This window comes from Etheostoma cragini, chromosome 4 (genome assembly GCF_013103735.1).
Source record: "Etheostoma cragini isolate CJK2018 chromosome 4, CSU_Ecrag_1.0, whole genome shotgun sequence".
NCBI lineage: Eukaryota > Metazoa > Chordata > Actinopteri > Perciformes > Percidae > Etheostoma > Etheostoma cragini.
In genome coordinates this window covers 15,460,757-15,532,845 of record NC_048410.1, presented here as the reverse complement: position 1 = coordinate 15,532,845, position 72,089 = coordinate 15,460,757, and the positions used below count along the sequence as shown (strand labels likewise).

General features: G+C 37.6%; 4 protein-coding genes across 7 annotated transcripts; 2 read left to right on the top strand and 2 right to left on the bottom strand.

Annotated features, from left to right (window-relative positions):
* Positions 1 to 2,339: 2,339 nt before the first annotated feature.
* LOC117944089 (synaptoporin) lies at positions 2,340 to 6,591 on the top strand. Its single transcript, XM_034870646.1, has 5 exons — positions 2,340 to 2,453; positions 2,991 to 3,115; positions 5,100 to 5,298; positions 5,453 to 5,644; positions 5,730 to 6,591. The coding sequence occupies exons 1-5, from the start codon at positions 2,430 to 2,432 to the stop codon at positions 6,084 to 6,086; spliced, it is 897 nt and encodes a 298-aa protein (XP_034726537.1). The 5' UTR covers positions 2,340 to 2,429; the 3' UTR covers positions 6,087 to 6,591.
* A 7,788-nt stretch (positions 6,592 to 14,379) lies between these two features.
* Positions 14,380 to 23,240, bottom strand: LOC117943986 (sodium- and chloride-dependent GABA transporter 2-like). The gene is made up of 15 exons (XM_034870477.1): positions 23,142 to 23,240; positions 21,861 to 22,062; positions 21,429 to 21,563; positions 20,696 to 20,836; positions 20,503 to 20,587; positions 20,289 to 20,421; positions 20,042 to 20,176; positions 19,071 to 19,174; positions 18,833 to 18,957; positions 18,631 to 18,743; positions 17,933 to 18,070; positions 17,299 to 17,401; positions 16,393 to 16,493; positions 15,546 to 15,716; positions 14,380 to 15,023 (listed from the first exon to the last, which is right to left on the bottom strand). Exons 2-15 carry the CDS (start codon positions 22,054 to 22,056, stop codon positions 14,859 to 14,861), a joined length of 1,845 nt encoding a protein of 614 aa, XP_034726368.1. The 5' UTR covers positions 22,057 to 22,062; positions 23,142 to 23,240; the 3' UTR covers positions 14,380 to 14,858.
* A 3,867-nt stretch (positions 23,241 to 27,107) lies between these two features.
* slc6a22.1 (solute carrier family 6 member 22, tandem duplicate 1) lies at positions 27,108 to 46,379 on the top strand. Of its 2 annotated transcripts, none has more exons than XM_034869827.1 (15): positions 27,108 to 27,283; positions 34,530 to 34,720; positions 35,685 to 35,819; positions 37,068 to 37,208; positions 37,964 to 38,051; positions 38,141 to 38,273; positions 42,293 to 42,427; positions 42,818 to 42,921; positions 43,355 to 43,479; positions 43,620 to 43,732; positions 44,380 to 44,517; positions 44,617 to 44,719; positions 44,805 to 44,905; positions 45,768 to 45,938; positions 46,030 to 46,379. In XM_034869827.1, exons 1-15 carry the CDS (start codon positions 27,219 to 27,221, stop codon positions 46,141 to 46,143), a joined length of 1,857 nt encoding a protein of 618 aa, XP_034725718.1. In that variant the 5' UTR covers positions 27,108 to 27,218; the 3' UTR covers positions 46,144 to 46,379. The 2 variants fall into 2 exon arrangements, with proteins under 2 accessions (XP_034725718.1, XP_034725719.1); XM_034869828.1 differs by lacking the exon at positions 27,108 to 27,283 and adding an exon at positions 30,508 to 30,767 and having other exon boundaries at positions 46,030 to 46,378.
* Positions 46,380 to 53,294: 6,915 nt separating this feature from the next.
* On the bottom strand, positions 53,295 to 65,281 carry fkbp5 (FKBP prolyl isomerase 5). 3 transcript variants are annotated; one of them, XM_034869831.1, is made up of 11 exons: positions 64,987 to 65,281; positions 60,502 to 60,608; positions 60,208 to 60,352; positions 59,095 to 59,237; positions 58,005 to 58,119; positions 57,727 to 57,883; positions 55,842 to 55,932; positions 55,546 to 55,629; positions 55,272 to 55,457; positions 54,878 to 55,117; positions 53,295 to 53,996 (listed from the first exon to the last, which is right to left on the bottom strand). In XM_034869831.1, the coding sequence occupies exons 2-11, from the start codon at positions 60,604 to 60,606 to the stop codon at positions 53,895 to 53,897; spliced, it is 1,368 nt and encodes a 455-aa protein (XP_034725722.1). In that variant the 5' UTR covers positions 60,607 to 60,608; positions 64,987 to 65,281; the 3' UTR covers positions 53,295 to 53,894. The 3 variants fall into 3 exon arrangements, with proteins under 3 accessions (XP_034725722.1, XP_034725721.1, XP_034725723.1); XM_034869830.1 differs by having other exon boundaries at positions 60,502 to 60,634; positions 64,987 to 65,280; XM_034869832.1 differs by lacking the exon at positions 64,987 to 65,281 and having other exon boundaries at positions 60,208 to 60,381; positions 60,502 to 60,621.
* Between the last annotated feature and the right edge of the window lie 6,808 nt (positions 65,282 to 72,089).

The window sequence follows — 72,089 nt, the reverse complement described above, 5'->3', positions numbered from 1 at the left end:
ACGCACAGCAATAATAATGGATGTTGTCATATTAAACAGCCAAATTAAAGTTCAATAAATCAATGTTGGATAGTCTGCTGTAGACTGTCATGTGATAATTTCTTTCCCTACCTTTTTTAAATGTAACTAGAATAGAAAAGATGAATATATCTTCATTGTCTGTTTCACAACAATGAAACACAGTTTAGCAGCTCTGAGTTTTACAGAATAACTAACAAACAAGCAAACAAACAAACTTTTTAATCTTTAAATTGACTGTTTTACTTTCCATCTTTTTTTGTTTACTTCTTCTATTCATCCTCATTTTGTGGTAAATCATGTTTTTAATAACTGCTTTTATCCAGTATTACACCCTCTATTAAGTCTTTGAGTATGTGCTACACTTGGTCTCACAACGCACTTTGTCAAAGTTCTCCAGGCTGACATGTTGTCAAGCAAACCATTCTCAGGTCCTTGGTTCTCTTCTGTGAGAGTCATATTGTCTATATCTTTTAGGCTATGAGATGCCTACAGGTTTAATGTTTTGTAAGTAAGAAATCAGTTCACCTTAAAATTACATTGTTGCATTTAAAAGCCCTGAATATTTATTATCATTGAACAAATAATTATTTCTCTAGAATGAGATGACACATGATGTACGCTATATCTAAAATCCAAGTTGCAGTGCAATGCATCATTAATATCACTCAGCGATGTGCATGGCCCTAAATTTATCCTTGCTTAAAAATACATTTGTAATACAGATTTCTCACCAGAAGAGGTCAGCAGAATCCTATTTGTTACCACAATGCAAATGGCCCAAGTGCCTCTGGATGGTTAGAAAAGAAAATGTATCCACCATGATTACAATATAATAATCTACAGTACAATAATTTGTTGTATGACATTGAGAACTGGTTAACAAATTAATGCAATCACAATATTATGTTTTGATTTGCTGAAGATCATGGTGCAAATATTACTGTTATCTATATTATTTGAAATTGTGTGATTTTCTTAGCTGGATTTCTGGGTGCCCTAAAATAATTGTCTCATGCCAAAACCATGTCCTTGATTACCTACTACAATATCGCAACACAAGTTGTGAAAAGTTTGAAACACTTAAAACACACATCATTCTGATTATTGATTAGACCTTGGTCACTAATGCATGTTTTTTTTGTCCGTTCTTACTGATGCAGCTAATGCAAATACTGCATGAGGCACAGGTGTATTAGAGCAACCAGATAATTAGGACTTTTACAATATTACTCTAATTGTCTTAAGGGTTTTATCCCATAGTCTCAAATGTTAATTCATGTAACATAATCCAACGTTTTTAGAAACATGCCTTAAAGGAGCTGAGAAAGGTTAACACAATGCTGAAGAAAGTCACGTTTCTTTTGGGCATGAGCATGGAAAAAATGGTTTACATAGTTCAGTTACCATGGCAACATGGGTTTGGGGAGGAAATAGCTCGGTGTAATGTGTATTCAATACATTCTATGAATTACCTCCTTATCAAACACCCATAAATCATAAATGAATTCAGAGAGAAAACCAACCAACAACCAGGCCTCAAGACCTGCAAGTAGCCACATCTAGAAGTTTTTAGAAGTGTTTTTTTATTTAAATCTAACATGCCTACATGTGTCGTCCTTGCCAAATATATTAATTGGTTACTCTTATTACTGGGATTAGGATGACAAGTGCCCTATAGTAAAAAATCTAAAAAATCCTATCTGGTTTAAATTGTAAAACCTGGCACTGTGACACCTATTTCAAAGTTCATTATTTAAGAGCAACTCTTTAAAACCTCCACTGAAGTTTTAGTCCAGGAAGACCAACACCTTTGCTGTCCTGTAAAAACTATGTATCTCCAAAACATCCCTTTTTCATGAGTTCATATAAACAGGCCTGTTGTAATCTTTTTAAAACAAGGTGTCTTTCAGATAACCCAAGTGGTTTTTAAATTGTCCATTTAATTTTTACGAGAATGTTCTCCCTTTTTAACCCCCCAAAAAAAACTAATCCTTCGGTTTTTCCGAATACTTCAAAATCACCAAATGTGGAGACACATACTTTCCCTTACAGAGCCAAAATTCTGAAGCAGATATTTGTTTTTCTTTTGTATTTCTGATAAAGCATTATTTAGAAAATGTATATCTTTTAAAAATGAAGTCTTGTCGTCTTACAATAACAAGTAAACAACATATTTTGCAGACATTCCCTCAATGATGGTATTTATAGTTTATTCCAGTGTTTATGAACAAATATAGAGGTAAAGTAAAATCTCAGACTCCTCCCTGGGGATGATATCTATTGTCAGCCCTCCCCTCCACTGGAAGAGTCCACTCTCTTTTTGTCTCTGTACATCAGTGGTGTTTCGACCCTGATGACAAAAGCTGTCGACACTGTGTGGAGCTGGACTTGAGATCTGTGGTTTTTAAATGTGTATGGTTATATTTGCTCCGGTAAGTTTCATTTCTCTAGTCTTGTCATTTCTTTATTTATGTTATGGTGGTTTCTGCCTCTATTCACTGCACATTACCTTGTATGAACTACAACATCAAATGTGATCTTGATGTTGTGATTGGCTGATTGATGAAATATCTAGCAGGTTTAGAATCAGTGCTGTTTTCACGTACTAAGAAATCTATTCAAAGTAGTGAACACGGAGTAAATGTTTCTCATTTTTGATATGAATGAATGCATAACAACTGTAAAGATACAATGAAAAAAGAGACTTACATCTTCAAATTGAATCTGTACTGTACTGCTGTGGCCACCCTCCGGTGCACAGTAGGCAGCTCCGTTAGTTGTCTTCCGACCTTTAAATTATTCAGGTTTTGTTTTCAAACCAATTATATATCTCAATAATCAGACTAGTAGGGTAATTTATTATTGTGAAGTATGCAGTGAGCTTCGCTCCCAGACTTGATATGGGATCAATGAAATCTATAAAATCTCAACCGATGATGATCCTTTTCTATTTTTGTTTGTTTTCCTAGATTTTTGCCATCTGTGCTTTTGCAACATGTGGAGGATACTATGGTCATCTCCAGGTTAAAGTGGACTGTTCCAACAGGAGGCAGAGTAACCTCAGCATCGACATTAATTTTGGTTATCCTTTCAGGTGAAGTAGTTGTTTGTGCTATTCTTTGCATCTGTCCTTTGATCTTATTAGATAATTCACTCTTAAAGACAAAAAAAACAAAATTTTGTTGTTATTACATTTAATTGAATCATTTAATCTTTGACAATTTTTACAAGTTTTGATTTGGATAATTTAAAAATTTGAATCAACACACCAATTGACAAAGAGTGAAGATTTTACTGGGCACCCAAAACGAGGCTTTCAAACTAAGCAGACATTACCAGGCATTCCTTCTTAACTAAAGGTGGGCTTCTTGTGATGTTACAGCTCCTTGGTACTTTATCACAGCTTGATATAGCTGCTTGGTGATCCATGGATCAGCTGATGAACAACAGAAACTGGTATCTTTCTTTGTCCCTGCTTAATTTTGACTCCTGCCAACCTGACAGTAGTCAGGGTCACCTGGGACTTTGTGCTAAATAAACACTGAGACGTTTGAAGGACGAGAAAAGAGTGACTCTATTTCTCATCCGTAGTGCTTTTTAAGTGAAAGGACTTCAAACAGAGTTATAATAGATCTGTGGAGGAAACAAAATCCAATCACCCATGAATTGAATAAAATTACAGTTGGACATTACTCATCAGCTCCATACAAAAAGTCAAGCGAAAATGAAATGGTAATGAGTTGAATTTCACAACAGTAAAAATAAAGACATTGTTTGACTGAACGATTTCTTGGAGGGCAACTGGCCACCATATACATTTCATTTGGATGAAGAATGGAATGGTGTGTCTGTGGATGTGAACACTCGTCGTATGGTGCAGTAGTGCAGCAATGTGGTCCACCACCCCAAACCCTGTGCGTCAGAGTCTGCGTCTGTGATGGCCAAGCTGAACTGTTAATTAGTCGTCTCATTAACAGCTCAGCTGACTTCACACTGGTGTTGATGTGTTAGTTCAGTGGGACCCACTCTTGTGCAATAATGGACTAGTAAACAACATTGCTTCCAACAGAATAAGAATTGGAATTGGAAGTATTTTTCAGTTTTTTCGAAGTGTTATGCTATATATTTTGAGTACCTGGGATGCAAAGATCTATGTGTGTGTGTGTGTGTGTGTGTGTGTGTGTGTGTGTGTGTGTGTGTGTGTGTGTGTGTGTGTGTGTGTGTGTGTGTGTGTGTGTGTGTGTGTGAGTAATTGATAACAAAATGAGGCAACAACAAAAAAAATGTTGATGTGTCTAAATACGCGTCTGGCAATGTCCCTTCATTTTATAACAATGATAAAAGCAGCATAGTCAAATGTAGCTTACCTTTCAGCTAAAGAATGTGCTTTGCCAGGATATTTTTTTACATTTCAACAGGAATTACTTTGTTATTAATGCAGATGTCTGCAGCGTGCTTGCTTTCATTAATTGGATGCTAAGCATGCAAATGGCCAAACTGCACCAAACTGTTAATTTTTGTGGTCAATTATTTATTGTGCATTTATGAAAAGCAGATAAAAAAAGTGCCCCATTTGAAGCCGTGAGGACTGAACCCTCCCCATACCTATGTTTAAGTCAATATTTTCACTGTGACACAGTAATTGAACTCACTTACATAAAGCAAGTATTTACATGACTCCAAGCACCATATGCCCAAGGAGTATGTCATTTAAAAAAAAATGTAAAATCAAATATAAATGTATTTATTCAGAGGGAGATTGTTGGCAGCAGTTGCAAAAAATCAATAAAAATAAATACACAATGCCAAAAACGCTGCTCACAAATACAGATAGAAATATTTAAAAATATATATATATGTATCTGTAAAGGAAAACCCTGCCATTGAATGTCATAAGTAATCCTCATTTGGAAACTGTTTCATATTCCAGACGCTACAGGATGCTTCATTTTGTCACATAAAAAAGCCAAGTTGCAGCACTGCTTTTTTACACTCTGCTGTGTATCTATGGTTTTTGAGGTTGAACCTTTTTTCCCTACAGACTGAATCACCTTACGTTTCCTTTTTCTGTCTTTTAGACTAAAAGAAGTCCATTTCAAGGCTCCCTTGTGTGAGACAAAGACCGAAGAGATCCTTTTCCTGGACGGAGACTTTTCCTCAGCTGCTCAGTTTTTCCTGACCGTTGGTGTTTTTGCATTCCTGTACTCTCTGCTGGCAACCATCGTCTATGTCTTTTATCAGAACAAGTACCTGAAAAACAACAGAGGCCCGCTTGTGGTCAGTGAGTTTATACCTTTAACAAACATTCCTCCAATCCTCTAATGTCCGCACTTGAATGAGATACACTATAGTGTGATAATGTTTGTGTTAGTATGAGATGAAACACACCAAACTGACCATTTTTCCTTTTTTATTCTTTTGTCCTGGGCAGGATTTTGTCGTTACGGTCATCTTCTCCTTGATGTGGCTGGTCAGCAGTTGCTGTTGGGCCAAAACTCTTTCTGATATCAAGACGGTCACAAACCCAACACAGGTGCTTTTGCTCATCTCATCCTGCAGAGCTCAGCAGAATAAATGTATGGCCACCCAAGAGCCTCTCTGGTCACAACTTAATACATCTGCAGTGAGTGTTCGCTCAACAAATAAAGTACTGAAACCCAAACTGAATAAAGCCAGCCATTCACACGTGTCCCTTCTTCTTTCTCCAGGTTTTTGGTTTTGTAAACGTCGTCCTCTGGGTTGGAAATATTTGGTTTGTCTTCAAAGAGACAGGCTGGTACAAGACAGGTCAAAGATATCCAACCAGGACTGCTTCTTCAAAACGCAGCAGTGAAATGCGACAGCGGCTGTACAGTGAGAGCAGCTTTGAACTGCCGGAGGAGGGTTTTGGTCCTCAACCTTCCAGACAAGACAGTTTTAATCAGCAGGTCAACAGACAAGGTAGCTTCAACCAGTCACAAGTAAGCTTGAGCTTACCGCAAGCATATCTTGGCAAACCAGTAACTTATGACAGGGACAGTAAAGTGTCTTCTCAAGGGCCGATTATATTTGTCAACAAGATATGATGTTGCTCTTGGTACAGACCGAATCCCCGTGAAGTCGCGCCAACAAAACAATCCCTTCAGGGTAGACAAGTTGATTTGCTTTATAATAACCATCACTAAGGAATTCAACATTAGTTAAACTAAAGTAATAGTTATTTTACTGTTAAGAAGTAATTAAATTATAATTAACAATGTTTACTAATTACAAGTAACGTTGTCATTTATGTTGTTTTAAGTTGATTGTTGATATGTTATATTAAGTATATGTTAATGATCACCAAATGATCTTTGAATCTTTAATAAATATTATTTGGATTGTTGTTATAAAATTGCATGAAAGGATCACAATACCTTGTTATTGAATGAATGTTACTTGAAGCTTCCTACCACTAATCAATAACTATTTGCAATAAACATCATTGGCAACTTTATAATAGTCATCCAAATAATGTGTATAGATGGTTTACAGATCAAATATTAACCATTAACAAAGTGTTAACTATCTATTAGGGCTGTCAATAGATTACAATATTTAATTGCAATTAATCCCTTGATTGATTAGTTAACTTGCAATAAATCTCAAATTTATCATACTCTAAAAGTATTTTGAAAGGGAGTGGACAAATGCTTGATTTATGCAAATGTTTTTTATTATTGCGATCCAAAAATAATTCACAAATACTGTCTAGACTATTCTCCAGAGAAATCTCAAAGGTACTGTGTGTTCAAGAAATATTCTGAAAGCATAATATGGCAAACTCAAGCCCATCAAGCAACAACAGAAGGGCATATTGACCTGAATGTAGCATTATTTGGTAATACTAACACAATGTAGTGTCCCACTACACTTGTTAAGGCTTCTACTGAGTGGGATAGTTAATAAAGCAATACATTAATTAATTAATTAATAAAGTGTGCATGTAAAAGTAGGGAGTAGAACTCTGCCTATACGGCACAGTTGAGGCCATAGCTTATACTTTAATATCCTTAGATAAAACAGATAAGATATGCTTCTAGATCTTAGTTCTTCTGTTGTCTATTATTAGTATTCTTCTACAAGTCCAGGTAGCTGATCTGGTATCATTTATAACAGTGACATTTCACCAGTGGTGACTGACTTTTTAGGTCTTTAGGTTTTTTTAGTTTTTGGCCCAAAAGATAAATTCAACCTAACGTTAGTGAAAGTAACAAATAAAAGTACAAAAGTGCATTTTAGAGGAATTAAATGATAGTGTATCCAGTTTTTCCTCGCCACTGTTTGCACAGCACCGTAAAATTGTGCCTACTGGACACAGGTTCTCTTCCCGGAAGTTATTGTAAGCAAACATTGTGATTGGGTCTGTAATGCGGTACATGGTGAACAAGATGGGATGGGAACATGATAATTAACTAATCCCCCTCCAGACACGTTTTTATGTATTTCAATACTCTGATATGTGCTTTTCTTATACAAAAAAGTAGATAACTCTGAAAAAGGGAGCCCGGAAGCACATCTTCTCTTTCTCCCTCATTGAGCAATTCTGGATCTGGCTTCGCAGACATGATGCTACCCAACACCACTGCTGGTGCAGACTCATTCAGTGACTACATTCTAGCATATACCTTAGTTTTGTTTATGTCTTTGGTTAGCATGTTTGTAACTTGTAACTGGCAGTAGCTGACAAAGCTACAATTACAGTTTGTTTTTTGCTCTCTTCACTGGAAGTGCTCTCTGCGCTGGAGGTTTCAGGTTTCTTTGCTGGTTTTTGCGCATTCAACAGTGATTGGTACAAGGATCAGTGGCGTACCTAATCAAGCTTGCCCGGCATGTGTTTGAATCTCAGATTTTAGGGAGGTGCACATACATCTCCCCCTTCAGATGATGAATGTGAAAACACCTCTCTGGTGATAAACATTTCACAGATCCAAAGTCAATATGAGTCAGTACGGTCAGGTTCAAAATTTTAAGGGGACATGAACACAAGAAAAACACATGTTTTGGTGGAGGGGGACTTTTAAATGAAATGAAAAAAACTGATGGCATTTATTTGACAAATATGTTGTTCTTTATGTGATATAATGTTTTATGATAATGACTTGGAGTTGAGAAATTCCCTGATGACACAAGTTGTACCTTGTTGACTTTTGGCAATAATCAGGCATTGCTGTGGGCCTTTGTATATAATAATAATAACAAAATCATTCTAATAATGAGATGAAAATTATTTGGGTCACCTTTGGAGAACCTTACATGGTTAATAATACTCCACCAGAGCTTTGCCAGCAGACACTATGTTCCAGCCATTAATGAGGACATGAATCATAACAAGGACAAAAGGACAAAAATCATTACACCTCAGTATTCAAATTTGATAATTACACTGAATCAATGGAAAATATAATATTCACATATTTGCAAAAAATTACATAAAGCTGAGGAGTACTCATCTTCTTGGATGTGCCAATGGAGGAAGCCCAAAAAAGAGCCTATAATCTGACTGCAAACTTTACCTCAGACAGCTTAATATAACATGTGTAGATTGCATTTGCAATGGGTGTGGTGATGCAAAGTACTGTTTGTACTTGTACTTGGTCTACAGGTAGAGACGGGCAAAATGACCTGTGGTGGTGTACATTAGTCCTGTCGTTAACTACATGGTAGATATTAATGGAAAGCTAATAGTTGTTTTTTTTATTTAGCTTAGAAATATTTCCATGTGTCTCTTTGGGAATTCCATACTGATTATAACCAATTGTGGATTGTTATTAATACTTTTCATAATGTGTTTTTGTAATTTAGCATCGTGGTAGGATGGCGTTGAACTAATTTCACAGAATTTATTACAAATGTTTATTTATTTTTTACCTGAATATGGAAACCCTTTTTCTTTTTATTCTTTTTGTTTTGTCTTAAGAAGATTACACATTTTGCCCTATGCTACATTTGATGGAAAACATGTGCAGTATTAGTATCAGTTATATATCTGTAAACACTTAATGTTTTATTGTAACATTTATTTCCTTTGACATTTCTGATGCATTATTTTAAAAATGATATTGAATGAGGCACTCAAGTGTATTTTTTCTGATATTTTTAGGAATATTGATTTCAAATGGATGGAGTACTGTTTAAGCGGACCTTTGAATATTTCATTATTTTTCAATTGTTCTGTGTATTTACATTTTTTTGTTATACTTGTGTAAAGCTGAAGAATTATCTTCTAAAAGAATATGTTACATATTAAACAAACAATAATGCAAAATTTGTGTGTGGAACATGTTGAAGTGCACCTTTATTGTCACAGTCCTCTGCACTATACTGATCATTTAAAACTATAATTTCACAAAATAAATAATGTATAACTTCTTCATAACAGAGTTCAAAAAGTGTACAGTAACTGGAATGTGTGTGTTATGCGATGATGAATATATTAAGTGTTTAAGTTTATGTCAGGCACTACATTTAGTTTGTTGTTTTAATTTAAAAAGTACATACCTTTTCAGTGACACTCTGGTTTCAGTAATTGATGTCAAAGTTAACATATCAACTGTGGAGCTGTTGTTGCCATGGTTTTTCTCATATGGTGTCTGTCAGACTCTTTATTTCCATGGAAAAGAGAAAGGAGCAGAGGAGGCTGAAAGTGAGGAAATCTGAAAAAGAAATGTGGGAAACCGACAAAGGGAATAAGTAAAGAGAATTGACTTTTATGGAGACACCTTTATAGACATTGAAGCAGGTGTCATACTGTGTATCGGGATAATCTCAACTGTCAAGACTGAAGGGATAATCCCTAAAGGTCAATTTTGTTAAAACATTTAACATAATTCTAACCAATACCCAAAACCTCTTACCACTCTGGTACAGCCTGTGGAGTTTAAACTGTGTGGATGACAAAGAGTTAGGTTTGCTTATGTGGGTTAATGAATTGCATCAGTAAAGTATAGCAGTACTGTGAATTAAATTAAAGAGTTCACACAATGGTAATTAATGAGCTTATGTTAATCATTTGACAGAGTAGTGGACACAAATCATTTAGTTATATAAGTCAATTATTTATGGAAAAAGTCAGCAGGTTCCAACTACACACATTTCTCACTGAATAAAAACTGTGTTCATGACCCATCGTGGTGATCTGTCATAAACGTTCTAGTCATCATCAATTTAAAGGGGCACTCCACCAATGTAACACATTAAGGTACTCATTATGAGTAGTAATGTTCTTTTCTCTCTCTTTTTTCAAGATTGTCCTTGTCAACTGTCTGAACATGTACACATTATAAAGCCTTTTGACAAAGGAAATATGATTTGGGGCTTTAAATAGCTTACTTAGTTTACTTCAAAAGTAACAAAATGATTAAATGCCACAAAAGAAATTCTCAACATCACCTGCTGTTGTTGTAACAAGCTGATAGCTGATAGTTTTGTGATTTTCTCAATCTGCAATAATCAGACTAATATTCTCCTCGGCTTTTGTTCATTTTTCAACAAGGCTTGAAATGTAATGCCTGGCACTGGCACTATTATACTGTTAAATATTTGCCATTACATAAAGGAGGACATCTAATGGCACACATCTAACAAATGTCAAGATTATTTCCATCAAACCATAATTTGACATTCTTCAGAAAATGACTGTATTTATTGAATCTTCAACAACCCAAATAAGAATGTTGACAATAATAATATAATTATTTCTAATATGTTGATATAATTGAGTTCATGAGTTATCTCATCAACAAGGTTGTTGTGGAAGTTTCCGTTGCTTGCCTCACCCAGCAGAGTTGGTGTCTTCCTCCAGGCCTCCTCACAGTAAACATTAGCCTGCAAATGTATCCAGTGCATCCCTACATTTGTTATTAAGGCCTCTGTATGCCGCTCCTCCTATCTTATCTGAGCAATTAATAAAAACAGAGCCGATGCTTGTCTCAGCCGGTCCCTCAACAGAGACGCTAAACACATGCAGGTGTCCAGGACAGGCTCTTTGAAGAAAATTACAGTGTATGCGCCAACAGCATAACAATTAGGGTCAGGTTATCGGCAGGAAATAAAGGGCTACATCATGAGATAGATTGCCTATCGGGTAGGGAAGAAGGGTGTAATTACATGTAATTAATCTCCCTGTGAGCTGTAACATTTTATAGACTGGTGTGTAACATTTATCCTTGGTTATGTCCGTATTTCCCACCAGCAGAGCATGAAGCAGCAGTGGCTTTCATTTACAAATTTACCTCATCATACTGTACACTGTAATGATTCAAAGACATGTTTCACTTCTTTGTAGACATATGGAGGTGGCAACAACTGCCTGCATAATCTGAATGCTTTCCAAGGGCCAAGAGAGGATCCAACTTGTTTAAAATTATTTCTTAAAAACAAAAAAGGATAACCCTTGGTTTTTCACTATTATAGCATAAATTATGTGGGAAATACTGAATGCTTAAATGATAGTTGAAATCACATGCAGGTTCCAATGCTCGTCAGATGTCAGGGTTACTGTGTGGACGTTGACCTCAAAGGGGTGGTATAGCACCAGAAATGTAGAAGTCTTTGCAGGGTTTACACTGCGGATATAGCCTGATTACCAGTGTTTACCATGCCTTTCTACCCGGACAACTGACATTTTTTCCACTAAATTGTCACCAACAGCCCAACTGAACAGCCTCCTTTCTGCACTTGTTCTGCGTCCTTGCTCATTTTTTATTTAACCTTTATTTAACCTTTATTTATCCAGGTAAACTGTTTGAGAACCACTTCTCATTTACAAACATGACCTGGCCAAGAGGCTACAGAAATAAATAGGAACATACTGTACAACTTTACATAGTCAAACACATGACACATAAAACAAGCAACTTTCATGGCTCATCTCCTGGTAATATTAACTAAAATTGCACTGGACATCTAGTTCATTAAGTTCTGTTCATCTAAATGTGTCATAATTTCAAGGATTTCTTACTCAGATCATGTAGGTCCCCTTTTAATGACCCCGTTTTCCCCCAATAATTTCATGTTGACCTGCTCTGCTCTCCTGGCTCCACCGTGGTGTCAGGTTACAACCTGTTGACATAGTCATTAAATATTATAATATTAACAATATAAATATACAAGAAGTAATGGTAGTTTTTTGGTAACCCAGTGACTCCAAATCTATAGTAGCCTACACTGGACACATCTTGCATAGACCTCTTCATATTACTGTAGATTTTAGTGCTTTTTCTATTTCATAGATATATTTTTAACGGTAGATTTGGGATTTCCTTGACGAGTTTTCATGTAATGTGACGAATCGACTACAAGTTAATACCATAAAAATATTTTCACTAACAATAGCAAGTCAACATGAAATTATTGGGGGAAAACAGGGTCATTAAAAGGGGGACTCCATATCAGGATAGGTTGGGGAGCTACATGGGTCCAACAGGACGCTGCTGGATCCAGAGTGAATGGCGACTATCCAACTTTAAACTAACTCTACCGCATAGGGGAACCCCCTGGCCAGTGGTTCTCAACAAGTGGTGAACTTCCAATCAAAAGTGCTGTGGAGGACATGCGCTACACATAAAAATAAAAGTTGGGTAAAATTTGTTGAACGCTATAGCTATCTAGTGGGCAGGTTTCATATTTCCGTGAGTGTGACTGCCGCCCAGCGAGCTTGTTAAGCCTGCAGGCGCTTGTGGAGTTTAACTCCCAAAAGGCAGTTAACTTGATGGATAACGAGACCGTTTTGAGAGACCTCCAGCTTACAGCGGGGTTTTTGAGCACGACTAGCCGAGCAACGAGCTAGCGGCCAATGCAGGCGCTAACTGGCTGTTGCATCATCATTTATGGAGATTCTTAACTCTGAAAACGTTGGTGCAAATTGTCAAGTCACCATCGATGTTTGTAAGTCTGTCTAGATTCGAAATCTACACAGTTCTTTCTAGTCTAAAACTTTTTCAGAAATTAATTTAGAGATTAATTAGATGGCGAAAATTGTAAAAGTGAGTCTATGTACCGGAGAACTGACCCTCGTTGAATGCCGAAATGAATGTTGGGATACGGGTGCTTCTAAGTTTATACAAGTTACCAAAGGGGTAAGCCCGGCTTGACAAAGCTTACCTTCCATGAAGCCATTTTAATGCCGTTAGCATTCCCTTGACGGCCATTAATTTTGCCGCCACTTTGAGAGCGAATAACTTTACATTAGAAGCGTTTAAAGACTCTATTTATCCATTGTTTATTTATAAAGAAACATTACTATGTAAAAAAAAAGGCTCCATTATCGTGCAGCTCACGTTATGGCAGGCGTTTTTGTAAAAATGACAATTTTGTCATAACCACGCAACTTACTGTCGAATAGTAGAGGGATTACCTAACAGTACAGGATAAGCTTGCAGACAGTTTTGACTTATATAAACAGTTTAGGTCTAATTACTAATGTTTACTAGCATTTTAGTTAGCAACAATTAGCCAGTGCCATGTTATATCCTTACATAATGTATACCTACGCTCTTCGTCTCTGCAAGATTTGGAATGAGATATTTGTATGTTTATATGTAATATTTGGATTTTTCTTTTCTTTTTTTATATATGGGTTTGATGTATCTTTTGGGGTTAGATTTTTTTTGGTGGTCAGAATAAGCATCTATTAATAGACCAATTGTATCTATATTGCTTAGTTGCTGTGTAAAACTAATGTCCTCTTGGAATTTGTGTTAGTTTGTCTGTGAATGTTATGTTGTAGTGATATTATGTTGTCTGAGTGAGCAAACCAGTCTCCTATCTGGATATTTATAAAGAATCTATGTGTACATATTGGCATTAAATAATTATCAATTATTAGCCTACACCTTAGCTGCTTTCATCCACAGCTTCAAGTATGTAAGGTGCATACATGCACCCCAAATGCTGCCAACAGATTACCTACTGTCAACATCCACAAGACTACTTCAATTGCAAATCACAAATACAGTACTTCACAGCCCCTTCCTTTGAAGTCCAAACAAGATTGGCTGGTTAGACTTGTTTTCAGTGTAATTTTGCAGTTGGACTAAACTACTTTTTTTTTTACAATATTCTCAGAATTCACAGATAGGAATAAAATGTTAAAGTGACACATTGTCCATAAGGTGCATAGGTTGAAGACCTCATTGCAGCAGGAAATTCATTGGTTTCCTAGGGAGGACGTTTTTTGCAGAGACCTGCAGCGCCTCCCAGAGGACAAATCTTGGAATAGGTGATGACCTGTATTATAGGTGTTAGATTTGTTAGGGGTTCTTGTACTACTTACAAGGTAAAGTAATAATGTTACAGAGTAAGAAACCAATTAATGTGAAAACGTGTATTTCATAAAGAAGTTGTGATATAATCTATTCAAAAAGTACAATGTACTTTACAAAAATCACTCTGTACATTTGAATAAGAAAAATAAAAGGTTTTAGGCAAATTACACTTTTGAAATGGGGTGCCTGGGGTGGAAGGGAACAAGAATTCTGGGGAAAGATGGACAACACTGTTGCTATGAAGTACTCAAGGTTAATTTAGTCTTTTTAAAAGAAGCTTAGTTATCAAATACCTAACTGTAGGTAAAAATAATTGAACAGAAAAGCATGTGTTTGTGTGATGTTAATAGGGACTAATAAGCACTCTTCCAAAACTATTCCAGTGTGATTTTTTAAAATCATCAACAACATAAATCAGATACACAGTATATTTACATTCACAGCCTAAAAAATCAGATCACAATTGCTATTTTTGGCAGTTTGGCTGACAAGTAAAACTGCTTGGAACCCGCACTCCTCAGGCTTATTGTTCCAGTACTTTCTTGTTGCAGTTTAGACAATGGATGATCTCTGAGATCTTTTGCCTTTGTCATTGGGTCTTTCTGTTGTGGACAGTGTGCATAATCCTGTGAAAGTCTGAAATGCTTCTTTATTTAATGCCTTTGTTTGCATTGCAGTAGGTAAGTCATGTGCTGGAGTGGACAGAACTTTCAGTCTCTGTGTAGAGAAAGAGATAACAGTTTGCCATTAAAGTCTACAGTCTGTTAACTGTGGTAAAATAACAAATCTGCTTAACTATAATCATGTTTGCCCCTTTAAACACCAACTTTAAGTAAGGGACAGGTCATGGGCTCAATATCAATAACAACTACAATACAGTTGATGTACAGTTTTTCTTCACATAACTACAGAGCACACAGCATGCCTAAATACTGCATAAAAGAGCAAACACCCCAAAAGTTTCGGCTTTTTCAGACTTTTTTTCAACCACAAAGTTTTACATAGTATACATCTGCATAGTTTGGAATTTGAACCAACCAGCAATCATAGTTTGGTAGAATTTAAACTGAAAACCGTCCGAAATTATTTTAATACAGTGAAACTAAATTGACAATACCAATACACATGCTCAGTTATCATGTTACAGACCCAAAATTGTGGTATTCAGAAATTAATTTAAACCTTCAAAGTTTTCTATTTTTTACTTTAGTTCGTAACAGTAATTACGTGTGACTGTACCTGGCTCAGCGTTCCTGGAGTAACACTTACAGCATACAGCATCCAAAAAGGAACCATAAGTGTTGAAGAGAGAGTTAAAAATCCCCCAATGGCATAGCCCCACCAGGGGTATTCATAAGTGTTGTTGAATTTCAGCGGAGTATATTTGACCAAGGAGAAGAGAAATGTGCACTAAAAAAAACACAAGCAGAGAGAAGACAAGCCATGGAACTAAAACTGATCCGATTATTCATACACACAGAAAAGAAAATTCACAACTGGCTATTGTCTATTTTCATTAGACTCTAGAGTTCAGGTAGCTTCACACAAGCGTACACATCAGCCATCATAACCTGTTTGCACAGTTTCAGCTCCATCAAGCACCAAATCTTCATCTTTCCAGAAAACATACAATGGCCATGTATGTTTACAGTTCTTTATGAAATATTTTATCTGTTTATAGCAATACAGGAATGGTCAAAATGTTTGAACTGAGAAAGAAAAGAAAAATGGAGAATCAACTGAAGTTACATCCCTCAACTGCTGGTTTTAGTTGTTGTTTTGTTGCAAAACCTTCAAAAGAATTCAGAATTTTGGTTTCATCTTTTTCCTAAAGATGGTGACAACTTCAGATTAAGACTTTTTGCCAAAAATATTGCTTATTTAAATTATAGCTGTTGATGAAAGATATAAAAAAACAACATTGAATAGCCTTGAGTTGGAATACAGCACCCCATCACTGGTACCGTTCTGGTCCCATTGACACTACTGACTACCTTTAGGACCGATGCCTTTGGCAGCGGTCAAATACACTCTCTTGTTAAGCATGATCAATGTTACAAGGCATGCCTACATCTCCAATACTTACAGTACAGATAGCTGGCGTGAAGTACTGCCAACAATATTTCATAAAAGCCCAGGGTCGATACCCAATCATGTCCTTTATATTATCATACTGACGATCTGCACCTGAAGACAGTAAGTAGTGGTACATTAGCATTTTGGTCATTAAGTCAAATATTCAAATCTAAGAATGTTCCCATCAAATCCAAAATGTTCCCAGCATTGGATCATTTTTAATACAGCTCCTTAAAATTCTGCCTCACATACTTGGGATCTCAACTTTGATTAAAAAAAATAAAAAATAAATAAAGCAATGTCTACTTGTGAACCATCCCAGGTTACATACTGTATGTAAACTAACATATGTTTGCCTGTTCTATTTTCGTATTTTTCTTCTTCTTTCCTATGTTGTTAACTGTCTTGTGACCCCTCAGTTGTGGAACCACTGGTTTAACCCTCTGAGGACAAAAGACAAAAACAATGTTTGACAAAACTCCTGCTCAAAAAGCGTTAATACAAAATTTCACTTCAGACAGTTATTTTCTAATTTAATCATGTATAACCTAAGACTTTGGTAAACTTTTTTTAAGCACCAAAACAATTTGTACAGCAAATCATAAGATACTTCAGTATTTTCAAAAAGCCATTATCAACATTTCAGCTTTAGCGCCAAATCATCTCTTTAACATTGCTCTAGAAAAAATGTGGGTCTGCCAATACCTAAAGCTGTATTTGTTCTAAAAATTCTGAAATGAAACACATGGGGATCAGTTACATGCAAATACCTTAAAAAATGTTGATTTCAAAATATATTTCAAAATTCCCTTGGACCTCAGAGGGTTCAAAACAATTTGTCTGTACAGCATAAGTTTAAAAAGAGGGATCAAGCAGTGGCTTCTTCAAATTATATCAGGTTCCAAGTAGTCCTTACCATAGATCCATCCAATGCAGACAGATTCAAGAACTGCAAAGAGCATGAGTGTCATCCCACTGCAGGCGTAGTAGTCAAAGAGCTGGAAGATATAAAGGCCTCCCTGCAAAGGACAAGAAACTGACTCCTTTGGTAAAAGTGCATCATCCACACTCTTGTGGGTGGCCAATATGTCATCGTAGAAGTATTTACCATTTACAGCAGATAATATATACAGATTAAAATACATTGTAAATGGAGGCTTATTTGATTAACCCATCCGGTTGTCCTCAGGTCCAATATGACCCATTTTCTAAAAGTTTTTACATCAGAAATTTGGATTTCTATCAAAGAAAAATGTCCAAACAATTAACGTAGATGATTCCCTATGATGCTTTTGACAAGTAACATAAATGATGAGTTTCCCAATTTCTTGGAATTTGGCAGTTTTATTCAATTTTATAGCATTTAAAAAGAAAAAACTGATAAAAGAACGTTGAAAAAAGTGACAAAAATGATGGAAAAAACAAAAACAACAAAAACATCCGGAAAAGGGCAGAAAAAATTGTTTTTAATTTGGATCGAGAAAAACAAAAAGTTGCATAGTGGGCGGGATGACAACACGAGGGTTAAATAAATTAATATCATCACTCACCTCCATGACCATCATGAGGCCAGCAAAGAAGCTTCCAACAGAAATGGCAAGAAGGAGGAGTTTACGACGACAATTGTTTTGAAAGAAGTCGGGATACATGTCCGAGATGGTTGTGACCAATGCCTCTTGACATACAAACTAGATGGATAAAAGAAAAAGTGTTGTTTTAAAGTTCTCATAGTGTGCTCATTTTCAGGATCATAATTATATTTAGATGTTGTATTAGAATATGTTTACATGGTTTAATTTAAAAATAGAAACATTTTTGTTGTACTGCACATTGCTGTAGCTCCTCTTTTCAACCTGTGTGTTGAGCTCTTGTTTTAGCTACAGAGTGAGGCATCTCACTTCTGTTCCATCTTTGTTGGGAATTGTACATGCGCAGTACCTAGGTAAGGTCTACTAGATAATCAGAAGCAGAGTATGAGGATGTGCCATTCTAGCAGCTAGGGGAGCATTGTAACGTGTGTTACAAAGGGACGCAGGTGCTGCTGGATTAAAATAGAGCTGTTTGGAGCAGTTTGTGAACAGTGTTTTGTGTTTTTCTGTTTTGGGCTTTTTCACTTTGTAAACCTATAAAATGCACAAAAAAGCAATGACACACGATAAGGGGAAAAGCCAAAAAGCATAATATGAGCACTTTAATGCAATTGTGTCTGAATCTAGTTATTACTTTCCAAACAGACTTGTAGTCATACCTCACTATCTAATCCTAAGAAGAGGATCATAATGAAGAAGAAAATGGCCCAGAGCTGGGGAAGTGGCATCAGTGCCACAGCACGAGGATAAGCGATGAATGCCAAACCTGGACCTGAAAATGTACATGAAAGAAATTGTCATTTTTCCTTTCAACATTCAAACAGTTTCACTCTGGGTTTCTGCTTTAAAAACCTTCCATACCTGATTCAGCCACCATTGATATATCCACACCTTGCTCCTTTGCCATAAAACCGAGCACAGAAAAGATGGCGAAGCCGGCTACAAAGCTTGTTAAACTGTTTAACAGGCACAGGTAAACACAGTCTCTGTAGGGGATGTATAGAAACATTTGTAAACCTGAGCTCTAACCTAAACTACAGTAAAAACTCAACTTCATCGTGAATTGAGTACAGTTTGTGCGGATGAAAGAAATTCAAACCTGTAGCAGTTGTTGCTGTACTTGTTGTAACTTCCTAATGATGTCAGTACACCTGTGCAAACTCCATAGGAGTAGAAAATTTGGCTGCCAGCATCCATCCATACCTGAGGGATTTGAATAAGTTTATGTTCAGTTTGTGACGATGCGTTGGCCAAGTCACAAAATTGTCATACTGAGAGTATTTGCATAATGTCTAATTATAGTTTATGAAGTTGTGTTTGTCTGTGTGTTAGCCCTTTGTTTCAAAAATGGTCTTATCCACCTTTAGGCTATGTTCCCCTTTGAGTTCAGTTTATGATAAATAGGCATAGCCTGAGTTAAGTTATGTTCAGTTGTCATCTTTTATAGGCCCAGAACTGGGTTTTGCATATTTAGAAAATTCATTTTTGTGTTAATGGAGTGGCAGTAGCTCAGTCCGTAGAGAGCTGGATTTGGAACCGGAGGATTGCAGGTTCAAGTCTGTGTACGGACCAAATTACAGAGTGTGGACTGGTAGCTGGAGAGATGCCAGTTCACCTCCTGGGCCCTGCCAACCGCTCAGGGTGCTGGTCTAGCATTGGCAGCCACTCACCCTGACATCTCTCCATTTGTGCATGATTAGGTTCTGAGCATGTGCGTGTATTTCAGTCCTGTGTGCAGTAGCCTAGTGTAGGGGATCAATACACAATATAAATCATCAATGTTATTATTTATTTAACAAAACGTATTTTTGAAAATCCAACCGCGACTCCTCATCTCCGAGCATGCTAACATTCAAAACTAAGACACTGTACATGAAACACATACTTGCTAAACATCAGAATGTGAGCATTGACACTATGAGCATGTTAGCAGGCTGTTCAGCTCAAAGTACGCTGTGCTAATGTGCAGCCTCACAGAGCTGCTAGCCTATAGCTGCAGACCCTTGATCTTGTCTTTGGTTATATTCAAGCACTCAAAGCACTTCGTTTAGGGTCAGGGAAATGTCATACCTCCGGATCAGTGAGGCGGGATGGGTCTGGGTAGAGGTAGAACATGATTCCATCTTTGGCCCCTGGTAATGTAAGACCACGAACAAGCAACACCAACAGCATAACGTACGGAAATGTGGCAGTGAAGTAGACCACCTAAGACAGAACCAGCAACTTCTGTATTACTTTTTGAGGTCGACTATTTTAAGAACAGTTTACAAGAAATACATATTAACAATAATAATTAAATTAATTAATAGCACTCTACCTTTCCTGTGGACTTTACTCCATTCCAGACACAGAAGTAACACACCAGCCAGGCAAGAAGAAGACAAAGGGCCAGGTCCCAACGAACATTGCCAATTTTCTCAATGCCACTTGACAGGCCCAAGATTCTCCTTCTGTAAACATGTTTAATGAGGAACATATAGAACCAAAAAACATTGCGGCTATCATGTTATCCTTTTAATAATGCCACTTACTCCCAAAATTCTATAACTGAAGAAGTGCCATTTCCATACAGGTGTAGTGGGGATGTTTGATTGTGACCATGCTCAAAACAGCCATCTTACATATAAGAATAAAAAAGGTTATAAAAACAGATTAACAAAATGAACACATCACACAGCCTATGTGTAGCCTATGTGTCATTGCTGAAAAATGAAGTATTGGTACCTGTGTTCCAGCTGTTGTTACAGCTCGCCCATGGAAGCACAGACCTGAAGGATGAAAACAGGTAGAGGAACGTCCAAGCCAGTATAATGATGTAATACACCCCAGTGTACAAAACAACCACTTGGCTTCCATAACCTAAGCCTGTAGAGAGATGTCAAATTTTAATACCATAAAAAACAACATTGCTGTTTGTCCAAGTCAAAGGTTCACGGCTGAAGCTTATTTAAGGCTTATCTATTAGATAAGAAACTTTATGTCGTCAATCTTTGTGCTATACGTAAAGGAGTGAAATTATGATAAAATTATGTCCAATTTATTGTCCTGGGAGCAGATATTTGTTGCGAAAACAGTCTCCTGTGGTTTGCCTTTAGCCTTTCACACACTTTTGGATCCTTTGTCATTATTTTTCTCACACAGCCCCCCGGTGTTTCTTTGTTTGGGTGGCAGCAGCCTGCTATGAGGACCAGCAGCTGAAAACGCAGTGTAAGAGGTAATGTAAACGCTGCAGACCAGCCTGTAGATTTTCCTTTTGCTAAGCGTAGCACACTACTGCAGCTAATTCAAGTTTGTGTAGCTAGCTAGAGCGTTGAATCACAGTATGTCATCTCACAGGGATCCCCCGATGGTCTGTTCATTAGTGCTTGTATTAGTGAATTAGTGTGCTTATATGCAACAACATTAATTAGCTGTTACACAAAATTTTCTTAAATATGAAAAAACTGTGAAGACTCACCCTCAAAAAGAGGGCAGATTTTCCTCCAACATGTTATTCCACCCTGACTGGTGTACTGGCCCAAAGATGTCTCCAGAAAGAAGAGTGGGATTCCACAGGTAAACAAAAACAAAATGTAAGGAATGAAGAAAACCCCTTTAAAATAAAAAAGAAATATCTGGTTAAAATATTGATTAAATGGCATAAATTTGTGCACACTCAATAATGACTATACAGTCTGCGAGAAGAAACAGGTGTATCATAGGACAATCATAGTCACTAAATAACAATACTGCCATAGTTTTAGCATGTCTCATTTTTAATCGCAGCATTTGCAGAATGTTGTCCCACCAGCTAATAATTAACTAAACCCATTCTTAATACCTGCCAGGGCAGGCTACAACACAGTATTTTTTACATTATATACACCTGGCCACAGCAACAAAGATGTACCTCCTCCATTTTTGTAGCAAAGGTATGGAAACCTCCAGACGTTTCCCAGACCGACAATGTGTCCGGCCACTGCCAGGATAAACTCAATCTTATTGCCCCACTGCTCCCTCTCCTGAAGTTTGGGTTGAGTATGTCCTGGTCTGGTCCCAAGGGCCATCTCATTCAATTGTATCTGTGTGTTTAGTCTTTGGTCCATTTCAACCTTTAGTAAGAACTGAATTAGTGCATGTCAGTGTGCCATACAGTAGATGATATAAAGTTGTTGTAAGGCCATGTCAATTACTGCTCATAGGGATCCTTTCAGTACTCTGGTACTTAGATTTTAGATTTTTCACCTCTTTTATTTTTGTTTTGTTTTTGTTTTGTTTTTCCAGGGACAATGCATATGGATAAAATGTGCCAGTGTTAGCTAAAGTCTAGTTTTCAACTGTTGTCCCTTGGCCGGATGTGAAATTAGTAATTAAAACAACCACAAAAACAAATTTAAACTTTTCAAATTTTGAAACGGCGAAAGCAAAACACAAACAGCTAAACAGGATAAAGAGCTTGGAGCAAGGTAAACATTGTGCAAAGTAGAACATGTGAAATACAGGCAATAAATACAAAACAATGTCTATCAAAGGTATATGTCTTGTCGGGAAATATCCCAATGTCCCATGCAAAGCTAGAGTGCTTTAGATCACACCTAATTTTGGTATTTTATATGTTAAACTACAATGTGGCTTTGAATCTAGATAGTAAACAACAAGAAAGCCATTAAGACCGCTCACATAATTAGTTACAAATATTTTGTAATAAAAAGAATTAGGATCTCCTTTGTACATTTTGCTGTTGAATGTTTTTTTTTTTGCTTTTTTCTTTTTGTCATATCTGTAATTGTTATTTCATGTAAGATTGCAAGGTGTTTTTTTTATGTATCTGAAACTTGCACAGCTATGCACCATGTCATTTTAACATTTGAAATATTATCCCAAAAACAGTTTAAACATGACATCATAAAATACATTACCGAAGACAAGAAGAGACGCAATCTGACAAACAGACAACAAGCCAAGCAAATGAGAGAAGTAAAGGCAACCATGCAGTAGCTGATGGCAGGTCTGGTTGCTTTTTAACCAAGTTGTAAGATTACATACAAAAGCATAGTAAGAGTTCTTATGTCTTAAGTTGAACTGATTCAAAGATTCCCATTAATACCATAAATAACAGTAAAACTTAAGCTAAAATGTAATATATTAAAATCTAATCTAATAATGTAAAATTTGTCAAATACATTTTAACCTGAAAGATGCACACTTTGCCTTTTGCAGCTGAAGTGTTTCCTCCTCTGACAGTTGTTTTCTGAAATACAACACCCGCCAATCTTCCATTCTTGAGTAAAATGGGTTTCAGTGAGGAGTGGCCACTGAGACTAACTTAACCAGTCTTTTCTTTAGAAACCAATGGAGCAGGGCACACACACACACACACCCACATGCACGCACACACACACAAACGCACATACATAGCTTAGCATCAATCTTGGTTGTCTGTTTTCCAGATAAAAAGGATAACAACTTGGGGGGGGGGGCTTTATCTTGGAAATATAAGATTACATGCAGCACATTTGTTTCCTTCTTGTTGTTCTATGGACTTTTTCAACACTGAACTTGGTATTTGTAAAGTAAGTAAAGGATCTTACCTTTCCCACCAATGGTTTAACACAGTAATATAAGTTAGCGGAAAGATTTCTACACATCTTGCAGACAGAATTGATGCTAAAACACTGCATATAGTGTTAGGTTAATGGTCTTGGAAAGTTAACATTTTGTTTAAGTTAGCAAACAGAATTCTATGTATGGATCTAGCAGACAAGACATGAGTGATGCCAAAAGTATCCACAAGTATCATAGGCGATGTCAGATATGACTGAAAAATGGAAGAATAACAGATTCTGAATCATAGCTAATATCATAATTGTACCACCATTATCAGAGGAGCTACAGCAGGTGGTCTCACCTTGTTGTTCTCTCTCTCCCTCCCTCTCTCTGTCTACCAATTTTTTTCTGGTCTAGTGATGGAAAAAACTGAACAGTTTACTTAAGTAAACTATTATATGTGATCAATTTAAACTCACACAATTGATTATGGAGCATAGATGATCATCACTACGGCTGTTTTGCTTTACCTCCGTCTTTGCCTTTTGTACCTTGTATTACCCATTGTACCCACCAGTACCTTGTTTGCGTTTTTGTCCCCTTTGTTTTGTTGGTTGTCGCTGTCTTATATAACTTCTTTTGGCTGGTTATGTGTCCCTGTGCTTGACTTAATTTGTTCTGTCATCACTTTATTTCACAATACCATTAATACATAAATAAGGTGCCCCACTTAATGAAACAAATCAATAGTAATATTTCTAATATTTGTTGGCTCAGTTGCTACAAAGCTGCATTGTGGAGCAGAGCTGCTTTATTAGAAAAATTGTTTTTAAGCTTCACTTTCAACTGAGTTTAAAGGCTTGGGCAGGTTTTCCCTCCCTTTATTCATGTCACTTTGCATAACAAGGGGAACAAAAGCAGCTAAGCAAAAGATCAGATTTCCAACAAGTCCTTTTTTATTTGGTATCTGGTGCTCGTGTGGAGTCTAGTGGTAAAATAAAAGGCAATTTCAGATTTTATGATATTTTATACTGATGCTGATGGATTCTTTGTAATACTGTTGGAGTTTCATGAAGAGGTTACTGCAATGATGATGATAATGTACTGGTTCATTGAACTTTTGTTAGGATCCAGTAAATGTTGTAAGCTGTGACTTCTATCAGTTGGTGCAACATCTTTTGTATAGTGTTAAATTGCAGATAATTATACTTTACAATTAAAGTTGAACTGGCAGATTGAACTGGAAGTGTGTTAAGGAAAGCTTATTTTGTTTCAAAAAAACCAATGCAGAGGTTTGTGTTGGAATTTTCTTTAGAAAAGGATCTTTGGGGGAAATTTAATTCCCTGCACGAAAAAGGAGATAAAGCAGCTGTTATATATAATTCTTGTTGTGTAAATTTATAGGACGAAACAAAATCGTCGACTAGAAAACAATTCAAGCTCTGGCACAGCACCACTCAGAAACTCTGAAGACCAAACTCCTCAATGCGTGCCTGGTTCTTATTGAGAAGGTATTGAACACATGTTTATGTTTGTATCTATCTTTGGGTTTCACGCAGTTCATATTTGCCAACATGTGCCTACAGTCTAGACTAACAATGTTCACTTTTACTATAAAAGTGAATAGCCGACGCTCAGCAGTGGCCTGTGTGGCTATTAAGACTCAGCTGTAGCTATATGTTGATTTTCAAAAGGCCGTGGAAGCGGAGATAGAAGGAACAGGCCGAGCTGTGGTGCTGAATCTGGCACAGACTACAAATATCTTTATTCAGCAGGAGGCCAATCTTGCACTAGATGCCATGGTGGAAAACTGCAGCGATGGAAAGATCTTGACCACTCTGTTGAACACAGGGCTGATGTAAGAGAAGAAAAGAGGCAGCATTAATTTTATGAGCGGAAGCGTTGAAATGAAACAGTCACTTCATTTGTTTCTCATATTTTACAAGTGCTCACATCGCATCTGCGCTCTCAAGTCATATTCTACAAGTGCTCACATCGCATCTACGCGCTCTCACTTTTGCACCATATTTACCTTCATATAAGAGGGAGCATGGCGCGACACCTGCACCAGCTGGCTGACAGCCTTGGAGCAACTTGCATCTTGACAGCAAGAAGGAACTTCACCAAGCACTTCCTTACTGCTGTCTCTAAAACCCCAATAAAAAAACCAAACCGTAACATTCCTCCACAGGCACCATGGACATACAATGCTCCAGGAACTGTCTCTCAACAAGGACTTGCTAATGTTGTGGACAAACATTGTTCAAGAAAAAGATATACAATTATTGGACATGTTCTTAAAGGCGGCTGCACATTGACAGATCCGCAATCCTAAATATATATTGCTTTCCAAATTGTTATTGTCGCTAATGTTTCATGAACAAATTCATTGTCTTTTTAAAAAAAACGCTTTTTGAGTTGGCTTAAAAATAAAATGCAGTACTGAGAATACAATACAATAACGCACACACACACACACACACACAGACACACACGCACACACACACTTTATAATTTGCATCCATATCATTCTTTTAATTTCATCTGCTTAATCAACATTTATCAAAAGCACACCCACATAAATGCCTTGAGTTAACAGGTGATGTTTAAATTACCAAAATATTAAAGTGTATTCTAGCTTCATATTATATAAAGCTTATTATACATTTTATTCACGAATAACCCGATAACACTGGCCTTCCTCGCTTTTCAAATTTCTACCTCCTCGACTTCCCAATCCTCTCGCCTATAACCTGGATGGAAATCGTGAATAGATTTTTTAAGGGTTGCACTTCAGGCTACGGCGTCGGTTTTGGAGGAGGATCCATGCCTCCAAGCATAGCAACGACGTAGACGTAAGCCAGAAATCTTTCTAAATAGACCTTGAGTCTAATAATAAAAGCTATCTATATATCTATTTATCTATCAATATATTTGACACAAAACATTCAGAGAACTTTTAGAGATCAACATGCAGATAACCTTTAGAGAACCTTCAAAGAATTTTTTTTGTGTATTTATACATATATTAGTTCTCTTCTAGTTAGGTTTGCATGAGGAAGACTAGCCAGCTCTTCTTGTTGTACCCCTACTCCCAGCACTCAGTGCCTTGTTTCAAACAAGGTGTTATCCACACAGCAAAAACCGTATTACTCAAAAAGGCCAAAAGGTGGTGGTCTTTGACTTTGAACAACAATTCCCTGGGATAAATTATTATTGAGTGAATAATAACTCAGAACTCATAACATGTGACTATTTAAACGTAGGTGGTGGTACAGCACATGTCAGTATACATTGTACACAGGGGCTAAGGTTTGTATTTGACAGCAATATTGACATGGTAAAGAAATAAAACAAAAAGGTATACAAGTCTATGATTGATTGGTAAAAACCCACAACTTTCTAATATAAATAGATATGAAAAAGGTTTAAATACAAATAACACCATATAAGTCTACATTTAAAGATTAACAGAATATGTAACTCAGTCTGATGAAGAAGTAAGACGTGTGCTGTTACATTAGCTGGCAGCTGTGTTTCTTTAAACTGGAGTACCCCTGTCCCATCCCACTTCGACAGAGGTTGCCAAAGGTAATTCATTAACAGTCAGTACAATAATTTGTCCAACATCTTGTACTTCATACGCCCTGCACACTTGTTGCAAGCTCCTCTGTCAAAGATACAGAGACATTAGCACTGAACTGAAGACGAGTATTTTGAGATGGAAAACCCGGAAACAAAGTCAGGACACCCACAAGGATATCGATCTGCTTCAGATAACAAATGGTGAGTATACAGATACATCTGACTCCCCTTTTTATTGGTAAGTAATTTTACGTTTTTGCTTCAATGTCCCCTCTCTCCTCTGCCTTTAAACAACCCACTGTACCTACGTCAAACAGCAGACAGACAACACCAGCTGGTGACATAGTGGAGGATTTAGCCTAACGAGTGAATGTTTAGGCCAGGAGTTGGTGGAGGCAAAAACAAAGATAAAAGAGAGTATTGGACTTAAAAAAAACTAATCCAACTGGATTAAGTAGCTATGTAACTGCTGGATGTGTAAATGAGCAAGCTTTTGCTAAAACAAGGAAAACAAATGTTCATCAACAAATCACGACAACTATAGAAAGAAACAGATCCTATCTACACATGAATAAATGCAAGACAAGAAACTTTGTTAACTAAATGCACTCATGAGAGCATCACACACTTTGAGTTTGTGTGTGCTTAACATAGTGCACACATTTGTGGTATTTTACACAACGCGTGTTGAATGTATCCTAACGTTGAGGTGGAAGGCTGGGGATGTCGAACCTCAGGGTGCCTGTGGGACAGAGACTGACAGCGGGAGGGAGAGCAAGGGTCATCTTGGGTCACCAGCTGTGCTATTGTGTCAGTAAAACTTATTTAGTAAAAAAGCAAAGTAAAACATTATAAGGGAAAATCTTTCTCTGTTCTCAGCTGGCTTTTTAACCGGGCCAAATCTTCAGTTCCACAGCTGTCAACTGTGTGCAGTTAGTGCAGGCCTCTGGTTAAATAGCCTCAACGCTGGCATTCGTTTTGAATTGAAGCTGCTATTTGTAAGATTTGAACATTTGTCTTTGCTGACTCTCAATTTACAGTAGTAAAAAACAATGTTGCTCCAGGTAGAAATTAACAGCTATACCCTGCACCACCACCACCACCTCACACACCATCAGAAACAATGAAAAAGCATGTTCCCTTAAGAAGCAATGATAGATTCATAAAAATGCTGACAGGACACTTCAAACTGCACATATGGTAATTTATTAATCCTTGCACTATGACTTTTTGGCTGCAAGTTGGGTCAGCCTTATAAACACAAAAGTCTGTTACTGACTTACGGAGTGAGTGACGGTCATTAATTATATCCTCAGGTGGCTTAACAGCGATACCACCCATTTCAAATCATAGCATTTACAGTGCAGACATATACTGGGGCTGTGGTCAAAAAGTCAAATAAATGAACTCTTATGTCCTTTTTAGCCACCTACCTCAACTCCGATGGCAAACTTCATGAGGTCAAGCAAAGAGGTGAAGGAGAATACAAAAGGACTTAGGGAAAGACAACCGGGGTGCAAGGAGAATCCATAGACAAAGCTACGCCCATAGACCATAATCTATGGCCACGCCGTAGACTTGCAACAGGGAGCAATCAAGTCTATCGGAAGCACTTTTCCGTTGATGGCTGAGTGTGCAGCCTCCAACAGAGCTTAACAACGTAGATGTGACGTGCGCTAATGCGACCAATGCTTTAGCTGAACTTTACGGAGATTGTGTGCACTAAATGTAATCTGTTCTGAATGTCATTTTTTTATGATGTCGTTTTATATTTTAAATGTGTAACACCACTTGAGCCACAGTGAAATGTTGTTTTGTGTACACTACCGGTCAAACGTTTGGGGTCACTGAGACATTTTCATTACACTCCAATATAGACAGAATACCAGAATCAGTTGCATTGTAATCTGATGTCAGATTAGTAAACAGAATGTACCTTTGGAATGATTGGTTGCTGATGATGGGCAAAGCATTAAATATCAGTCACCCACTCAGATCAGTTGGTATTTTGTTTATAATGGAGTGGTATGGAAATTTGTAAGTGACCCCTGACTTTTGACTTGTAGTGTACATGGTTGAAATGACAACAATACACACTTGAGGTGACTTGACTCCCTCCCTGTCCATGTCTGTTACCGGTAGGCGTGGCTTGGGAGTGGACTCTAGGTAAGTGAAGCAAGTGCATTTTGGAAGTTGTTGTCTTTCATCCACAGGAGCCAAAAATACATTTTCTGTTTTTTGTCGGTCCAGAAGGCCCCAATTTCTAAACAAATTTAACGTTTCTACTAGATAAATGACCGAATTTAAATATATATTCATCTTTCCAGTGGTGAAATATCCCTTTGACTACTTTCAGGTCATTACACTCTGTTAGGAACCTTTCTAAGCAAAGTTGACTGTTCATCGCAGGCGCCCAGATTCAGTCTTAAGGTAAGCCTACTTTAAAAAACAACTCATTAGCCAAGGGAAATGTCCGTGCTATGTGCCTTCTGGTTTATCCACCTACTGGTTCCCGAGCCTGTCCAGATGCCATATTCATAAACATTTTACTGGCCTTTGCATGTCGCCCCCTCAATATAAACTATAGCCTACTGAACTGAATATCTGAGCACTACATTACTACAACATTTTACCGCAGGAAAAATGTGTTATAAAAGAAGGCGAGTAAAAATGTTATGAATAAGTAGCGAATTTGTCGACGTAGGCAGCCGTTGATCTGGACAGGCTCGGAAACCAGTTGCTGGAAAAACCAGAAAGCACATGACACCGAGACGAAACTCTGGAAAGACCCACCCACACGTGAGGTTTGTGTCAAAAATGCAAACATAGGCAGTGTAAACGAGGGAGCTGGGAGCATAAACACAGAGCTGAAAGAGCATGTACAATAAAAGCTGGATACAGCTTTAAAAGGTGGAGCCTCGTTCATTCTTTCGGAGAGCTGCTCACTGGCGCATGAAGCCAAAAAGTTCAACTTCCCCATTTAAAAGGAACTGGATGATCGGCAGTAGGCTACGCGCATTGGGCGACCCATAGAGAAGGCAAACTCAATTAAAAGCACCTTACAATTGAATAGAAGTAGGTTATAGTTACTTTCCACCGTTGATAAAATGTAAGGACATTACGTGTAGCAAGACTATAACATTAATTCATGACAATGTTATCTGTCAGTTGCTCGGTTATTGCCATCAGCACTGACAGGACACAGATATGTCCCATCCTACTGTCTGATTCTGGCTCTGACACTGGAACAGAAGTTAAAAAACTCCTTTTTCAAATATCAACCTGCTGGTGTCGCTAAAAGAAAAATCAAAGTAATTCAAGTTTTTTCTGTTTGACAACCTACCACCCACAGAGACATGCAGCTAAAGTGAAAGTCGTTCAAATCCCCTCCTCTTTGTGTCCTCCATAAGCAGTCTCCGCCTTAAGTTCTCATTCAGAAATACATTACACCCCCGCCCCCTGCTCTCTTACGCTGTCCCTCTTGCCCGTTTTTTCTCTAATTGTCGTACAAAAACAGTTCTCATGGGCTCACGCATGGTCAAAGCTGGGACAAGCACTTGCCCTGGAGACGCTGGGGGATCCAGACTTTTATTTTCCCCAAACGGCACCAGATGAATACCAACTAGGGCTAAATGGAAGCATAACTCAGAACCACAGGCTACAGACGTGGAGCGACCTCTCACAGGTATTATAATCCCATTCTATTAAATTCGCATTGTTTTCTGCCGTCATTATTCGTCCTTTTTTAAATTGGGAGCGTAGCTTTCACTACAATGGTTTAGTTTCTTGAATAGGAAACAAATTGTACCCTTGCAGTTCAGAGACGGCTTTTGAGGTTGCACTTCTCTAGCCGTATGTAGGCCAAAGGTTACTGACTATGCTGCAGTGAGTGAAGCTATTTCCCTTGTTAGTGTGACACCGTAGGCTCTGTGATCATTGCTGCTGAATTATGCTCATTGTTTCAGACAAAATGCATAATAACAAACTCTTTTAAAATGTACTTTAGGCATGATTGTTTGTAGAAAAGACAAGCTGTATACAAGTGTTTTACATTTTCAGCATCATACGTTCTACAAGAAAAACAGCTATTAAGTTGCTAAACAAAAGAATGGAGGTGTTTCTGTTTTGTATGTGTTTTGATTATCTGGCCATCCGAGAAAGATAATCAAAACACAAACAGAAAATGATTCACCACTGAATCCACACCTCCCTGATGGGGGTGGACTGGAATAGAAACACTCTGCTCCTTACACTCCACTCTGTTCACATTTAGAGCAAGAAAATGCTATCTGAGATATTTTGGGGAAAATCCACATAAGTTGTTGACAGCAGTTTTTTTTTTCGCGTCTGGGTCAATTTTTTTGCCTCCTTCTCATGTATTTACACACTCATCAGTATTGATCATGCATGTTCAGCTTGTGACTTTCCACCAGGCTCCTGAAGGTTTTGTGATCTTTAGTCAGTGGGTTAAGGTGATAGCTGATAGGCAGTCTGCCGCAAATATTGTTTTTCTCCTTTGGTCACCCTGTCTCCCTGGAATTACATTCCTGGGCAACTAGTTTGAGATAGGGTTCCAGCCTCGACCAGACAAAATATTTTTCCAATGGTTTGTTTTTTAAAAGCTAAAACATAATACATGGAAACGAACTGTATTTATATAAACACAAAGCCCTTTAACAGAGTACATGAACCATTAACACACATTCATCCACTGGTGGCCAATGCAGCCTTACAAGGTGCCACCTCCTCATCAGATAATCATTCACACTGATGGTGCAGGATTGGGAGCAATTTGGGGGTTCAATGTCTTGCCCAAAGATACTTTGCAGTGCCAGGGATCAAACCCCCAACCCTCCGATTGGTAGGTGATCGCTTGAGCACCTGAACCACCTCCGCCCACTAATACTGGGGAGTTGTGCCTGCTGGTCATCATGGTACACTACTTTTTAGCCGTGTTAGTGGAGTGACTGTAGGAATGGCAGTGTACCACTTTGTTCCAGATTGAAATGTCTCGAGACCTGTTGGATTGCCTTAAAATGCTGTAAAGACCTCCATGTCTCCCAGTAGATAGTTCCTACTGACTTTCGGCCATGGACGTTTGCCCCGCTCACCACTGCACCTGCAAAGGTTATTCAAATGCAAATTATTTTATTTTTGGCTCATATCTGATTTATTTTTATTTCTTTCAAGACGTTGCTATCTGGGCCAATATTCCTATTTGGTCCTAATCCATTACAGTTCGGATATTTTAAATGCAACCTGAGTCTGGACAGTTGGATCAAAAATACATGCGACTCTGACATCACTCGAGACTAGAGTAACCATCATTATAATTCCACGCTATTCCCATGAACAGCCCCAGGCTTTGATGCAAACAAGGGCATATGTAGCAGCTAGCCATGGAATTGCAACTATATTCCCATACACTTTACATCTGATTTGAGCATTAAGGCCTGCAGTCTGAACGTAACCTTACATTTCTATTAATCCTTATTCCATTAGCTTGAATTAAAAAGCAATTAATGGGGACGGGAGAAGACACAAAATCAATGCATCTTTATTAATTTGGTTGGGATCTGTTAGTGGTCCATTTCTTTAACTTTCTATGGGGAAATCGGAGGGGCTCACGCTCAAACACCGGTCTGGTCAATTCACTGCTAAGCAGCCCCCTTTGTTGGCCAAACCAGCATGACACGTTTAAAGTTAACTCAGCTCCACAGTCTTTCCTGACATGGAAATTGTTATTTATATATTAAATAACCAGGGACATATCTGGAGACCGCTACAGCTGAGGACAGGCCAACAAAAAACGGGGACTGTGCCCAAAAAACTGGGACATCTGGTACCCTAGGCTACTGTACTGTGTACTTTTTCCAGTGTGCAATTGTCCAGTCACTTGCTGTGTATTAGAATGTGGTCATTTGCCTTTCGATAATAGCATACAGTATGATGGTTTGAGGAGATTCGTCTAGCAACTTGTCAACTTCTAAGAGCCTTTAGTGCTGCACATATACCCTGCACCTTGATGTGCTGAGTGCAAGACACAAAGAAGTCACTCTAGTTAACGACTAGACTAACTAACTCTTTTCTAATGCAACTCTTGTTATGGTGCTGGAAAATATTTAGAATTCAATTATACATTTTCTAACAAACATAATGAAATAGACTGACGTAAGACACATAGCATCTGCATTTTTTTTATAGCTGGTAGGATTAACTGAATAAGGACTGAATTGTGAGTGAATATGCTCTTCTTGTGTTTGTGTGGAACTGTTCTGTTCCAGAGTGTTGTCTTCCAGGACAACAATGACACCATTTATAGGACATGAACTGAATAGATGATAAACATGAGTTATGCCATATGCTGTTTTTGGCTAGGTTTCAACCTTACACTAAGGGGAGGAATTTCTCTAGTGAAAAGAAACAGAAGGGTGTAATGTGTAGGGACACCACCCTTGTACCCCTTATTAAATGTGTATAGGCCTACATAAAATATGTGGGATGTTCACTGCATATGTCCGTTTCTGTTTACGTTCCCATTATTTTAGCTTTTCTTGGTCAGAGCTCTTCTTTAGCCTACTTTAGTCACACATAACATATGTATCCATTCTCTACCATAACACATCAGTGTTATTGGATGACTGGTTTGGGCTCAGGGCTTACAGGCGGAGAAGTGGGGTGCTATTTTGAACAAGAATTTTAATTTCACTCTTGAGATCCTCTGACACCTCAGTGGCAACTGCCTGATGGTTGTCACAGAGGCGTCGATCAATATTCAGCGCATCAAGGAGTCTGTGGCAGTCGGCAAGAACTGGCAGGCAATCTGTGGCACTCTTCGAAATCCGCCAGCAAACTGGGCAAGCTGAGGCAGCACCCCAGTGTGACTACCTGTTGGCCGTTTATAAATCTGTATTTCATATTTTCCTCGGTTGTCTGTTAACCGGGGGTGTGCGAGATCTGTTTTTATATCGGAAAAATCTGCTTACAAATAAAATGTTCAGCAAGAGGCACTCCTCCGACCAGGCTGTTAACAGTTTAAGATTCACAGCACTGTTCTGTCAGTGTTAGCTTGGTCACTCTGCTTTAATGTCACGAAAAAGTGGGGAAAATCTGCACATGGCAATCTGTGAAATGTAATGTAATGTAATGAATCAGAAACTGTCTTTTTCTCTGTGTATTTCTTCAACAGATCAAAAACCAAGTAGCTAGGCTACTTAATTAAAGTGGACATATTATGTTTGTCTGTCATTTCTAACAATGTTGGAATGTCATTTTGTTATATTCTCCACAATTCTGGGTCATTTACTCCTGAAACATTGTCAGATACAGTATGTAATGTTTGGCTTAAAAGCCTAGAATTTGCCTAGAATAAAACAAATTTGCTTTGATCAGAAGTAATGTAGAACTTTGATCTAAACACATCGTGTCAAATCTTCTCTCATTACAGTGCAATGGACAAGCCTTATGGTCCAGAGGTGAAGTTTAAGCTGGATATGGACAAAGCCGATCCTGCACCCAGCACCTTGGCCAGAGGAGAGTGGTCGAGCAAAATGGAGTTCCTCTTGGCTGTTGCAGGACAAATTATAGGCTTAGGAAATGTGTGGAGGTTTCCCTACCTGTGCTACAAAAATGGAGGAGGTAAGTTTCATTATAGTCATATATAGTCAAAGACATATGGAACAACACAGTCACTTTCTTCATAAGTACATGTGCAGAATGTATAAAACAACTCAAACTGTGTTTGAGTTGCACAATCAAGCACATGATGGCAACTACAAATAAATATTGAGTTAAGATTGAAAGCTACAACCGCAAGATCTTTTTTTTATCACAGTAATGTTTTTCTTTGTATTATTAGCCAGAATCTAACTTTGGAATGTAAATATTCTCCACCTAACTACAAGACCACTCCTAAAGAGTAAACACACACACACAGACTATTAACCCCTGCTTTTGATGGCCTCTGGCAGAAGCTGCTTTCTCTGCTCTCTCTTAAATCAGTCACAAAATAAAACTAAATCAAGGCTATATTCTGTAATTATGACCTATCTCATATCTGTATCTCATAATTACAAGAAAAGATGTGTTTTTTTTCATTATCCTTTGTTAAATGCAATGTGTTATCTAATACATTCACATCAGTGTGGTAGGGTAAACAAATCACAGCTGGCCACTGTACTTCCCACCCAACTGTGATGTACAGTAGCCACGAGAACACAGCCCACTCTGACTTAAGAAACCACAACCAAATAGACAAAGCACAGTAAGTTAAGAAAACTTCTGCTTGATAACATATGCATAACACGAGTTAAGAAATTTTAACAATTTCACAACACATTACATGTCTTAAAACACACTGCAAATACAAAAATAAAGGCATACGGAGAAGTTGAAGACGGCACCACAGAATTTAAAGGAAACTTAAAATTGCTGAACATTCCCAGACTGTTGAACTAATGCTGGTAAAGGTGCTCACAATGTTTATTTGAAATATTCCTTTGACTAACATTTAAGCACTCTCATGCTCAAGACATCTCAATGTGATTATTGCGAAGATTGCGATGTTCAACCTACCTATGTGGTGTAATTCTGTTTTCCCAAGGGGTCTTCTTCATCCCGTATGTTCTCTTCCTCTTCACCTGCGGCATTCCCCTGTTTCTCCTGGAGACGTCTCTTGGCCAGTACACGAAACAGGGAAGTATTACCTGCTGGAGGAAGATTTGTCCACTTTTTGAAGGTAAAGATGTGTAATTTCTATCAGAGTATTTGAAATCATAAGGAAATAGACAAAGCACCATATTTGATCAATAGCTGTATATGTGTACAGCACAGTCAAATGTCCGGGTGGGCCTTTAAGTTCTGAAGAAAACTATATATATGAAGTGCATCTATTGTTTTTTGAAATGCAATCTCTCAAATCTAATCCTTTAACTCACAAATTACAAAACGCATGCACTTACATTTTCCATAGTTGCTGCAGTAAATGTAGTGCAAAACATCCACACACAGCAAGAAATGTAACAAACGTTTGTAAATGCGCTAACCGATATAATGAAGTATGTAATACTATACTCCCAGTATATGGCAGAATAGCAATACTAGTTTGGATTTTCTCAATTTCTTAAAAAAAATATATATATCGTAAGAAGGTAAGTTATTACAAGTGGTGGGATCTTACAACCTATCTGTCACATTCTGTCTTTCTGCAAATGCTGTTTTGTGTGCTCACACTTGTGCCACAAATCTTGCAGGGATATATGACCAAGGTGATTTCACCTCCTGTAGAACAGAAAAGGCACTGATGTTGGTAAAGAAAAAAACACACCTTCAAGATACTGTATGACTCCAGACAAGTCTTGATGTTAATATAAACTGCACTCTTGTCAAAGTGAATCAATTACATGTAAACCTTTGTCTCTGACGTAAAAAACTTGTCCACCAAGTGTTAAACCATAATTTCTAACCCAACACAAAGACGGATTTAGTCTTTGATCAGTCTTTGACATTGGTTTAATATTGCCTCCTCTAAGCTATTACATGAGGTGTAATGAGTTACAAAAATGTGTGTCTATCTTTGGACTATCAGTGCATGCAGTCAAGCGCAAATATATTTGGTAAATCATAGTAGAACGATTGTTCACTACACTGCATTTGCTCTGCAATAACAGCCTGTTTTTGGGCAATATCATCATTGAAAATATATTATGTGACATTGATTGCATTTAAATGTGAGTACCAGCAAATAAGCACCCTAAACCGTGTCAACGTTTATTTAATCAATGTAATTACTGAAATATGTTCCTTTTCATTCAAGTTTTAACATTTTCCATTCCAATTATAATCAAACTAGTCTTTGATAGTTTGGCACAAAAGGCTCAATAACAGCTAACATGCTTAATTCTAAAACTATAGTGTAGCTTTGCTTACTTTTTGTAAGCATACACATTTATTTTTGTGATTTAAAGACTGTGTTTGTTTTTGTCAGGAATGGGTTACGGCAGTCAAGTGGTTGTTTTATACTCCAGCATCTATTACATAATCATATTGGCCTGGGCTTTCCTGTATCTCTTCTGCTCTTTCAACTCTGAACTTCCCTGGGCGAGTTGCAGAAACAGCTGGAACACAGGTATGTCCTATTATGTGATCTGACTGAAATAAAAACGCATGCAAACAAAAAGATAACTAGATTATTGTGAATCTTCAGTTCGAAAATCAGTTTAGGGAAAGTTTAGAGAAATCATCATGTTACTCCCTGATTATGTGTGACGTGTTGTATTAGGTGTCATGTTATTGTTTGCTTTACAGATTAATCAGATGTGTGCCTAATTTATGCATCTGGTTTTGGATCTGGAGTGCGAAGTCCAGATGCTGGAAACATTTTAAGTCTTGAGGTGCCAGGTTTGCTCTCCCTGGCTTAGGGTTATCTTCACGTTACATAACATGCTTAAAGCTGTAATCTTGAACATTTTCATTAAAATAAATGTTAATTTATATTATCATATTATGAAAGTATTGCAATATGTATATATTTGCAACATTATGGAATGGGTGTCTGGTGTGATGTTTCCTGGAAATGTCTCTATTGTATACACACAAATTTATGTGGCAAATATGCAACACACAATTCTGAAAACTTGAACCTATCAACAACACAACTCCAAGCCATAGAAATAGAATAAGTTATTTTGCTAAACTCTGAGCACAATTCCATTGTTTTCACTTTAATCCATTTGTTTTTTTCATTAATATACAAGGCCATTTGGAAATGTACCCCATTCCATTTCTGTAGTAAAATAAGTAAAATGAAGGCTTTGACAAAAGAACAATTTGATAATGTGCGTATATGTCCTTGAAGGCCTTAAAACATTGTATTTGCAACAGAGACCTGTGTTGAGTTTGATCAAAGGCCTGCTGATTTGAACTGGACTGTAGCTGTAAATGCAACATCACCAGTGAGAGAGTTTTGGGAGTGAGTATTAAAAACTAAGTCAAAATGTGACGATAAGCTCTGTAAGTGACTTGATTTTTATGAAATATAACTGAAACTATGATTTGTAGGAGAAGAGTTTTGAATGCCACAGGAAATATCCATGAGTTAGGCAGCATACGATGGGAGCTGGCTCTGTGTCTTCTGTTGTCCTGGATCATCTGTTACTTCTGTGTCTGGAAAGGAGTAAAGTCCACTGGGAAGGTAGGCCACGACTATAATTTCAGATGTTGTATGTTAAAATACCAAGCAAACGCCTATAGGACAATGCATTAGGACAACATTCTCCTCTACTCTTCAATAACGCTGCAATCATATCACTTTGCCAGATTTTGCTTCCTTTACCACTTTAGTTTAATGATGGATGTGCTTACACTAAGTTCATGGTTGTTCATCAGTGTTTCCCAGCACACAAGAATCCAAAAAGGAAGAACACTAGAGTGAGGAGGCACTTCACAGGACTTTAGCTAATGGTTACACTACCTCAAACATTATTTTTCACGATTGAAACTTCTGTCAGTCATGATAAAGGTGTTGCTCTAGACATGGCAATGTCGGTCTGACAGCAGGTCCACCAATTTGGTCCGGACTAAAAGATCTTAACAACTACTGTATTCATTTTCATGGCCATGACTTTGATGATCCTCTGACTTTTCTTCTAGTGCTACCATTTGTTCACATTTGTGCTTTAAGTGAAATATCTTAAAAGCTATTGGATGGATTACTGTGAAACCGAGTGCACACTTCATGTTCCCCTAAAGATGATAATCACTTTGGTAATCCCTTAACTTCATCATCACGTCAAACTTTCACTTTTCACTGCTTTATGAGTCTCTGTAAAACTGCTGCTTTATGAGAACAAGACTTTTGAGATGTCCCCCCCCCCCCTTTTTCTTACTCACTATGAGTTGCACAAACACTGCAAGCTCTGACTCTGATGTGTTTATGGTGAAGCACTTCCCTGCATCATTGAGAGTGGCCAAGCAGGTGGTGTCATTTGTATGAAGGCTAGGGGACATAAGGGTTGTTGCAGATGCCTTGAGGCCACTGCAGAATCTAGTGTTTAGTTCATTAAACTGGCAGTCTATTAGCGCGTTGGAAATGTTGCACAGATCACTGTCACTCCTCACCCTTGTCGATTTCCCCAACGTGGATGTCATGATACTTCCCGCAAATTGGCTTGGGAGCTTTCTTGAGCGGGGGGAAGGGGGAGTGGGTACATCCCAGCTCCGGACATCATGATCCTCCATCATCCTATTTGTTGTTGCCAACATCTCTGAGAACGTACATTTGAGCGAATGTCTGTCAGCTCTTGTTTGAGGTTTTTGATCAAATCAACCCTGTCTTCCACTGATGTGGTGATGGACTGAAGGCTTTTAGACGTGAAGTATGATTTCCTGAACAGCTGCATGAAAAGTACAAGGAGGAATATGAACTTTTTTGTTCTAATCTTGCTGAAGGAGTGACTGTGCCTCAATCTCACTCTGCCCCCAATCTTCCTCGTACTGTGCAAGCACCTCCACAATTACATCATACAGAATGAAAACAGGGCGGCTGTGGCTCAGTGGTAGAGCGGTTGCCTGCCAATCGGAAGGTTGGTGGTTTGATCCCCGCCCCTGCAGTCATTGTCGAAGTGTCCTTGGGCAAGACACTGAACCCCGAGTTGCCCCCGGTGCTGCGCATCGGAGTGTGAATGTGTGTGAATGTTTATCTGATGAGCAGGTGGCACCTTGTACGGCAGCCCCCGCCACAGTGTATGAATGTGTGTGAATGGTGAATGTTTCCTGTAGATGTAAAAGCGCTTTGAGCAGTTGTTAAGACTGGAAAAGCGCTATATAAATACAGCACATTTACATTTACAAAACTTTTGTCACTGCGGCTGATCTTTAATCCCACCTGGTGTCACACCCTTGCTCCAATTCCAATGACCTCTGATCGGGCCGCATCTCTCTTTGCACGTTAAGGAAACGGGCATGACGTTCACTGCCTCACATGAAGGTGTGCAAGGTGTTGAGAGTGTCAAAAAAGGTTGAGGCACCCAGCGATGTCCGGGCCACAGCTGACAGGACGAGGTTTAATCTGTGAAAGAGACAGTGCACACAGACGGCGTTTTGAAAGGTGCTCTTAAGGATGGCTTGGACTTCTCTCTTATGCCCAGCCATTACTGATGCACCATCAAACCCAAAACCAACACAAAGGCAAGGGTCTAGTTCCAGAGGTGCGACAACTTTCAATATTTTCTTTGCTATTGCATCAGCAGTCATGTTGTCTGTGGCTACCAGGCCAACAGCGCGTTCTTGCACAGTCCCTTGTGTACATACTGTAAGCAAACTGCCACCAGCTGCTTTTTAGATACATCCTTACACTCGTCTTCTAAAAGGGCATAGAAAGACCCTTCATGCAGTTCACGTTTAATCCGTTGCAACAGGAGAGTGCACGCAGCATTCAACAGGTCCTTCTGAATTTAATGACAGAGCATCTTTGCGTTGCTAGGGATAGCATCTAGTCGCTCTTGAATTGCTTTGTCATGCCTGCAGAAAAGGCTATTAAATTCTAGGAATTTACCTCCGTTTTTGACCTCATCATTCTCACGGTTGCTATGCAGGGGTACTTCCTGTTTGGAACAAGTGATGAGAACATCCAGAATGACTTTGATGTGCTCCCGATTCCTCTCTATAATTTCACCCTGTCTTCCATCTGTGTTGTTGAGTTGATGGATGACAGAGCCACGCTCAGACATTGACAGCCTGTAATGATTAAATTTATCCAGTGCAAACTTGTGCGATTTGCTATTTTGGTGCTTTAAATAAGCGTGATTGAGGTGCTTCCAGTCCCGGTATCCAGTTTGGCTAAACTTCTCCTTCCTGCCCTGCTCAACAAAGTGCCTGCACATCTTACAGAATACTGCATCCTTCCTAACGCTGTACTTAAGGAAATTGCATCTGCTGTACCAGTTTGTGAAGAAACTCCTTGCTTTGTCACCTATCACTGTGACCGGATACTTGAGCACTGGTCTTGTTGCGGGCTTATCCACAGAAGACAAATCCACGGGGCTATTTCCACTTGCGAGTCAGAGGCACTAGCAATGGCGGTGGTCGCGTTTGCGGCAGTGGTCGCAACAAAGATGTGATAGACGTTGTGGATCTCAACTCTCCATCATCTCCTGGTTGCCGTGATGACTCAGAGACCATCCGTTTACTTTATAAAGACCTGAACAATGACTGCTTCAACATTGTCCTTTACTGGAAATCATACTTTCAGATCAACTGACGTTAGCCTGGCATACCCGCTACACCAACAAGCTACTTCCTATCCCGAACCTCATTGTCTCAGTGTCTGCTGAACTTGCGCAGAAACATCAAAAAAGACAAACAACTTTTTAAAATTAAGTTAAAAACTATTCAAGATTTAGTCTATTTTAGCACAAATTAGGAGATAATTTGCCAATTTTTAATAATTCTTTATAATTAAAATCATGAAAGAAAATATATTTTTTTAATTATATGACAAGTTTTGGGTGGGCCTGTTGAAAAGTGGGTGCCCCCCCCTCCTCCTCAGCCATGTCAGCTAGCCTCAGACTCTTTGTATGCTGTTGCTGGGGCTGCGCTGCTAGTGCTAGTTAGCCACGGAGTAGCTTACAATTCCAGTGACGTAGTAGATTGTGGAATTCTAAAATGGCGGTGCCCGTGTAACAACAACCACAACACTTTATACTTACCATTCTATCCCTTTTAACAAATCCACCCATTTTAATAATTGTACCGATGAGAAGAAATAAAACACATCTGTTATATCACCATTACTCAAATTCCAGTTCAGTTCATCTTTAAGCCATATTGTAAAGGTGGTCGGCAAGATGTTAGGTTTCCCACAGCCCCCTAGGATGGCTATCGTTGACCAGCAAGTACTCTGCAAGGCCCGGTCTATATTAAACTGCACAAACCACCACCTTGGTAACACTCCAGTCAGGTCACAGATTTAGGGTACCCCAGTTTAAGAGCACTAGGAGTAAAAACTACTTTGTTGCATACACAACAACTTGGCTTAATTAGCACATGTAATGTAGAGTTTTTGAGAGATAGTTCCAGTGGTGACAAATTGTGATGTATGCACTACATCCAGGAAACATTTTAGAGAATAAAGTGACTGAACTAAACTGAACTGAACTGAACTGAACTGAATGTCCACCATTTATCTACAAATTCACCTTTACTCGTCCACAGGTAGTTTACTTCACTGCCACATTTCCATACCTGATGCTGGCAGCGTTGCTTGTTCGTGGACTCACGTTGCCGGGGGCCTTAGATGGAATTAAGTTCTACCTCTACCCAGATCCATCCCGCCTGACTGATCCACAGGTATAAGCACATTTCACTACTTCTCTCTTTAAACGATATGTCACTCTCCTGAATTTTTGTGTTTCATCATATTATGACATTACATTTCCAAAGCAAACAGAATGTAGCTTAAATGAAGTTTGGTAACAAATTTGAAACATATTATTTTGTATATATGACAAGTTTAAAATACACTTTGAAGTGGAAGTCAGAGTTTAGGTGGAATGTAACTGTATTGGCAGATGATTGCTTTGCAGATGATTGCTTTGGTAATGTCAAAATAAGTTAACAGCAGTGTAAAACATTAGCAAATGTGCAGGTTATTTCAGTAGATAACCGCGGAGTTGCAACACAGTAAATGTTTTTCATATGTAATTTTTGGTAATTTATTGTCTTTTAAACATCGTGCAGGTGTGGATGGACGCTGGCACACAAATATTTTATTCTTATGCTATTTGCATTGGGTGTCTAACTGCACTTGGCAGTTATAACAAGTACAACAACAACTGTTACAAGTAAGTAGATATAGTAGATATATTTGTATGCATTTTTAAGTTTTGATACGGTAGATTTACACAAAACACACAAAAAGAAAGAACACATTTAACAGTGAGTTGCCCAGTTGGCAGCTTCAGAAGGCCAGTGATTTGAAAAGCACAGCAGTCACTGAAGATTTACAAGTCTATTTGAGCCATTTGCCAGAACATCTTTAATGCCCATTTTAGGCAATACATTTTGGGGTAGTTTATATAAAGGCAAAACCATTGTCGTATCGGTTCCACCAAAACAGTTTCTAGTGATTTAAGAGTTGTGCCATCAATATAACCTTTTTTAGGTCAGTTTAGAATGTGAGTCACAACTACACAAAGAGAATGTGAATGTTTTGTACATTTAATACAAAATAATGGAGTATAAAAAGTGTATTTGTTTGTCTTTTTTTGTTTTTAGGGACTGTGTATATTTGTGCCTTCTGAACAGTGGGACCAGTTTTGTAGCTGGCTTTGCCATCTTCTCTGCACTTGGATTTATGGCATATGAACAGAACACAGACATATCAAAAGTGGCAGAGTCGGGTGAGAATATAGAAAATTTTATTAATAAGAAATAAATCAACGAAGGAATCTGTGAATTAGCATTGTACTGACAATAGCACAAAATGTACTTAAATCCAGAAAAGTGAGATAATACCAGATCTTTTTTAATATGTATTTAGGTCCTGGCTTGGCGTTTATTGCCTATCCTCGAGCAGTTGCCATGATGCCTTTTCCTCAGGTCTGGGCAATATTCTTTTTCGTTATGATCATCCTACTGGGACTGGACAGCGAGGTAAGCTAAAATCTCTTAGCACTGAGAGAATCAGAAACAGCAGTTTTGTTTCTCACTGGAATAACATTTTCATATATTTAATGATCATGAAATTACCTTATGAAATGCTGATCTTTTGTTCACGAGGATAAAAGATATTCTTCCAATTTGTGTGCATACATTACATTACAGTCTTTATAAACTTGTGGGAGGTTGGCTTTATGGTCTTTGGCTCTTGGTTCAATGTCTGTGGGTGTCTCACAGATAAAAAGAGATCCATTCATGTATTGTCGTGTTTCGGTCCTGTTTGCATATCTCTGTGTTCAACTTCAGATTGTAATGAATTTTGAAGTTCAGTTGCAGGGCATTTTTTAAAGGATTTCTTAATATTGACAACATTTTTATCATTATCATAAACTACTGCACTTGATAATATGAGAAAAAATCTTGCTCATGTATCCCATGATTTTTTTTTTGTTGTCACTTTGTGTGTTTTGATGCAGATCCGGATCCGGATGCATAATAGAAATGTCTAATCTTAATCATTATTATAAAATAACTAGAATAGAGGATTGTGCAGCCTTGGCAGAGGTATGCACTCTCTGAGTACTCACTAAATTATAATAACAATATCTCTGCAATGTTGTGTAACCAGAGCTCTGTTTCAGTTTGTAGGTCTGGAAGCCATGGTAACAGCAATTGCTGACACAAATCCTTCCTTTTTCCACGTTGGCCATAGACGTAAACTTCTCCTACTTGCTATCAGTGTTGTTAGCTTCTTCATTGGCCTTGTGATGGTTACAGAAGTAAGATCTATTAAAATGTCACGCCACTTCTTTTATAATATCATTTTTTACTGAGGTTAAGAACCATAACAAAATAGCTGTCTGATGTCTCACACACAGGGTGGACTGTACATCTTCCAGTTATTTGACTACTATGCCTGCAGTGGGATGACTCTACTTCTCTTTGCAACACTGCAGTCTGGTTGTATTGGATGGATATACGGTCAGTGAATAAACAAGAGTAATGTGCTTAATTTATTCACTGTGATGTTAAATTCCCTCACCACAGCGTTTCGATCTTCTTACAGGTGCAGACCGCTTTTATGATAACATAGAGGACATGATTGGATACAAGCCATTATCCCTGATTAAGTATTGTTTGAAATATGTCACTCCAGTGATATGCATGGTGAGTTGCAGTAAAAGTAAACTTAGTCAGTTTGTATGCCAATTAGCTATTTAGCTGTCGCAAGCTAGCCAATTAGCAGTAAAGGTAACATTAGCTCCATAAGTAATTTAAAAACACCACGTCCGGTTTTTAATTTATGCCGCCTTGTCAATAAAAGCTACCCTATGTGTTTTCATCTCCAGTTGTGTATTTCCATCAGTATTATGACAATTTTTTTTATGTTTATCGATACCAACGGGTATAGGTGTACTGTAAGAATACGGGGAGCATAGTTTGATCCTCTATTATAGTATCTTTAAGATTTTCAGGGGTAGCGTGTTTCAAGACAAATATGAAATAATGCTCCCAAACATGTGGCACATCTAATTAGCACATCTCGATAAGGAGCATATATTGACATAACTCCTGTGGACTTCCTAATGTTTCCGTCTGACTTGTTTTACAAGGAAAATCTTGTAAAAGAGGACTTACGCTTGAAATAAACAAGCAAATAAACAGTGTCCTGGCAGTTTTTCTCTTGTGTTTTTGGTTTTGGAAGATACTTGCTTTCAAAATAAATGTGCTCATATGTGTATATATATATATATATATATACACACACACACATCACTTCAATATGTGGAGAAAGCCAAAGCTTGAGAGCTTGGAAAATTGTTACTAAAGCGTAGGGTATAGTGCCCAATTGAAGATCACGTATTTACAGGCAAAACTTGAATTAATCAACTTCATTTAGGTTTCGTTTGACAAGCTAGTCACGTCAATGACATGTTGAATTATCTTTTATTGTAGCATGCCATGATTTGGTATGCATTTAGTTAATTGTTCAACCAAAACTAACTTATTTCTCCGTAACTATTTTCAGGGTACGTTTGTTTTTTCCTTGATCAAATACACCCCTCTGAAGTTCAATAACACAGTTGAGTATCCATGGTGGGGTTATGCGCTTGGCTGGTGGTTCACTCTATCCTCTACACTCATAGTCCCTTTATTTATGATGTACAAAGTGAGCACCACTCCAGGTACACTGCGACAGGTAAGATGTGTGTGTGTGTGTCTGTGTGAGAGACAGAGAGAGAGAGCGAGAGAGAGAGAGATATTAAAACTTTTATATTCTTCTTTGTCAGAGGATCTCCATCTTATGTACTCCAGCTGAAGACCTGTCTTTGAACAAATCCGAGAAAACAGGACTTGAACTGCTCAACTTGAACTCATCTCCTGACAGCATGGTGTCCGAGTGACCACAACAACAAACGGTTACTTTCTCCTTGGTTTCTGAGCTGTCAGACCCATTTTATAGTCTTCGTTTAGCAAATGCAGCTGTCTCAGCACTGAAAGCTAGCGAGTTGGGCTGCAACTAATGATTACTTTCATTCTCAATTGATCTATTGCTTTTTACTTGATTTGTTTTGTAAAATCTAAGAGAATATGGAGAAATGCATATTACAGTTTCCCTAAGCTATGAGTTGATATCTCCAAATGTTCTAAAGACATTCAATTTACAATAATATAAAGTAATCTGTTGATCAATTGATTAAATTGTTCCAGCTCTATCAGCAAGTGCCCCTTAAATTTTGTCAGTCATCTATGAACAGCAAATTTTTTGTTGTTGTTTTAACCAGGTTGTATACCTATTTTAGAGTAAAAATGTTAAACATTTGCCAAGTAAGCCATACAGATGTAACATGTGAGTCACTTTTAATTTACTGTGAATCACATGTAGATTTCGTTTCAAATTGTCAATGTAATTAAATTAAGCAGTGACATTAAAAGGGGAAAGGTTGTTTAGCAATGGCTGCAACTTAGCTGCCTGAGCCACAAGTTCAACACTGAAGTATTTCTGACCTGTACAAAGTACTGCTACTATCAATTCAGCATTTACAAGTTTGCATTTGGTGTTAGATAAAACAAAACACCAGCGGGTGGGATTGGAATGATGGCTGTAACACTCAGAATCACAAAGAGTATATTTTTAACAAATGTATCTAGATTATTATCAACTCTAAGCTTGTTTAATTGTATAATTTTTATACAGAAGGTGCAGGTTAATATTCATATCATTTTGTATTGTTTGTTTCTGTCATATCATTGAAATTACATCCATGGCAACAGTCCTTTGTATAACATGCTGTAACGTGAAATTTTTCACATGTAAGCGTCAATCAATCTGTTTTTAAATGAAAATGTCTGTTTCAAAAGATATCTGTTGCACACATTGTGTGAATTTAGCCATACATCGAGTACAATATGTTACTTTTTATATTACCAATGGTTAACAGTAAATACATCATGAGCTAACAGTTTGCTAACGTTTTATTAATGATTTTTGTGACTCAATTAATCTTGAAACTGGTATATAATATGTTAAAGCTTTAGTGTGTAGCTTTTTATATTGATTAGCGTCCATTACATTCAAGCTGTTGCCAAATGGGTTGCTGAAAAGCTAATTAAAAGTGCTCTAAGTGATATTGGGTGATGTTACTTCTTGTCAGAGATGGCAAAAGTCCTCCCTTCCAGTACTCAAGTAGAAGTACAGATACTTCAGTTAAAAACTACTCTGGTAAACGTAGAAGTACTGATTTAACTTCTTTACTAAGTAAAAGTATAAAAGTAATGACAACCATTTGTCAGAGTGCAAGCTGAGAAATTTCAGAAGAAAAGGCTCTTTATACCATTGGCAACACTTTAAACGGATGTTTGCTCATAGGCCTAAAACATCACATATACGTACTGTATATGATCATTGATTTACCTGGAGTCTGGGACTCCAGGTAAATCATATTCTGACTGTGGGTGTTTAAATATGGCTTCTGGAAAGAAAACAGGATAAAATATGAATTACTAAAAGGACATTAATTAAGAAGTTCCACCTTTTTGTAGAGTTACACAGCACATTGGCCAGGAGTCATTCTTGATGCCTATCGCAACTGTAAACATGGGCGTGGCTCTGCTATCTGTGTGTGGTTCTGCAAAGAAATAAATAACATTGTAAAGACCATGTGAAATGCATATAAATATGCTATCAAATAACAATAAACCCATTATTAATTACATTATCTTAATGCTGTGTAACTACTTCAGCATGTAAATAATTGAGCTTGACGACGTAGATGTGACGTGGGCAACGTTTCTGAAAGTTGCAAGTCTTCTGGTAGCTGTGCCAAGAGAAATCTCAATCATTCCCAATCAGCAGAGACAGAGATATATGTTACTAGATAACATCGACACAGACTAATTACTGCTAACTAACATACTAGTTAACGTAAGTAATAAGACCTAAACAGCTGATGTAAGTCAATACTGTCTGCAAGCTTCTCCTGGCAGTACGGTGATTTGTCAACAATGTGACGGCAAGTCACTTGGGTATGACACAATTGTTAGCCTATTTTTACAAAAACGTCTACTACTAAGCCATAACGTGAGGTTCTTTCAGTTATTGGCTGGAACACTGTTTGTGTTTGCTCCTAATGCAGGCGGGCACAGTTTGTTTTTGTTACCGTTTGTACACCCTGGGATGGCTTCCTGCTTCTTGCAGTGCAGACACTTTGCTGCTTGCTCCTGCCTCCATATTTTTGAGCAGCGGCTCTTGGATACTTATAAATTACTGGACTATACAGTTTTTGTGGACATAGGCTATTGCCACATTTCACAATTTTTCGGCGTGAGTTACCAATAGCTCAATCCTGTCCTAGAGTGACTGTAGCTAAAGCTAATAAGCAGCAAGATGCCTCCATTCTCTGTAGATGACTACTAAAGAATCCTTAGTGCCTAACCCTAACCCAATGTCCACAAGTAGGCCCATAGAGAGACAGCAATTCCTGTTTTTAACCTTTTGTGAGGCAAAAAAGTGACAGTGGTGGGTGGATTTTTAAATCCATCCGCTACTGTGGCTGGTGGTCAAAAAGGTTATTGTGATATCGTGGCAGCACACCTAATTGTGAACAACATTATACTGCATATAGGGTCACATGACATTTTAAAGCAACAATCTGAATTGCAGAAACTGGATTTTATGGATCTGCTAAACACAGTCAGCTCTGTAAATGTGTAGGTGTTTATCGGTGACCCTGTACCGCCAGTTAGAAGAGGAGCTGAGAGATTCAGCCAACTGTTGGCACTAAACAAATGGTTTTCAACTGAATGTACCGTCCATTCTCTGCAGTTCATTGACAATTTTAACATTTTCTGGGACCGCGGACATCTTTTTAAAGCAGATGGACTTTTTCCTAACTAGCCAGAAGTAAAGCTGTTCACCTCTAACCTACTTTACTTTCTGCGCTACACATGTGCTCCTTCCGCCAAGGACACAAGACAAGACAAATATAAACAAGAGGAAGAAATGACAAAGTGTGGCAGTGATCCACCACAGCCCCCACCTGAGCAAAGATTTGACCGTGGGAGACCACAGAGCAGAGATGAGAAACCTCAACCTCCTTCTTCATCTGTCCAACACCCATCAAATCCCCTTACCAACCCCAAAGCCTTTAAGGATCCAATCACTCTCTCCACTCACCTTTTCCCATCCTTCTCCCATCCCCATGTTGGAGTTCACTGATCAGATGAAGCAGCTGGTAGATAGCGGAAGCAAATTTTACACCCCTTCCTTCCGCCATTGTTCAACCCCGGCAAAAACTGAAATGCCAGGGACCTCTGCCAGAATGGCAGCTAACTCCTTCTCCCCAGACTGATAAGGATGCTTGTGAGCAAAATCCAGCAAGCATTTACTGATATGTGCCCGGTCCAGGCTGCACACCTAGTGGCACTCATTACTCTTTCCAAAACAATCCCGGGCCCTGTGTATTCAATTCTTCCTCAATTTATGTTGTGATAGGTAATAAAAAAGAATAGCGAATAAGCATTTAACTACAAACTTAGCAAATTTAGCATCCATTCCTTGTCAGCCATGGCCTGTCCCAAAAAATGAAAATCCACCAACACTGTACTAAATGTCAGGTCTTTGGCAGGAATATTATTTTTAATCAATGATTTTATTATTAAGCGCAATCTAGATTTTATGTTTTTAACTGAAACCTGGTTAGACCACAATAACTCAACAATTCTCATTGAGTCAGCTCCCCCTAACTTCAGTTTTATGAGCGTGAATAGAGGGAATAAGAAAGGACGTGAAGACCCCATTTGTTTAATGACTCATTCCAATGTACGCAAATCTAATCTAATGAAAATGTTGCTTCTTTTGAACATGTGGCTCTTCAGCTGAGGTCCTCCCCTCAAGCTATATTTCTAAATATCTACAGGCCAGCTAAATACTGTGCAGCCTTCTTCAATGACTTTACTGAACTGCTATCTGTAATCTGTTTTAACTTTGACTGTGTAATAATTGCAGGTGATTTAAACATTCATGTTTACAACCCCCAGGACAGAGGGACCAAAGAACTGTGTCTGTTTTTACTGACTCAGCATGTGATAGAGCCCACACACAATAAGGGGCACACTCTGGACTCATCTCCAAGGTTCTAAACATTTCCAAGGTTGTGGTGACTGATGTTGTTCTCTCTGATCATTCCTTTTGTTTTTCTTAACGGCACTATCTCTTACAAAGGTAATCAGAAAACGAAATATCACTGAAAACATCAGGGAATCATTCATTCAGCTTTTCTCCTCCTGACACACCCTCTCTGGGGTCTCAGTTGCTAAGCTTGTAGATAATTTCAACTGTAAAATTACAAATATCATTAATGCCATTGCTCCCACTAAGGTCAAAGTTGTTTCTGGTAAGAAAAGATCTCCTTGGAGAACTGTCATGCTGGTGAGAACTAAGAAAAAGAATGTCGAAAAGCTGAACAAAGGTGGTGAAAAAAACTAATCTGGTCCATTATAACACCTATAAAGTGAGACTTCACATTTATAATTTGGAACTGAGGAATGCAAGGCGGTCCTTCTTCTCTGATCGCCAGAAGCAATAATGATTCACGTGCTTTGTGTGCTACTGTCGATAGGTAAACAAAAATACTCCAGTACCAGTAGCATCTGAACTTTTATCCACCAAGGCTTGCAGTGATTTTGCCAGTCAGTGCCTCCGAATCAAGTACAGGATATGTGTTGTCACAGTTTCCAGGCAAAACAAATTCCAATGACACAATTTCACACAATCAATCATAAAATTTTAAAATTTAAAATTTTAAAAATAAATTTTTTATTTTAAAATAAAATTTTCTCGGTGGAAATATACAGCATCGCTTTGTCCATTCATTTTATTGTCTATGGAAAGGACACCCCAGCTCCCACCAGCTCACCGTCCGACACCTGCCCACAGAGAAATCGCAATCTATTGAGTCTATTTGTTAAATACACAAGAAGATAAATTAAAATAAAAATTAAAAGATGTAAGTAATAATGGTGCTAAAACTGTATTACACAAAAACCAAGAAGTTAAACCAGCTACAGTTACTTTTTTATGATAATTTTTCCATTTAACCATTTTAATTACAATACCATTGCATCAAAAGCAAACTTTAAAGATTTTATTACACTGTAAAAAAGTATGACTTGAAGAATGAAGTAATTCTTTAAATGCAACTCTCTGATTTTTTTAATGCTTTTATAGTGCAAAGAATTAAAATATATAAAGAAGACATAAACAAAGGTACCTTACGTAGTTTTTTGTCTGAAAATATTTCTGTATAAATGCCGGTTTAAACATTGATCACATTATACTTTACAGGTTGAAGATCTATTAAATACATTTTGTATAACAGTTTCTAATAAAAAACAATTTCATATTGTCATTGTTGCAGTTCAAAAGGCTGTATTTTATACTGTTTGTTTATGTCAAACATTTCCAAATTATTCTAGTCATTTGCATTGTCAGCTTATCGAACATGATGAATGTAGCACTAAATGGCCCAGGAATGTTTTTGTAGTTGACAGTGAGCCAGCAGTAATTTAACACATATAACAATATGCTGTTTAAAAACTTTGCTAACATACAATATATATTAACACACACACACTTGTTTTTTTTTTTTACACAAAATATTTAAGACAGCTAAGGTTTTCATTTTGAACCAACCAATGTTTATAAAACATCTCATGACTCTATTCAGACGTTTCCTGAAGAGATAACAGTGTTGGTTTGACAGTCACTAGTCTGGCATTGCCAGACCTTTCTCCACAGCACTGTGGAGTACACAGCCACCAAAGTGCATCATTGTACACGATCCACTAACATTCACACATTTAAAACTTAAACAAAAGAAGAAATAGATCCAGTCAAATAAAGAGACACTAGTTCCACGACTGAGGCAAAGAAAACAACAGATGTCAAATTATGTTGTTGATAACATAACCAAAGTTCATGGAATTTGTGAAACATTAAAAGAAAACTGGTTCTGTTTAAAGCAACATTGCGGTTTCGGTGTCCCTCTTCCACTTGTACCCAATGGGCCGATACTAGTGCATCTGCCCTGTCAAGTACAAAGGTGGAAATGGGGATGATGTTGTGATCAAATGCCTCCTTTTGTAAGAAGTTTTCATCACAATTATGAGGATTTATGTGTGTTGGAGATTGTGCCATGCTTGTTTATGCAATTAGCTGATAGATAAACATACAGCAAAATAAGAAGAAAATCATCAATCACTAAAATCCACCAACGCTCAGGAGAGGAGTGTAAACCTTTAATTATATTTATAATGAACTGTTTATTTCATGAAGGTTTTTGCAGCTGCCACCGTCTTAAAATATAATCAGTCCATAAAAATGATGTTATCATCTGATATCACTCCCATATACTGTAGATCATCACTGTTTACTATTAATACCAGACTGGCCTCTCATAAAAAATGGTTTGTACTGTGTGATGTGTTTAATGGATAAAATACAACTTTTCAACAAACTACAAATTACTTCTCATGCATGTATTAATGAATAAATTATTTTATTTTAGTGCATGACGGACGTCTTATCCATTGTAAAACACTGCCTTGTCTTTATCCAAAACAAGTGGCTAAATTTAAATTGTGTGTCTAGAAATAATCTCTCTACACCACAGTTTAGGTTCAGTATAGGGTAAAATAAACAATGTACTGATTTGGCTTCAGGTAGTAACTTAGGGTCACCAAATAATATGATTTCAGTTGTTTCTAGCAATAAAAAAAAAACAGTGAATTAGCCAGAATGCCAGAATTAAAGTTATTATTGTTGTTATTATTAATAGTATTATTATTTCTTTTATGTTTTGGTATAATTTAGTATCTGAAGTTTGTGCTTGTTTCAGATTCTACTCTCTGTGTCTGTTCATTGGAAACTTGAGGTTTCTATCAGTGATTTAGGCAATAATGCAGATTCATGTTTGCAGGATAATTCTTTTTTTCATAATTTAGTTTTTCCCAACAGTCCATTAATGCAAGCTTTTTTACACTATGATTATTTTTTTGAACCAATGAACAGAACGGTTTCAAATTCCACTGAGCTGATGGGACACCTTACACCTTTTATCCAAAATACATATTGCACATTTAGAAAAATGTCAAGTCTGAATCCTAAACACCATGTGATGCATGCATGCAGCTGCCCAAGAAAAGGCTTAATAACAAATACAAGCCAGAGGTCTGAAAACCAGCACGTACAGTTTGGGAATTGGAAACACACTGTGGAGGCACATGTGGACTTTACACAGTAGCCTAATGACAAATACAATGGAAATCCTTTTTTTTTTTTAAATAAACTACATTTTTTTAAATAAAAGGTGGGGGCCAGAAGTATTTAACAATGTTACCGCACTAATTCTCCAGGACTAATTCCACAGAGAGGTATGCCTAGCATTCGTCAGAATGGGAAGGCAAATGCTGTTTGGCTTGCAAACGTCTCTGCTTTCACTCTGCTTTACAGTATGCGCAGGAATGGTAACGTTGGATTTTGGGAAAAGAGGTATGGATTAGAAGCTTTTATACGACTTCATTCATGCCTCTACTCCCTTGGCTTAGAAAGCAAATGAAGACATGTCTTTCTCTTTTGCCCTTTCAAATGTCACTTTTACGATGGACAGTCCTGACTCCTTCGCCGCCGCTTGATGCCCAATTCACCATTCATGCAGCTTCTTGCACTCTCATCCCGCCTCCTCTTAGTCTTCTCAACCTGTTGCGGGGAGATGAATTACACATGACTCCAGCAGTCTAAAATAAACTATTGTTGATAAAGGCAAGTCTTTAAACTGATGACAAGTATTCTGCAATTTCTTCAATCACATACTATGACTGTGCAATTTGTGAGAATGTGCCTCCTTATTTAACAAAGTGAAAATCTGTTATATTTGTACAGTACATGTATGTACAGTGAAATAATAAATAAATCAAAACCGTAGAAACAAAATTTTGATTTGTCAAAATTAAGAAGTTTTTTTTACATTTTGTGTTATACTTTTTTACTTGAGATAATTTCTCCTTTTGAAAAGAGAAGAACGAAAATAAACAAATTCATTAATGAACACTAGAGGTCAGCATAACAGTGAAGAAAGCACAATAATCCGCAGCACGAGGATACTGCAGGGCGTTTTACTACCAAAATGTAATTGAACCCTTTGAGAAAAAAGAATCAGCTTTATTATTGAAATATATTTAAATGGTAGTAGATTGTAGTACATTTGGTTGGTATAGTGGTGGGATGGATCTCTTCTGTCCATTGTCTCAATAACTCTAACCATGAAACCCAAAATGGATGACCATTAGTTGAAAAATAATTCTCCACAAGATTACCTAATTTTATGGAAGTAAAATGCACACAGTGTAATTTCCAGATCTGAAATACGTACAAATCAAATGTTCCTTTTCAATGCAAAAACTGTTTTAGTAGGTCATTAAACTCTGGAAAGCTGTGCCAAACTCTGTGTGTGTGTGTGTGTGTGTGTGTGTTTATTTTATTTTATTTTTAGAGTTGTACTGGTTTCTTCTAATTTAAAGATTATTCTTAGAAAAGAAAACACTAGTCTATATTTAGCCAAGCGTAGTGGGTTTACTGACCTTGGCGTCCCGTTCTGCAAATTTCTGGAACATATTGGCGTAGGTCATCTTGTCCTGTTCATGATGTTCCTTAATCTTGCTCTGGCAGATGGAAATATGAGCACGGGCCGCTCGATTTGAGGGGTTGACTTGCAGCACAAGCTGAAAGTCTTCCATGGCAAGGCTGAATTCATTACGAAGGAGACGGGCCTCCCCTCGACGATACAAAGCCTTCTCATTGTTATCATCAAGCTCAATCGCCTTAAATACACACGCACGCACACAGACCCACAGACAGACACACACACACACACACACACACACACACACACACACACAGTAATTAGTTGAGATACAGAGAGACAATGTATTCAAAATAAATATGGATAAATACCATCTGGGCCTTGCAGCTCACCTTGTTGCAGTGTTCTATAACTTGTGAGTACTCTTTTATACGCAGGAAACACAACGCTAAGTTGAGGTGTGATGTCAACATAAAATTCTGTATCTTTTTATGCTGATCCAACCCAGAACCACACTCCATCTCTAGCCAGGAAACGATACGCTGGTACTGGATGACTGCCTGGGAGTACAGCCCCGCCTAATACAGGAAGATAATACCATTTTAAAATGAAAAATAAAATAAATAAATAAAATGTTAAGACAAAAGATCAGCATAGGGACTGTACCTTAAAATACTGATTCCCTTTATGCTTAACTCCAACAGCCAAATTTAGCTTTTCAGGCAAGTCCATTTCCCATGATTCTTTGGCCTTGTGTAAAAACAATTAACGTCACAGAAAGTGAGTAAACATTGGTTTTCATGTTTAGGCAGTCAGCTGAAATTATCTACATAACTATGTATGTCTTAAAAAAGAAAAATTAACCAAAACCACACAACCATATTAGCCAACTCTAGTCTGAATGTAGAGTCTGACTGTTTATTACTTTAGACTTACAGTATGAAGTAGTAAGCAGAGCTCACCCTTTGAAAGTTTTTTAGGGTAACTTCGTATATGATGTCTTTGTCTGGTCCAATTTTGTATTCGGGTTTACCTCTGTTTCCAAAGCCATACCTGTAAAAAAAAGAAAAGATAAAACATGACAGTCTGCTCATAATACAAAAAATAACACCCCCACTCTCTACATATCAAACAGACAAACTGAGTACAAAGATTGTATTAATTGTCAACAGTCAACTCAAGCCACTTGCCAATTAAACTATGGTGTGGGAAAGCACACCTGTGCATTTATTTAATACGACTCACTGGGGAAAATTCCCTTACATATTAAAATGTATACTATTCACGGTAATATACAGACACTAGCTCAATCTGCAATAATGTAAAAGAGTACACGTTAATGGCTGATGTGAAGTTGGTCTCAGTACAACTCCTGTCATAACCTATTTATTAGGAATCTTTACCTTGATTATGTTAATACAGAAGACAGTATTACAGCCAGTGTGTGGAATTTAATATGTGTATTTTGCAAGCAAAGAGAGGCTGACACATATATAGGTAAGGGGATTAGGAAGATGGCGTCGTGTATGGCATTAGAAGAAATGTCATACATATTGCAAAATAAACAAGATACATTTTAAATAATATTGTACCGTTTTTTGTAAAGGGAAGATAGAGGAGTTACATAGTAGAAATGAATGGTTCTGAGTCTTGTGAAGAGTAATTCATGTGGATTTGTGTGGATTAAGTTGGGGAAGCATTATGTATTAAGTGTTTTCTGCTTTTCTTTTTTGCTTTTTCTTTCTTTCTGTCTTTATTTCAGATTTTTTTCTGTATTAGTTTACTACTTGTTAGCATCTCAGTATAAGTTATTCTTGTTGTATGATATTCCTTGTACTTTTTATTTACTTTGCTTGAGGAGATAATAGGTGAGGTTTGTGTTGCCAGGGTTAAGGGAATGATATTATGTGGATTGGGCAGTACAATGCATTCTGTTTACTTCATACTTTCACTTAATTATGCTTTATTTCTGTCTAATATGATTTAGGATGAATGGCTGACTTCTCATTGAGATGTTCTTTCAGACCCAAATCACACATTTCCCTCTTCAAGAGTGACAGATATTAAGCTTTTTAGAACTGACCCTGGTAAAAAAGAGATTAAAGGTACTGTACATGTAGGTTTTGGACCAATACAGAATATTGCTAAACCAATATCAATACCATATAGACTATATATCAGGCAAATGTTAGCCTTTCATTAGTATTTGAGATTACTATGAGAAGGCAGACACAGTACTGTTACAATAATAATAACAATAACATTTAATATGTGTGAGTATGTACTGACTCCACACACAAATGTACAAAATATACTGTATATTATTAATATAATCAGTAACGGCATTGCTAAAAGACCGGACCTTCGTAAATTTAGGCAAACCGCATTGTGGGTGATCAGGGCCACCCCCTTGCCTCCTCAATTTAACTGCCTTCTGGGTGACAATACTGTACTAATATGTTTACAAAAAAAACAAGTTGTCTTTTGTTCCACAGGCCATCAAATGTCTTAATGCAATTTTTTAATTAATGACGATCCTGTAAGGTAATAAGATTTTCTTATTTTGTATTTAATTTTGTTTTCCAGCCAATCTGCACTGCAATTGTAAATAGCAGAATTAATGTAATCATCATCTGACAGAAATCCTACATCAAGTACAATGAAATAAATGGTTTCTGGGAAGTGGGGACATAATTGTATTTTGGATTAACAAGTGTAATGGAGGACCATGAAAGCATGAAAATCTAGCAGAGATTATTATCAAAAGCAATCCCACATGAAAGACTGTCTCCTTGTAACTGGATTGAGAGAGCAAAAGCAGATCTTTAAGGTTTTTCAGTAACTTACTTTGGTTTTAAGTAAAGTAAACAGCACTCTCCTTTTTGCATCTTGTCCATGGCTCGGTCCACTCCGAAAGGAACGCCTTTATCTTCAGCCTCACCAACCTTAAAGCTGACATCCCTGCAGTCAAACAGTCGATCACCACACTTTCCCTCTAGGTGCACTGTGGGTCATGCAAAACAAATCACGACACAATTTAACCTCTTATGTAGCCGTTTAATGTAATTTTTAATGTTATTTGGCACAATATTAGTAATTATCCAAGAAGAAAAAAGTGGCCTTACCTTCAACACATGCTCCATCATTGGGATTAGTGTAACCGTCACCTTTGACCTTTATTCTTCTTATGATACCGGAATCGTCCGTGAGAACCTCTCCTTCAAACGTTAGTAGCTCCATCTGTTTTGTTGTAAACTTTATTCAATCATTGTTCTACACAAATATGGCTATGAAGCAAATGCAAAATCTCAGCCCTGCAGAACTCAGTGTATGGTGTTACAGAGATGTGGGAGGAGAAAAACAAATACATAACAAAAAAGAAGTAGGAGTCGTCACATCATAAAAAAAGAAGGTGAAATAATTACTGTGTAATAAGACATATATGTATACACACCATACCTCGACTAGGACAAGACAAACTAAGATAAATACATCCCTCTCAGCTAACTAAAGCCCCTTAACATACAGTCTCTTTTTTATTCCCCCTAGCTTTAGGTATGAAAAATCCTCTAATTCAACTCTTAACAGTACACAGTATGTCTGTAAATATTGATTTGTTATAATGACAGCACCTCCGTCATTAAACACTGACTGCAGCGATATCAACATGCAATGTCGTTGATGAAAATAAAATGTAGTATATATTGAAATAAAAACTCTCTTAATTTCTGTTGCCTTCCACCTTTTCTTCCCATATCTCTCTATAGTCTTCATTGACGACGGCTCATTTACTGGACAGTTCCGGCACCACCGGAAGTTCCTTCGTATTTGTCCCTCACTATCCGCTTTCTTTGTGTTTACTTTAAACTCAGGTTAAATCGAGGAACATTAACCGGAACCTCTGAACACATTAAAAATGGCAATTTTTGAAGAACATTTGGATTGTGCAACAAGCCCGGCCTACTCGGTTTGTTCAGTGGGTGATGCTATCTAACTGGCATGTTTTGGGACCTATTGGCAGGAATTTGACATGGACAAAATAGACAGGATGATAGATTGGTAAGAGCAAATTATGTTAAAGCATGTATCCAGCTATATTCAATAAATCAGTTTAACTGAAATCTGCAGAAACTGACACATACTCCTAAATTATCAGGGTCCCTCACTGTGAAGTCATTTGCGGCACAAATGGCAGTACTAATGTGGCATACCTACCTCAAACACTACTGAAGACTTAGGAGGAATTTTGTTAGGATTTCCAGCAGATCCATAAGCGTACTCTGGTTTACACAGGAACGTGCACACCTCACCTCTCTGCATGGACAACACAGCAATATCCCAGGCCTTGAGGACTTGTCCTGTGAGTGGATGAAGCAAATAAAAAACACTATAAGAGATATAGCTGAGAATAAAATGTAGGTTAAAAATATAAAAACCCTTTATTTTTGTTGCTTACCACCTTTTCTTCCCCTCTTTGTCTTTCTCTATCAAAACACAGACACACACTCAGAGTGGTTGATTAATGCGTATTTTTGCGGATTGGCTTTCATAACGAGCTGCGGGGGGGGTGTCTGAACCACGCATCATTGAGAAGACTCGGAGTTAGTGCAAAGCTGCCTTCTTATTCATTAAACCAGGGGTTAAAGTGGGCTGGAATGATCGGTCACCTTCGATTAATAGATCAGTGTTTCATCAGAGTCCATGAATGAGGCACGTCTGTGGTTAGCTGACATGTCAGTGAAGCTGGACTAACACGTTTTGGCTCGTTGACGAATAAAACTAGACCAACTATGAAGGATAAAATTGACTTAAGTGTGACTAAAACTAAGAATTTAAATTTCCTTTTAAAGAGTAAGACTAAATATAAAATAGCTTCTAAAATGAACACTGCTCGGCTAAGCGTTTCTGACCACAACTTGAGTGTGTTTTCAGGGGAAGATTTATTCAATTGGTTTTGCTTTACTTTTCAAAATGTCTCTAACTGGGAATGTTGATATTGGCAGTGGAAGAAGATGTACTAAAAACGTTTTTCTAAAGTTAAACTATTAACTATTAACAGTTAAGCTATTCATATAGCAAAGTGCAAATGCTGAATTCAAATGTTCACTTAAAGTCAAGATGCACTCACACAATTTTACAGGTGTGTAGTTGACATCAAAATGAAGGCTGAGTTTCAAGATGGGTGTGGTCTGTATTAATTGAGTTGCTGTTGAGTTGAGGTGTCAATCATCTCATCTAACTCTCAGCAAGTAAGCATATTTTCCAAAATATCAAACTATTAATGTAAGAGTACCATCAGGTATGACAGAGGTACATAAAGTCGCCTACCTTTGCCCACATTGAAGAAAAAAGGTTCTTTGCGATCTCGACTGCTGTCAAACTTCTTCCCAGTGAGCAGCTTTCCGGTGTAGTGGACGACCACTCTGTCTCCAATCATTGGCCGCTCTCCATCGAGCCCCTGACGGTTTACAACCTGTAGGCAGAACAGTTCAACTGAGAAACCTTTTAAACAGAGAATATAGAAGAGATCAAGAGAAATCAGGACCATGTCATATGGTGGAACATTAAGTCTTTCTTGTGCCTAGGATAAAACATTAACATTAAAGAAATGACAATAAATACCTTGATGACTCCTTGGTCTTTACTAGGTGTCACATCAATGCCCTTTGCAGCAAACATGGCTGTGGCTGGCTGGCCATCGATAGTCATATCCTGATCAGTGGTCATTTCTGCGTGTGGGCATCACAGGTTAACACTGTTATGAACACACAAGCCTATGTGTTAGCAATCTGAGCACCATAAATTACATGTTTTCATGTCTCATGTTTTCCCTTTGGGACAAACTCTCAACAAGGAAAATGGCACAAGAAATATCTTTCTATGGCTATAAATCTAATTTGTGGAGCTGGACTGGAAAATCACAGTCTCTGTTTCACAAAAGTAACAATGCAAGATCTTAATAATCCATCCAGTAGAAAATTACTTTCTCCTCCACATGATATAACTTGTAGCTATTTAAAGACACATGTTCTAAAGTCATGTACTGTACAGGAGATATATTTAAAGTTATATTGCAAAAGCCACAGTGGCATTGATCCCAGCTGTATGAGGAACATTACTTTGCACTGCATTTGTGAAATCACATAACTGTACCGCACCTTGTCTGATCTCCCCACAGATGAAATACATACATAATACATAACATAATGTCAAAGGCAGCAGCGTGTTCCTTACTTCCGTCATCTTATTTGAGTTGCACTCACCAAAGTATGTTAATTAGTATTAGTTTATGGCCCTCCGTTCTCTTTGTCAATCTATAAATGACATCCTCATATTTTATGCACAGCAAAATAAGCCTGCAGCACGGCAAAACCTCAGTTCAATATCTTCAATGTACATTTTTTGTTATGAGTATTTCAACATTAGTCTTTTTTTTTTGAAAGCTTTGTATGCACAGGGGAAGTGTGGCCTCAACTACACTCACACTCTGTATTGATAAAGCTGCGCCATCACAAATACAATGTTGTAATCTCTCTTTGTTTGTGATGGGGGGGGGGGGTGTGGCTCAGTGGTAGAGCGGTCGGATGTTCGATCACTGACCCTGCAGTCTCATGTCGAAGTCTCCTTGGGCAAGACACTAAACCCCTCGGCAGCCTCAGCCACAGTGTGTGAATGTGTGGGAATGGTACCTGTACTACGTAAAAGCGCTTTAAGTAGTCGTTAAGACTAGAAAAGCGCTATATATAAACAATCCATTTACATGAGGCAATTTGATCATGACTTCAATTAAAAGGTGTATCAGCATATGAGGCTAAATGCTGTCTGGTAATGTTGATGTGAAATAGCTCAAATGTTATCTCCCCTAGGTCTTTTAGGCTGTGTTACTATTATAGTACCATATTTGACCTCTCCCAGCATGGCCATCATGTCTACATATCTAGTGACATAACTAACTCCCTTTTAAAGATTTTTTTATAGAACCAATTCTCAATCCAAATTCCACAGTATACTTTCCCCTTATTGATATGTAAAGTTTCTCACAGAAATAGTATCAAATAAATCAGATTAAGAATTACATTTGACGAAATAAAAAAAAAGGTAAACAGATGGATCAGACCAGATACTTGATGCCAACTTTTTCCAGGTTTAGTAACCAGCCTGCCAGACAGACGGACAGACACATTGATTAATTGATTGATTGATTGATTGACTGGTTGATTGAGGGGTTGATTTAAATTAAAAGATTACAAAATAGTGTCAATATGATACTTGAGGTTTTTTATGTATGACTTTGAACTGGTTCTGTTCTAGACATCATTTTTAGAATAGGTTAACAACATTATGAATCTGACAGGACATTTAATACGTGATTCTATGATGCATCACGTATCACTATATGTTTTAGTTTGACACCCAGCCCTAACAGCCAGACAGCCAGACAGACAGACAGACAGACAGACAGACAGACAGACAGACAGACAGATAGATAGTGCTACAGCTGCTAAACGTTTCATCCCTCATCACAGGAACAATCGTCTACATGGAGTTACTCAATGCCTCAATACACATGGCCGCAGGCATTTTCAGTCTGCCCTGGCAGGATAATCTTGACATTGTTTGAAGACAAAGAAAATGCTAGTTAGCTACGTTATTCATGTTGTCAAACACTATTTGGTGGTTATTATCACATGCCACAGCTGAGACGTTAACACTTGCTCAATAGCATCAGCTCACAGCTGCTCCGGGACTGGCCGGAATGTCACTTATGTTAGGCCAGAGTTGTGAAATAACGACTACAAATGAAAATGTAACATCTAACACGATAAAAATGGACGTTAACCTGACCAACACGTTTTTATGATTCTGAAAGACTCCCACCACTGCTGCTTTTCACTTGCTTTTATATTTAAATGTGCAATGCTTCAAACCTGAATTGACTCTTCATCAGGTACAGAGGTGTAAAGCCAATATGGGCCTGAAATATTTCTAAATGTAATAGAGTTAAAACAAGTGTTTAAAGGAGTGTTCTGCTGTGTTGTACAGTATATCATCAATTATTAAGGGTAAAGAGGCAGCTCTTATTCCCTGCAACAGTTTTCTAGATTTTTACACTAGTTGTCCTTTCTTTACTTTACTCAGAACATTTCAGATGCTGTTGTTTATCATATGCAAATATTAGGATATTCTGCAATGGTGAGTAAGTTCTTAAAAAGCCTGTAGTAGGAAAATGAAGAAGTAAAGCTTGGCCTGAGATGCATCAACTTGGCAATAAACTCCTTGAGTTGAATATTAATTAAGAAATCAATTTAAACTTATTTTCCTATAGCATGAGAACTATCTTACTATCAGTACCAGCTCAAGCCATGGTGCAGCCATGTTCCTCGAGCCACAGGGTAAAACCTTAAACATCAGTCTTACTGATATCTGCTCAATTTATTCTGCTTCTTCAATTGTGTGTGTGTCACTTTCAAAGATCAAGAGTTGTTTACTAAACTCTTCAGCACAAGCAGAGCACCTTTCCGTCTCTGCTGTTCATACAACTCATCCTGTGTCTTTTAAATTTTATGGATTTCATCTTAGATGTAACGTTGTGCGTGTGTGTGTGTGTGTGTGTGTGTGTGTGTGTGTGTGTGTGCCTGGCTGTCTGAACACAATGTTCCTTCTATTCACAGTTCCCCGCTGGCAAAGCCTGATGGTGTTTACCAATCTGAGACCCCCTCACGTACCACCCAGCTTCAATTTCTAAATGAAAGTAAGCTCATTTTAATTATTCAAATTGACGATTTACATTAATACAAAATTTAAATTTAAATAAAGCAAGTGGAGTTACTATTGAATTACCATTAAAAAAAATCCCATCGTTAAAATGTAATAATTTCATAAATTTTATTATTTAACTTTTTGCTTTTCTGTAAGAAATAATTAATTATTAAACATTGAACAGGTAAACCCACCGCAAATAGTTACAAAACAGAAAAAAATGCCATGTAGGCTACATGTATCTAAACTCAGATACCCTGCGGAGGAATGCAGGAACAGAACACAATGAGGCAAAGACCACAGACGTACACGGTGTATCTGTACATTCTGTCTCACATCCGTACTCCGCTGCTGATTCATACAGTATGAAAACATGTGAGAACACCCTGTGCATGACAGACTCATGGCATGACATCCTGAGGCAGAACACTGTCTGCCATTGGAGATTATTGTTTAACCTGACAAAGACATACGGCAAGAAAAACTGCTTTTATGGACATTGCTTTTTGGAAATGCTGCTACAGTGGTGTATGTACTTTTAATCTTTACATATCAGTGTATTTGGACAAGTAGTTGTTCAAATTCATTAAATACCTCCCTCATGCAGAGTGATCCATCTATAGGACTTTGTTTATACCTGTGTCTACGTTAGCAGGCCAACTCTGCTCAATCTAACCACCTCATCTAAATCGAAATCCACATAAAGACTATGATAATACCGTAGCCTATATTTAAAGTTAATCAGAGGTTACCATTATGTCCTGTAATGCACAACTTGGTCCACAGTGAACATGAATCTGCACAGAATGAACTACAGTTACTGTTACCAATTATGAGAAAAAGTAAATACCACCTGTACTTTATGAAGAACACCTAAGCCTTAAGGGATCCTGCATGCAAACTGTTGTCCTCATCCACATCCATTGGGAGCCCCCCCCCACACACACACACACACACACAATCAAAAATCACACACATACACAGACACAATCAAAAACGACACACACACTAACACCAACACACACGCACACGCGCGCAGTCTTATCAGCCTTTATTTTCCAGCGCACAGCTGTAACCTTAAATGCCCCCACACGTGTGACAAATTTAACATCCACCAAAAAAAAACAGCTAAAACATCATATTATTAGACCTTAACCGGGACATGTTGTTTTTGTCATTAAGGTTTTTTTAGACTCGTTTTTATGTTTATGTTTATATAACAAGTGTCCATTTAACTCAGCCAGGCGTGAACAAAAAGCACTAGAAAGCCGGTAAACCTTATGCAATAATTAACTCATTAATGAAATCTTTCTCAACAAAACAGATAAAATAGAGTAAATGACTCACATTTCCTCGCGCTCCTTTTTTGTTCCTTTCCCGAAACGGCCGATGACCCGCTGAAATTTCGGTCACTTGGTCATTCCTCCTAGTTTAAACCCGCCCTTCTCATCTCATATCCAGGGTACTAAATGTTCTGCCCATGTGGTTATTATGTCGAGTTGTTTTTCTCCTGTTTTCCCTTTATCCCTTTCCTCTCTAGTTGCGATGAACGTGCTAGTTAAATAAAGCCACATGGACGGACTTCAAAATGACACTGGTGAGGAAGATAGGCAGAGACACACAAGAGATAAAAAGAGAGAGAGAGAGAGAGAGAGAGAGAGAGAGAGAGAGAGAGAGAGAGAGAGAGAGAGAGAGAGGAGTTGTGGGAGGGCGTTTAGTGTAAAATTAAGGGGCAGGTCTTGGAAAGCAGCCACAAAGTAACACAATGTTCCGGCTGTAGCCTACTGTAGCCGTGCCGCTGCTGATGAGAACACTGTGTTCCAATAGACACCCTGACCTGTAACCCGTTCCGTGCCGAGCCAGGCCGGGAACAGAACAGTCTGTACCGCAGCAGGCTGTCCTCTCCACTAAGCTTACAACACATATCAACACTGTAATAGCCGAGCCCTAACCACACAGACTGGATGTCTAAGCAACTAAATAAAAGCATACCCTACTGACCGATAAACCGTGAGCTGAGACGGATTACTGTTTCTGTAAATCCCGCGTTTTTATTTTTGTTTACCGGGGATTTTGACGCTTAAGTAAATTTGATGTTACGTTTCTACAACTTAAGTGAAGGTAGGGATTTCAACAGATGCGCATAAGTGCAGTTTTTGTTTTGTTTTTGCCTCCTGTCTGGTGGGATTTTTTCTGTATTTTTGTTAATTTTACTACACGTAATAATAGGAATACTCTATATTTTATGAGCTCTTGTTTTGAAAGAAACCGTAATCTCCAAAGAAAAAATACAATTAAGTAGCATATCTGAAATGTAAAGGAAGTGTTCAAGATCTACTATCTCAAAACTGTACCTATAATAATTATTATTATTATTATATATAATCATTAATATTAATAACAATTATTATTATATAATAATATTAATAGTAATAATAATTGTTGTTGTTGCTTTGATTATATTAATAATAAAGGCAAAGCAACTGTAAATGAGCCAGATTTAGTTTAGCAAATTATCTACAGGAGTTATTGTCTCAACAGTTTGGGAGAAAACAAAAACCTGTATAGATGCATATTGATGAAATCCTGTTTATCCTGAGTCCTGTCAGTACAAGTAAGAGATATACAAATGTAAATTTGGGTTAAGACAGATAAGCAAGACGTATTGTCCTCCATTTATATACAGTGCAGTACAGTTTATAGAGGAACAAAATTATGTATGTCCCTGGTTGCGGTGCAAAAACAAAAATTTGAAAAAATGGATTTCAGGTGCAAATATCAGGATACAAAAACAGATACAACTATAGTGCCATAATAGAAAAATATAAATGCAAGTAGCATAAATAAATGTAAACCAATTTAAAGTGAATGAACATCAGTAAAAGAAGTTCCCTGTGGATAAGATGATTATTCATCTGCTTTTATGTTTAAATAAAAAGCATGAGATGTTGAAAAAAAAAGCCATCTTCAGAATGTCTTTGATGAAGTCAGGTTTTCACTGAAGCAACACGTATACATGTTTGTAACACATATATGTCATACGTGTTTGCAACTTCCCAAAAAGTCATCAAGGATTTGTATGGCTTTGTCTTTGTACTTCTGTGGTCTGAGGATACTGGTGTGTCATCATGTCCAGAATGTTTGCAATACAGCATACATACTTTGTGGCCGCTCTGCCCATTTATATTCAGTTACAATATGCTGCATTCAAATGATTAAAAGAAACTTTAAAATGTGGTATTGATTCTTGGTGTGAGTATATATTTTTGAATGCTTGATCTGAGGTGCTCAGATAGTTAAAACGTCATTGCAGGTTTCTGGTGGGTGAATCCTGCAGTCAGAGGGGGTAAGGATACTGGCCAACCAAGGGAACATGAGGATCCCTTTAATTATAAAAGTGACGTAATGCAAGGGAACCTGATTGTGCAAACCTACAGGGATATTATCAACCGGCTCAGTAATCTTCTGAGTCATTGGGAGAAAGGTTTCACACTCTTGCATTAGAACATTTTTTTTTACGTTAAAAATAGAAAATAGTAGAGAAACACAATTACGGCCTTGTGAACAACACAACCAGAACTCTCCATGCACCACCAACCACCTGAAGCCAATAAATACATAAATACTGATCAAGGCTCCAGCTCCGGCAGAAACTTGTGTTCCTAAACACTCGTCTGTATCGCGGTGTCCTAGTAGCTTTGTAGGCACCCCCTCCCATCTTGTATGCGTAAGTGGAGGTAAAAAATTAACTCAGGTGACCTGAGCTGAACTGCAATGCATGAACAGATTTCTATATTGACACACAGCCTGACATGTCTTCCTTTCTGAAACATCTTGAACATATTGTTTCTATTGTGGTGAAAGCAGCGACTCGGTAGGACACATAGAAATTAGATGCTTTAAGGTTATATCAAGAGTTTGTAGCTGTCTCATATACATCTAATAAACTTATTTATATAAACTTATTACTCATGTTTTGAGCTTAAGGGCCTCTTTTGCTCTGAAAAAAAAGAGCTCAATACTCACTAAAAAGTTGAAAACTGTTCTGCTAAAATAAAAAAATAAACACAAGGTCTTCTTGATGATTGGCTTATACATTTACTAAATACTGCATGCACGAAGTACTAAAATCTCACAAGCAGTTGCGAGAATACGTCTGTCTGAATGAGTGTCTTGGTGTAACCAGAAGCACACGGGTAAGTTCATTCAGGGATACAGGCTGTACAGTCATCAGGAAGTGAAACAGAACAGAATGTGCTGTACTAATCTGATTGAAAAACACCGTCCTGAGTGGAGTCATGAAAAAAAAAAAGATGTTTCATTTAAACAGCTAAAAGGAGAATCCTTTTGCATCAGGAGCTTAACTCTTCATTTGGTGATACAAAAGACAAGTAGTGAGGATAAGGTTGGAAAAGCAGTCGCTCTCACACAAACAGGCACACTGCGACTAAAATAAAGCTGGGCAGCATAATGCTCTTTGTTTTTGTTCTGGGCATCCGTGTTACGTACATGTGAGTAATCTCCAGAGTGATCCCTTTTATCCCTGAACTTTTGCCCCTGAAGCAGGAGTTCTTTACCACTGTGTCTGCCACGGACCCTAAATAAATGATTCCTCTCTGCTTCTGATGAAGAAAGTACCGGGACTAATAGGACATACCTTTTTTGTTGTTGTTGTTGTTCATTTCAACGTTAACTTTAAAGGACTATATTTTGTCAATTTCAAAATTCTGTGCTCATTGTCTTTCCTTAGACAATCAGTCATGATGAGTTTACTGGACTGCACTGGATTACTCTCATGCCTGTTTTAGTCCTAGAACAATATTCAGGCCAAGCTCAAACCAGACCCTAATCTTTTTATAAATTATTTTAAACTTAGAATAAGAAAAGTGGTAACTGCTTCATTTAACTAACACACACTTGATTACATATTGCAACCTTGTTTTATGTAATGTATTTTGTTTTTTGTTGCTGTTGTGATCTGTTGTTGTGTTGGATGCTGCTATGTGACCTTGTCTATCTCACTTAAAAATGGGTTTTAATCTCAATTTGACTTCCTAGTTAAACAGACTTTTGGATGTTTGGCTCTTTTTGTTTTGTCATTTTGTCAGTTTATACTCTGGTCCTAAATTAACATTATTATTAAGAACATTACCCATTATGTTGTTAAGAGATCCCCTTTACCAACTGAGAAAACAGTATAATACTTTAATACTTCATTAAAGTGATAATAATTTTATCTGAACAACATATTTAACTGATGACATATTTCAGAAGTCTGCTACAGAAAACAACATAATATGTATGTAAATGTTATATGTTAAAATCAGTATAATCATCTGTATAATTTAATACAGTTCAACAGAACCACAAACTACATCTTCCAAAACTATCAGAAAGTTAAATCCACAGCTTTTAAAACAACTTCAACAAAAACTGAAAATTAAGACCTTCACAAAGGTTAGGTGCTACTTATTGCAGGGTTGCTGTATTAGATTGCATTAGTTTGAGCTACTGAATAAACTGGCAACTGAGGGTATGTGTCCATGTTTGGCCCATATAACACAGAAAGCATGACATTTTTCCTTATTTGGTGTGATAACAATGTCTTATGGTAATTTCCGCATTTTGTCACCTTCATCCAATGTCTAGACCGTTTGTTTTGCGGGGGGGTTGTTACGAGGGTTATTAAGCTGAACATGTCCATCATGTCAGACAAGACTAATAAGACAAAGCTTGAAACAAGTGTGAGTTATTGCTTGATAACTATTTTGACAGCTCAAAGAGCCCTATCCAAACATTTTAGAAAGTGAGATTGCTTTTATAAAAGACGATCCTTTACTGTAAAGAAAAAAGTCAACTGCACCATTAGTAGGTCCCAAATAAGACTTTATTTAGGGCTAGTATGGTAACAAAACATGGTCATTAAGAACTAAAACCACGATTCACTGTCACCTACAACTGTACTTTATGCAAATTTCCACTTGCCACAGAAAGATTAGACAAGCATTTTCCCTTGTCTTATGTTTCATTTTGCAACATGAGGAGTGAGAGGTTTAGGGTCGGAGAGGTAGAAAGACTTACCCCTCTTCCCCTACTTCTTTAAAATGTGTCTCGATGCAGGAAGTGTACATACAGTATCTAACCACCCATCTGAACACTTACCAGGGGTCGTTTATGGTGTTCTATTCGGTTGAGCAATACTGTCCTGCCCTGTTGGTTTACTTCTGTTCCTTGCACAGCAATCACTACATGACAGGCAGTACATGCTATACTACATGAATATGTCTGTGTTTCCTGTCAAAATGAAACACAACTGCTAACAGTCTGCTTTTGTACTAGCGCTGCATTTGATGTAATATAATGCAATTAAAACCTCTTGAGTAAAAGTACCAATACCAAAATGTAAAAATACTCCATTGGTAAAAGTCCTACAATTAAAATCAGACACATTATTAGCTAAAGTTAAAGGAATTAAAGTAATAACTGATTCCCAATAATCTGCCCCTTGTGACAAATAACATTATACTGATGGTCAATCTAGTTTTAAATACTTTATATATGTCCTACAGTAGTACTTTAATCCAGTGATTACCAAACTAGGGGCTGTCACAAGATAAATCTACGTGGTCATGAGATGATAAATGTGGTAGCGAAGAAGAAAAAAACAGTTATGCTTCATAAACTTGAAATAATTTTTCAGACTTTTGTCTAATTATAGCTTTTCTGTGAAGTATTGGAGAGTTTTACCTCTTGGGCCTCAAACTGTTATTTCCATTAAAAACAATGTGAGAAGTTTATATGGAGAATCTCTTTTTTGTGGAACTGCGAACATGTTATAAACATCTGAAACATATCAAGTGACCCCGACTAGACATGGCTTTCATTGGAAAGGATTACAAGCTAACTGGTTTCATCTTTAACAATTCATTGTATTTTGTAAGTGATGTTTTTTGTGTAAAACTGTAATCTGCAACTATCTGCCAAATATTGTAGAAAGTAATATTTCACATTGAAATACAGTGGAGTAAGGCAAGATAAATGAAGAAAATCTTCACAACAGAAAGCACATACAAGATTTGAAAGTCATCAAGGAGAGGACAGAGAAAACATTCAAAAGGTAGACAATGGCACAAGAAGACATTGCTAGTTTTGCGATAAGAGTATGTGTATATATATATATATATATATCTATATTTATATATATATATATATATATATATATATATATATATATATATATATATATATATATATATATATATATATATATATATATATATATATATATATATATATATAAAAAACTTGCATTAATACAATGATAAATAATATATTTTATGTGTGTATATTGAAAAGGATAAATCTTCCTCTGGCACCTCAGGCCCTCATCTCAAATTCTGATTCCAATGTTGACAGAAACCGTTCACCAGGGCCTGAAATTAACACCCGACCACCTGCCAAATTTTTAATTTTGCAATTGGTGGGTAACACTGTCAACCTACCTGCCACATTGGCAGGTAGACTGACAGTGTTACTTGCCAGTTGCAAATTTAATCATCAATCACATTTTAACATCAACGTAAACTGTAACGTTTTTTCACTATAAAGTGGCAGAAAGTTGCTGCTGTTTCAACCCTTTTGGTTCACAGCAGCACACATAAACACACACAATCACATACGGTGGATTCAGGAAAAACTGCAGATGAGATGTACAGGATGACCTAAATTGAGGACGGCTACATTATTGTAGGTGCAATGATAAGTTAAAGTCCAATAAATACTTCATCAAAACGTATGAATGTGTGTCCCAGACAAGGATAGGAAATTATGCCTTTATGCCGGATTATCAAGGCGGGCTTCCCCCAACTACAGCACGTGAGGACAGTGCAATGTCCACGAGTAGGCTACCATGACTAGGACAGTATCGGATCATAGAGACACAGCAAAACCTGGTAAAAAGTGTCAGGTGGTCAAAAAAGTTGACTTCAGGCCCTGCCCCTCACCTTCCTCCTTTCTCCTCATGACCTCTCTCTGTGACCTTTTTTCAAGTAGGCATACTCACACATTCCTATGGGCTGTAAAACGTCACCTAACCTGTCCCACTTTAACCTTAACATACTACATGACAGCTCTATGTAAAATACATGTCTAAAATGATACAGTACATATACACACACACACACACACACACACACTGTATTTATAGTGCACGCACGCACGCACACGCACACACACACTTTATTTTCTTTTTGTGATAATGTGACCTGACTGCTGTAACAAGGAAAATGTGTTTAATTAAGTACTCTATCTATACACAGAGGGTAGTGGATGGTGATGATGGGACAGAAAAATGTGCTTTGAAAGTTAAAGTGGCCCACTTTGAGGGCGACAGAGATGGTGTTGGCTGAATGATACTTACAGCCCATGCAGTAGTAGACTACAAATACCTT

Coding starts and splice junctions, on each gene's coding strand:
- LOC117944089 (XM_034870646.1), top strand. CDS start 2,430: ATGTGTATGGTTATATTTGCTCCG. Junction 3,116..5,099: donor AATTTTGGTTATCCTTTCAG/GTGAAGTAGTTG, acceptor TCTGTCTTTTAG/ACTAAAAGAAGTCCATTTCA. Junction 5,299..5,452: donor ACAACAGAGGCCCGCTTGTG/GTCAGTGAGTTT, acceptor TGTCCTGGGCAG/GATTTTGTCGTTACGGTCAT.
- LOC117943986 (XM_034870477.1), bottom strand. CDS start 22,056: ATGGACCAAAGACTAAACACACAGATACAATTGAATGAGATGGCCCTT. Junction 21,564..21,860: donor TTGCTACAAAAATGGAGGAG/GTACATCTTTGT, acceptor TTTATTTTAAAG/GGGTTTTCTTCATTCCTTAC. Junction 17,402..17,932: donor GCCTCATGATGGTCATGGAG/GTGAGTGATGAT, acceptor TGTCCTTTGCAG/GGAGGCCTTTATATCTTCCA.
- slc6a22.1 (XM_034869827.1), top strand. CDS start 27,219: ATGGAAAACCCGGAAACAAAGTCAGGACACCCACAAGGATATCGATCT. Junction 35,820..37,067: donor GATTTGTCCACTTTTTGAAG/GTAAAGATGTGT, acceptor TGTTTTTGTCAG/GAATGGGTTACGGCAGTCAA. Junction 45,939..46,029: donor CTCCAGGTACACTGCGACAG/GTAAGATGTGTG, acceptor CTTCTTTGTCAG/AGGATCTCCATCTTATGTAC.
- fkbp5 (XM_034869831.1), bottom strand. CDS start 60,606: ATGACCACTGATCAGGATATGACTATCGATGGCCAGCCAGCCACAGCC. Junction 57,884..58,004: donor TGATGGAGCATGTGTTGAAG/GTAAGGCCACTT, acceptor CATGACCCACAG/TGCACCTAGAGGGAAAGTGT. Junction 55,630..55,841: donor CCCTAAAAAACTTTCAAAGG/GTGAGCTCTGCT, acceptor TTTTTACACAAG/GCCAAAGAATCATGGGAAAT.